Consider the following 72,089-nt stretch of genomic DNA (forward strand, 5'->3'; position numbering starts at 1 on the left):
GTGAAATGTGCTGCATTTCAAAAAAGTGATGATTTCTCCATGGTGTTCTGCAAGCGCATCTCTGTAGATGCAATCACCTCTGCTTGCATCTTGAAGGCATGTGGAAATTTGGAGGATGCTAAGATGGGCAAAAGCCCCCCTCACTGTCAACAAGACGGGCACCCACGTGCCAATAGAAAAGAACAGAGCGAACAGACTTTTTAGCATTTCAATAACAACTGAACTGAGAGAGAGAGAGAGAGAGAGAGAGAGAGAGAGAGAGAGAGAGAGAGAGAGAGAGAGAGAGAGAGAGTGGCGGAATTCCACCCTAGAGAGTATTGGCACCAAACCTTGGTGCCCCTTTCTGTATTTCTTTATATTGCATCATCAAAGTACAAGCCGGTACTCCAGACCTGCACCTTCTTCAGGAAGCATGCCAAAGAATGAGCCCTTAGCACATATTTAAAGGTCCTTGGCCTATGAAAAGCAGTTTACATGAAAAGCCTTTAAACTCAAAAGCTTCTGGTCCAAAAGCAATGCCAAAAAGCTGCCAGCATAAATCACGAAAATATGTACAACTGCCATGTCAGCACCGTCAGCGCGTTTTGCAGAAATCTGCCACGTCAGCACTGTCAACGCAAAATCCGTAGTGTCCGTATAGCTGCCACATCATCAGCTTTTCCGTGTGTGTGTGTGTGTGGATGGGTTCTTCTTTATTTTAATTCCTTTATGTTGTTGGGGCCCCATCAGACGGGGTCCCCATAAGTTGGTAGGACTTCTTGCTCTGTTACTTGTTCTTCTTAGGGTTTAGGCCCCTCGGTCGGCATCTGCAAGTTGGCTCCATTCTTCAGGGCTTTGACACGTCAGCAGTTTATGACACTCGCTATTTTCAATAGATGCAAAGTGACGACATGTCTCCGGATGCAATCACCTACTCTTTCATGAAAAGCGAGGATTTCCCAATGGACGAAGTCTACCGAAGTGCTTTTTTACGCGAAATGCTAATACGACCCAGGCATGTTCTTGATGACCGAGATATTACCTGTCAGGTGCATTGACTGATGGGAATGGCATTGCTTGGAATACACTGGTCATGGGATATACACCGCAAGAGTAGGGCGAGAAAGCCTTTGTGCTGTTTTGAGCTTCCTATTCGGAGTGTTGACTCTTGGAAGGCACTGGTTGCGAGATGTGCCGAACATGAGGGAAGTGAGCGAGCTCTAGAATATTTTCAATTGATGCGAAAGCTTTAGGCCATTTTCAGCTTCCTAACAGGAATGTTGACTCTTGGAATGCACTGGTTGTGGGATGCACTGACCATCAGTGAAGCAAGCAAGCTCTAGAGTATTTCAGCTGATGGGAAGCGAGCACTTCTTTGTATGTGAAACGAGCACGTCTCTCTAGCTGCAATCACCTAAGCTTGCATCTTGAAGGCATGTCACATTTTGGAAGATGCAGAGATGGGCAAAAGCCCTTGGCTTTTTTGAACAGATGCAAAGCGAGGCTATCCAAAGTGTGGATTCTTGGAATGCATTGATTGCAGGATTCGCCCCATAGGAGAAAGATATAGTCTATTTTCTCATGTTGAATCTTGCAGATGCACTCATTGTGGGATGTGCAACAAGAGCAAGGCTAATGAGAAATATAGGAAAGAAGTTGTGCTTGACTTTGCCTCAGAATATGTATACGCCAAATATGGTGCATTGATTGATGGGAATGACGTCGCTTGGAATACACTCGTCATGGGATATACACCGCACGAGTAGGGCGAGAAAGCCTTGTGCTGTTTTCAGCTTCCTATCCGGAGTGTTCTCTTGGAAGGCACTGGTTGCAAGATGTGCCGAACATGAGGGAAGCAAGCGAGCTCTAGAATATTTTCAATTGATGCCATAGCTTCATGCCGTTTTCAGCTTCCTAACAGGAATGTTGACTCTTGGAATGCACTGGTTGTGGGATGCGCTGACGATCAGCGAAGCAAGCGAGCTCTAGAGTATTTTCAGCTGATGCGAAGCGAGCACTTCTTTGTATATGAAAGGAGCGCGTCTCTCTAGCTGCAATCACCTAAGCTTGCATCTTGAAGGCATGTCGCATTTTGGAAGATGCAGAGATGGGCAAAAGCCCTTGGCTTTTTTGAACAGATGCAAAGAGAGGCTATCCAAAGTGTGGACTCTTGGAATGCATTGATTGCAGGATTCGCCCCACAGGAGAAAGATCTAGTCTATTTTCAACAGATGCGAAGCGAGGGCCTCTCTCCGGACGAAGTCCCTTGGAGTGATTTTATATCCAGATATGCGAAGCAAGGGTAGGTGAGGAAGCTTTGAATTATTTTTCTAAGATGCAATACGACATGGGCATGTTCTTCATGACCATTTTGCCAGAAATATTATTTGTCGAATGCATTCAACAATGGGAATGGCGTCTCTTTCAATGCATTGGTCGTGGGATACGCATCGCAGGAGCAGGGCCAGAAAGCTCTAGGCTGTTTCAGCTTTCTACGCGGAATGTTGAATCTTGGGAATGCACTTATTGTGGGATGTGTGCAACAAGAGCAAGGCCAATGAGCAATACAGGAAAGAAGTTGTGCTTGACTTTGCCTCAGGTGATGTATACGCCAAATATGGTGCTCTTTAGAACGCGTGGAAAGCGCTTGAGGAGCTTCTTGTACGGAATTCCACCTCTTCAAACTCAATAATTGTGGGATGTGCTTAACATCAGCGGGGAGAGGGAGCTACACTATTTTTAGCTGATGTGTAGCCGCGATCCATGCCTTTCTGCTTGCCAGCAAAAACGACTCTCATGTGCATCAAAAGCTTTTCAAAGGAAATGTCTTCTTCCAGATGGATTCACCCATGCTTGCACCTTGGAAGTTGGTCACCTTATGCAAGACCTTCACATGGGTTCGACAATTCATGATGATGAAATTGCTAGCTGCGGGTTGTTGGAGAAGATTATCATGCCCAACGGTGTTTTGCCTAATATGCATGCCCAATGTGGTGCCCTCACGGAACTCCAAAAAGTTCTGGATGCAATCACCTATGCTTCCATTTTGAAGGCATGTGGCACTGCATTGATGTCCAGAATGTCGTCTCTTCAAGTGCATTGATAACAGGGACAAGGCCAAGAAGCTCTGCTAGCTGTCGGAATGTCGTCTCTTCAAGTGCATTGATTGCGCGATATGCCCGACAACGACGAGGCCAAGAAGCTCTGGCTGGCTGCTTCCAACATGCGAAGTGAGGAAATTTCTCTTGATGTAATCACATATGCTTGCATCTTGAAGGCGTGTGGCAATTCAGATGACGCTAACACTCATGGGCAACAAAATGGACAATGATATTGTTACTCAAGGGCTGCTGAAAAGTTGTGCGTTGCATTGCGTGGGACGACATGTATGTGTTCTTCAAAAGCACAAAACTTGCTTGAAGAGCTTCTTGTACGGAATGTCACCTCCCGGAAGGGATTGATAGCGGGATATGAGAGATAGGGGCTCGGTTTGGAAGATGTGGTGCTTCTCTCTAGATGCAGTCACCTATGCTTGCATTTTGAAGGTATCTGGAAATTTGGAAGATGCTGAGATGGGCAAAAGCCTTGGTCTATTTTCAACAGATGCAAAGCCAAGGCATCTCTCCAGATGAAATCACCTATGATTTCGTCTTGTGGCACTGCATTCATGTCCGGAATGTCGTCTCCTCAAGTGCATTGATTGCGAGAAATGCCCGACAGCGATGAAGCTCTGGTTGGCTGTTTCCAACATGCGAAGCAAGGATATTTATCCTGATGTAATCACCTATGCTTGCATCTTGAGAGCATGTGGCACTACATAGGAGAAACAATCACATATACGAGATGTGGGGCTCTTGAGAAAGCACAAAACATGCTCGAGCAGCTTTCTGTCTAGAATGTGGTCTCTTGGAACACATTGATTGCGGGATATGCTCAACACAAAAAGCTCAAAACATATTTTCTTCAACCCTTTACATAAAAGGAGAACACCTGATTGCTGCTTATCGAGTAGTCATCGAAAACAAAGAGAAGACCTGCTCTCGTTCTGATGAGATCGGGGTGCATCTATCAAAATAGCCCACAAGCGCGATCCACCTAGTAGGATGAGCAAGGGAGGAACACCAAGCCTCAACTCGCAGAGCCAGCTATGGCTTAGAATACAAGAAGATGCATAATCAAGAGCTCTCTAGCTCGAAACATACATCCCACAATCCTTTACATGTATCCCTCTCTCAGATTGCATTGATAGCGAGATTTACTGAACAGGGGCGGGACCAAGAAGCTCTAGACTATTTTCAACTGATGCGAAGTGAGAACATCTCTCTATATGCAATCACATATGGTTGCATCTTGGAGGCATGTGGTACTATGCGTAATCAAGAGTTCTCTAGCTCAAAACATACATCTCGCAACCGTTCACTTGCGTCACTCTTTCAGATTGCACTGATTGCAGGATGTGATGTACATGAGCGAGGTAAGGAAGCTCTAGACACTTTTTAGCTAATGTGAAACGAGTCTCTATATATGCAATTACCTATGCTTGCATTTCAAAGCCATGTGCCAATTTAGAAGACGCTAAGATAGGCAAAAGAACTTACGATCGTACTATTAGTCAAGAACTGTCAAAAAAATCTTTATGCTTGACATTGCCTTAGTCGACATGTATGACAAATGTTAGGGCTAGCAAGCCCTCAAAATACAAAGCAAGGGTATCACTCCAGATGAAATCACCTATACGATGGACTTCATACATTCCATATGGCTACTCGGTATCCCACATCTTCTCCATGGCTATTGCAAATGAGTAGTGTTGGACTCAAAGCCAGACAAAATTCCAAGATATATCCAACTCCATTATTGCAAGCAAGCTTTGATAAAGAGTTAGAGTTTTTCTATTGACATTTCAATCGTTATGGAAAATTCCAAAGCTTTGTTGTGAAATAGCATTGTATTTGGATTGTGCAAATACTCACAAATTGTTTTCATTTTTATTTTAATTGTAAAATATTCAAAGTTAGAAAAATGTTTCATGCATCCTACTTATGAGACCTTCATGATGTTATTATGTTTCATTGCAGTGAACTTATAAAGAAGCCTCGACAACACTCTTGTACATTTACAAACATGAGATATTTGAGTGTACGATAAGTAAGAACTACCACATTTTAATCTTGATTGTTGAGAACGTTGTGAAATAAATGCACTGAAAATTGCATGCTTCTGTTGGAATGGCACGTTCCCTTGTATTATAAGAATTGGGAAGGACTGTGCACACTTCCCCATGCAAGGAAACTTGCATGTTTTCTTTTTAATCCAAACACAAAAAGGAAACAACATCTTAAAATAAATATATTTCAAATGATCCGTATCATCAATTTCTATCAATTCTAACTCTTCTTATGGTTCTTTTTCAAGGTACGCAGATAAAAAATGGACGTCGCAATCATAACGTACTAGAGGGGATACCAATTAAAAACCATCTTTCTCTTTTTCTCTTTCCTACTCTCTCTCTCTCTCTCTCTCTATAATTTCTAAAATCTTGTTCAACTCTCCTAGTCGGATAGATCTTAAGGTCTCTTGGGATACTTTCCTACAACTTAAAAATTCTCTTCTTCTTCTTCTCTTCTCTCTCTCTCTTTTCTGAGAAAGCAAAACTACTAACCATTGTCCGATATAATCTATTGTTTCTCTCAAACAACAACTAAATTGCCTCGTTAATCGCATTTATGTTGTATTGACAACAAGCTAAACAGATTAGAGAGCAACATGTTTAAATTTGTCTTTGGCTTTTAAATTTCATTAATTCTTTTACTTACTCTACATCAGTATTGTATTATAAACATCAAACAGTGTCACTAATATATATAGTTCCATTCTCAATTCATTTATGTTCTTTCATGTTCTTAAATCAAATGGTCATCAAATTGTCAAATTGTGTCAACGTAGCTAACGAAGCACTCTAGTTAAAAGCAGTAAGGCCACTTCTAGTAGGAGCAATATCGAGAAGCAGAGAGGAGGCTACGCCAGGAAAGGAGGGGGGCTCTCTGCGTTGAAGGGCAGCGCTTTGCAAATTGAGGGGGCCACGGAGAGTTGCGCCAGAACAGGGCAGCAGAAAAACGCCAGAGAGAAGAGCCCCGAGAGAGGGAGGCCGAAGAAGGGCCAACATTTTACCAAGTCGGGGTGCTCATGGGAGCAGAACGCCATGAAAGAGATGCTTGGATGGGGGTTGCAGGAGTTGTAACTTGCAAGAGTAGCCTCCCGCTGCCGAAGGAGGTAGAGCAGAGTTTGGACGCATGAAAGAGCACCGGTTGTGTGGGAGCAGAAGCAAGAAGTCGTCAGTGTTGACGCCTTGGGAGATTGATCGAGAGAAGCCATGGAGGTTCAGTATCTTCTTGCTCTGTGTATGCCTCCCCGTGTAGGCGGGTGGAGATGGTAGAGAGATCAAGAGACGGGCTCCGAGGTGAGGTTGAGTGGGTATCCTTGACATGGTGTGCGTAGGCAGGCTTCAAGGTCATAAAGAGCTGATGTGTGAGCTTGTGGGCTTCCCAAGGTGAATCTATCCGTTGCTCAAAGCTGGCGTGGTCGGATTGGTGGTCTAGTTGTGTGTGCCGATCGCAGAAGGCCATGAGAGATGTGCTCAGGGTTGTATCAGGTGTGGGTGGTGGAGTGCGTGCGTTTGGCCATCCTTCTCCCCATCATCTTTGGGCGATCCCGCTGGGGACGAGGGGTTTGCCAGTAGTGCACCCAGTAGTCAGGTTTTTGGATACAGGTTGTGAAGAGTTCATATGGCTATGCAATCTCCAAAGGCAACTTAGAGGAGGAGTTTATAAGAAATGAAGCTTTAAGGCTTGAAGAAGAGAAGTTGGCATGCGTTTGCATTGATAGGTACTTTAGTGGGCAACTAGAACAGAGTTTCAAAGCCTGGATATGGCTTGTGGAACAGGAGATAGAAGCCCAACAGATCTACGATGACCAAGCTAAAGCAGACTATGCATGGCTAGGTCTCGAGGAAGATGCGTGGAGATACTTTTGCACACATTCTTCAAGAGAGCAAAGAAGTTTGGACTTAATGAAGCAAGCTCTGCTTATCGCTTTTGGACAGGATCAAGAAAAAACTATGCAGTCAACCATCGAAAAAGAGCTGCTCTTAGATAGTGAAAGGTCATTGGACTCTACCAATGACGGGTATACAGGTGATTCTCTGAGGATAGTTGGAGTGATACAAGCTCCATTTGTGCAGAGGATCTTGGGATCTCTAGTAGCTTTTGGACATAATGCTTAACGGGGCACATCTTATGAGAGACCAAGGTGTTGAAGAAACCGGGATTCGTGATGAGGGGGTCTCCTTGGCGTGTGAGAGTGAGCAAGGCGATGAAGGCCCTACGTATGTTGATGATGTGCGTGAATTTATCATGTGGTCATCTGATGTTTGAATCTATCATCTACTTGTCTACCCATGAGCGGCTACACATGGGACTGGAGATGTATGGTGATGCAGGCATGGATGGGGCTTGTAAAGTGGCTGTGGATGCGAACACCTGCTCTTATGGTCGTTTGCCCTCCCATGATGAAAAAATTGCTGCTCATAATGGATTGCCTTCAGGTGATGATCACTTTGCAGCAATATCCATGCATCTGGATTCTCAAATGTCCACTAATGCTGAGAGTTTCACATGCACTGCTGGTGTGGTTGATGAGGAGACAACAATAGAAGAGTTTCTGGCTGCTTTGGAAGGCCAGGATGATTTGCTAGAAGGTACATTTATCCAAAGTGAGCCTTTACACGTACCAAATCCAAGTGTTGTTGTAGTCCGTACTGAGCCAAAAGTGGATGACTCCGATGTATGCAGGTTTTGATGTCGACGATGATGACTCTAGCCTTGATGCCGAATGGGGCTTCGATGAGCCCAATATTGAAATAGATGCATGTATGACCCTCAAGGTTCAAAGGACCGAAGCAAGGATAGAGTCCTTGAAGCTTCAACGACGACACGATTGCCAACAATGTGAGATGCTGAAAAGTTGTGCCTTCTTGGTGGTTCCTTATGTTCTCAGTTCGGTTTTAGTCGTGTGCATTGTTGAAGGTTGAGAGTGAACGTTTTTGTGAATTACAAGATATGAAACGTGCAGAGTTGCCAAATGAGCAGTATGAATGTAAGGAAGTGTTTCATGCTGAAGCCATTATCTACGACATCCAGAAGTTTTCCATGAAGCATTTGCTCTGCTGTGGTTTGTGGAAAGATGAATGCCATGAGAACAGGTTTTGGGGGTGGTTACACAATATGGCAAGCAGTCGTCGCAGCTTGTATTCGTTCGGAAAAGGCATACAGATAGAGGGAAGAGGGGTAGGCGAATATATGGCCTATAGAGGCTGCTGGTCCTACATGCCCTAACAGTCAAGGGGGAGTACCAGGAAAAAAGGATCCACTCTCCAAAATCAGCATCTCCACAGCTCATGTACAAATTTAGGATGAGGTCGTGTGATGTAAGCTTTTACTTTTCGATTTCAAATATGATGTCTCCAATAGATGAACCTTACACCAATCAAGCTAATGTGTCAGGAGGCAACATTGTAGTAGACATGTATAAAAAATGCAAATTACTAGCAGAAGTTCGAGAAGTTTTGAGCAAGGTTAAAACTTCAATTTGTAGTCTCATGGACAGCCTTCATGGCAGGGTGCCTTGTTTTGAGCATCCGAATGCGGAGTGTATACCTGCGGGATGAGGCCCTATCTGTGTGCATCTTGAGGGCTTGCGATGATCTAGGAGCATCAGATAAAGAATCTGAAATGCTTATGAATATTCTCAAGTCTGGCTTTGGCAACAATACATTTGTTTGAAAATTCCTTGGTTCAGACTCATCAGATGTTTTACCTTCCATTCCATCGTCAAATAATCGAGACAACTCCAAGGAAATTGTGCGAAAACTGTTGTAATCTTGGTTACCAACCTGAGAGCCAGGTAATCAAAATACGAGTCTGGTAAGAACTTCTTAGCAAGAGGGTCGGGCGAGCTTTTGAGAGCTATGGTGAGGAAGAGAAGCAGGAAACTTTGGTGGAAAGTGCAAATGCTTGCAGCAACCTATTTGACATTAGACAAGGTTGTGTTACATATGGAGGAGGTGACTAAGCATTGAACTGTTTTGAAAAATTGCAGCTTGAAGGCATCACACAGGCCTGTCATACTTGTTTTCATCTTGAAAGCTTGCAGCGTCATAGCAGCTCAACGGTACGGTAGGGAAATACATATTTTCATTGTCGTCCCAGGGATTATCGAACAAAATCTGTTAGTTGCAAATGCTTTAGTTTCTCTGCATGTCGAGCATAACCAGGTTGAAGAAGCAAATAAGCTACGTAAAGAGCATGAATGCTCTACGAGAGGGTTGGGCAATGATGATGCAGTCAAATTGGCTTGCATCTAAATGTGTCGGCGGGCGGGGCGGTTCGATGTCGAAAGCTCGCAATGCTGGTGAGATTCTATGAGAAGATGCCATTTTTGCCGTGTACGAAGTGAAATCTGGTATGTAGTATGTAGAGGGCTAGACCACTGTGTTGACGATGAGGAATTCCGAGCTGTTTTCACTCTATCGGAGATAGGGATGCGGACATGTGCTGCTGCAGCTTGTTTGTATGAGCTCGCAACTGGAGGGTTTCTTGATGAAGTTTTCTGCCCTGCCTTTAGGTCATAGGATTTGCCTACCTTTGTGTTTGATCGAAGATGCGATAGGGAGCACTCATGTATGCGTTGTATGGATGGTGAATCATTTCAAATTTAATGAGCTGTTCCTGAGCATGAGAGCTCTAGCCGGAAGGAGGGCAGCCTGGCAAAGTATGACATGAGGAGTTGTAAAACGAGTGCTGAGATTTGTGCGCGGTTTATACTTGGTCAACTCCCGCCGGAGGTATCATATGCATGGTCATCATGCTCTACGTAAAGCCCTCCTTCGAAGGTATGCTAAAAAGTTGCTCTATGCATGAGCTTGATGCAATTTGCGTGCTTGAGCCATGGGGATCCCATTGGGGAGTGGGCATTGCATGCTCCGATCCTCTTTGTCCTGGGTTAAGAAAATAAGATTGGGCTGATGTTGCCATAGACCAAGGTTGAGAGTCCAATAATGATGAAAAGAAACGCTTTTATGCTTGTTGAAAGGCAGTAAGGCCAATTTTAGCAAGAGCAGCATTATTGAGAAGCGGAGAGGAGGCTACGCCAGGAAAGGAGGGGGGCTCTCTGCATTGAAGGGCAGCGCTTTGCAGGTTGAGGGCGCCACGGAGAGTTGCGCCAGAACAGGGCAGCAGAAAAACGCCAGAGAGAAGAGCTCCGAGAGAGGGAGGCTGAAGAAGGGCCAACATTTTACCAAGTCGGAGTGCTCATGGGAGCAGAACATCATGAAAGAGATGCTTGGGGTTGCAGGAGTTGTAGCTTGCAAGAGTAGCGGGAAGAAGGAGGTGGAGCAGAGTTCGAAGTTCGGGCTCATGAAAGAGCACCGGTTGTGTGGGAGCAGAAGCAAGCAGCAGTGTTGACGCCTTGGGAGATTGATCGGGAGAAGCCACGGAGGGTCAGTATCTTCTTTCTCTGTGTATGCCTCCCCGTGTAGGTGAGAGAGATCAAGAGACAGGCTCCGAGGTGAGGTCGAGTGGGTATCCGGTGTGCGTAGGCAGGCTTCAAGGTCATAAAGAGTTGATGTGTGAGCTTGTGAGCTTCCCAAGGTGAATCTATCCGTCGCTCAAAGCTAGCGTTGCCGGATTGGTGGTCTAGTTATGTGCGTTGATTGCGGAAGTCCGCGAGAGAAGTTCTCAGGGTGGTATCAAACACATACTGCTTGTGTTATTCTAAAGCTAGAAGCTAATGATAGGAGTTTAGGAGAAGGCCAATACGACTAGTGGAGCTCTAAAACTATATTGAAACTGATCACTAATAAAAGAGATTTATCTATGATGAAATACTCAAAACATAATCTGAAACACCAAATGAACTAAGAACATATGAAACTTTGATTAATTGCAATGAAAGACCAATTCCTACATGGGTACTTCCAAACGTAGCTGACCATGGCTTGTTTTGTGCTCCCCATGTTGGCATATTGAAGGTAGTAATATCCAAAGCGTTGTATCATCCGATTTTACAGGTCCTCTTTGTTGCTTCCCACAAAACCACAAAGAATGTGAAATTCATGTCGTGAAGATCGATTGCAACTTCTTGGTAGAGACTGCTCGCTGCTGTTGTCCAGGCCTCGGCCCTCGCTCCATCTCCACACGCTGCCTCCCTCTCGCTCCATCTCCACGCGCTGCCCCCTCGCTCCCAGCCCCCCCCCGAAAGGTGTCTTTCGACATGAACTGACGGTTTTGGATTCTTGACATTGCTTGTCGGGGCTTTTTCAGAGGGACATCTCCTTTCGCTTCTAGCTCCTCCAGAGCAGGAGACACAGATGAAGGCTCCTGCTCCACCCCAGAGGGACTCTCAAGAAGTCCCCTCGCCCGACCTTGCAGATCCCACCATCCGACTTTCTCTTTCAGCGACAGAGCAAGCGAGCCTCGTAGCAAAGGTGGAGCGTCTCGAGGTGACCTCCTTTATCTGCAAGATCATCGGCACTTGACTTAGCAGAGGAGAGGTATGTGATCTCCTCTAGGCCTGTCTTTTAGTAGAGGTGGGCAAGATCATCGACGTTCAGCTCCTCGGACGTGGCTACTATCAGATAGAGTTTGAGACCTCTGAGATGGCGTCCAAGGTCATAGCGATGAGCCCCCTGGCCATCCGAGCAATACGACAGTGGCGCCACGGACTCGACCCAGCTAACTACTGATGTTCTAGTCAAGGAGGCAGACCTGCCCATTTCAGTTTGCTTCCCCGGCCTGAGAAGAGAGTACCTCCCGTGCATGTCCAGGATTGGCTCAGAGATTGGGACTGTCCTGGAGACACCTCGCAAGGCAGCCTCTGTAATTGCCAAGGCAGCTGGCATGCGTGGTCTGGTTTGAGACATCCACACCCTCCCGAAGATCATTCTACTACTTCGGGTGAGTGGTGGTTGGCTCCGCCAGAGTGTGGAGTATTCTGGCCCGAACTAGTGCTTCATTTGTCGGCAAATGGGTAATCTCGTGAAGGCGTGTCTATGGAGGAGGCCCCGACCTGCACCTCAAACCCAGACCCAGACTTCTAAGGCTGACCAACCTCAGCAGACAGACACAGGGTGCTCAAACAGGTTCTTCCTCCGAACTTGGAACCCAGGCAGAGGAGGGCTGGCAACAGGTCCGTGGTCTCCGTTGCCAGGGACCACCACGTTCGCCCTTCTTGCATGGGGGTCATCCTACTCCATGCAAGCAACAGTGGGTTCCCGCAAGGAGCCGTTTCGAGCCTCTTCAGCAGGTCGAGGCCCCATGTTCCACCCTCCACCTCAGTCTCACCATCGACAGCCCCTCCTCCCCCCCGAGCCTTCCACAGACCCCCCCCCCCCGTCCCCATCCTCTTCTCCACCAATCCCCATCTCCCCCGTGGATTACCCCTCCCCTCGCTCTCGACCCTTTAGCCTCCCTGCTTCCCCATCTCCTCCCGTTCCTGCCCCTCAGCCGGCCCATTGGGCAGGACCTTCCTCGGCTGCTAGGAGTCTCTTGGCAGTGCCTTTGCCACAAGTCACCTGGCGAGAGAGGGGCATACTTTTTTACGGACCCCCCTTTTGGTGCAGACGTCTTCCTTGGGCCTTTGCAACAGTCTCTCGTGGACCGACAAGATTCGACATCCATCGCTGGTGGGACATCTTTGCCTACGACTTCACACGCTCTCTTGGCAACTCTTCACCAGACTTTGAGGCGGCTTGCTTCCGAGTTCACGTTCTGTTCCTTGCAGCTAGAGGGATAAAGGCCCTGGACACAATGGTTGGATTCTCTTTTTCCTTATGTGGCAGGGAATAGACTGAGTGGACTCTGGACTCAATAATGGAACCATCACGAGTTCTCTCACCATACCGGAGACTTGGGGATTACAGATTTGGTACAGACTTTGTGACCGTTGGCCAAGTTCTCAGTGACACCTCCAGACACAGCAGGATGTAGACACATTGTGGTACACTTCTTTGCTGACACGCAGAGCCCACCATGCTATGTATACATACATGAGGACTCCTGGACAGAGGAGGTTTCCATGCGCACGACACGCTCTTCTTGGGCCTGGGATGGACAGTCTTTGCAGTCACGCCTATCTCGAGGTCACTCAGATGCGGATTACTCCCCATCCAAGCCGGCCTCGAAGATAGCGAGGTTAGCTACTGTTAGAGCATCGGTTCTTTCTCGTACTCCATGAAGATTGTCTCATGGAACATGCAGGGACTAGGTGGACTAGTTTCAACGCCAGCGGGGCTGAGTGCGTTAGGAGATTCAACGATGCCTTGTGGGCGGTGAGATTGATCTAATGGTGCAGGAGCATCATCTTTGTGAGAGCCGCATTAGACGATGTGGTCAGCTTTTGCGTGGTCGGTATGAGATATTTTGGTCAGCTGCATTTGGGCGTGGTGGTATCCAGGGAGGGGTATATGTATGACTATTGCGGACTCTTGGCAGCAGGCCATTGTGGGTAGAGGTATTATTGTGCCTGGTAGGGCTCAGTGGATTACTATGCAGGTTCAGGGTTGCCTCATGGGCTTCTTGAACATTTATGCGCCCAATGTGGCAAGTGCAAGCGTAGAGTTTTGGTCTCACATTGTAGAGTCTCTGCCGCACGCAGAGGAATATGCATCAGGGGTGACTTCAACATGTTGGAGGACCCCTCTGACAGGATTGGAGGTAGCTATGCTACCGTGCACGAGGCTGAGTTGGCAGCTTGGGAGAGTCTATGTATGAACTTGAGGGTTTTGGATGTTTGGCAGCATTTAGGCTTTGTGAGGCCCCCAGAGACAGCTTGGCCTTTTCTTGCTCGAACCGCAGAGTAGGAGGAGTGAATCTATCTCGGATAGATCGCTTCTACGCTAGTGACCGCATCTGTGACATGGGTGGATCTGCTTGCATTCTGTCTTGGACTTCTTTCTCGGACCATGCACCAGTGATCCTCACTGCGACGGACAGACAGAGTAGGGGGAGCACGATGCTACACATCCTTGAGAGGATCTTGTTGGACTTAGAGCTTAGAGAGCGAGTGGTGGCTCCTTGGACAGAGGGCTTGGACACGCAAGACTCCCCCACTGACAGAGTGGCCTCTAGACTCGCTGAGCTTAGTCGCTTCTTCCTTCAGGAGTCTGCAGCTCGCTTGGCTGCAGCGTGGGAGGAGGAGAAGCGGCTCTGACGGGGCTTTGTTTCCTTGTAGAGGATGCAGGAACAACACCCAGACAATCCCTGGTTGGAGGAGCAGTTGTAGCAGGCCCACCAGGAGCTGGCCAACATAGAGGAGCAACGCCATGAATTTGCTTTCCATAGACAGGCATCTCAGTGGACCCAGGTGGGCGACAGAGTGACTTGGGCTTTTTTTGAGACGGTGGGACCTCGCCAGTGTCAGCCATTTGAGGAGACCTTATGGGTCAGTTGCTTCAGAGCGTGAGGATATGCGTGCAGTTTCTACTTACTTCTATTGTGACCTGTTGACAGTTGAGCCTCAATCAGAGCGTCAGGATGCATGCAGAGAGCAGGTTTGGCTCTGTCTTGTGACCGAGGAGATGTGCCAGAGACTCGAGCTCCCCCTTCAGCTAGAGGAACTCCATGAGGCCCTCATAGCACTTCCCCAAGGTAGTTGTCCAGGCAGGATGGTTTGACTCTTGGTTTTTTCTTGGACTTGCTTGGCTTAGATCTATGTAGCACATTTCAGTATATCTTGCACACAAGAGAGATGCCTGACAGCATGAGTAAGGGCTTGATCTACCTCATCCCCAAGGAGGGAGGCTCCTTGGACGAGATTCGACATTGGTGACCCATCACCATCCTCAACTCAGTCTACAAAATTCTAGCCAAGGCTCTGAGCTTGAGGATTCAACCACTTCTAGAGAGAGCATTATACATGGGACTCGGACAGATTTTGTCAAGGAGCGTAGTATCCTTGACAACATCTTCACTTTCTAGAGTTGACTTGGACTTCTTGGAGGGCACTCTATGCAGGATGGGCTTCTTAGATGCTTGGATTAGAGGTGTGTCAGCTCTCTACAAAAGTGCACATAGTCCGGTGCTCTTGGCAGTAGGTAGAGGGGACCGTTTCATGCTCACCTGCTTGGTCAGGTAGGGTTTCTCTCTTGCCCCCTTCCTCTTTCTGTTCTATGCTGAGGCGATGAGCAGATTCTTGTTTTCACTGCAGGTTGGTTTGCGTGGCTTAGAGCTTCCTATTCGGGGAGACGAGCTACTGGATGCTGAGTTTGCCGACTACTCAACTCTTTACTTGGAGGGCCAGGAGGCCAACCTGCACAAGTGTGAGCAGGCTCTAGAGGTGTTTTTGCTGTGCATCAGGCGTACTGATCAGCGCACTGATCAATTGGAGGAAGACAGTGGCTTTCTGGGTTGGCAGTGCTCCTACGCTTGAGTGGCCGCTAGGTGAGGGTTTTAGATGGATTCCCCCAGGGACTGCAGTTCGATACTTTGGTTGTCAAGTTAGTCTGACTTGTCTCCTGAGCAGCAGACTGCTTCCCTCCTCCTGTCCACCATTAGGAGGAAGTTGTTGCATTGGAGTTCGGCATGGCTTTCTTTGGCAGACAGTTGTAGTGGCCAACCAGGTGCTGTTGGTCACTATGTGGTACATCATGTCTTGCTGGATTTTCTTGAGCTCCTGTATCAGCCAGCTGGAGAGGCTGATCAGGAATATTCTTTGGTCAAGGCGCGACACTCAGTTCGCCCGGGCCAAAGTTGCCTGGCAGGTCATCACCTTACCTTGTTCTCAGGGAAGGCTGGGGATCATTGACCAAGCACAGCAAAGTAGAGCCCTTCTTGGGAAGTTTCTGGTCAGAGGACTGCTGCCAGGGAGGGAGCCCTGGAAGGCTGTTGCTTCATCGACTTTGCGCTTGGGTGCCTCATGCAGGAGGCCCTTGGAGCCCTTCCATCAAGTGGATTTTCAAAGAGATGCGCCTGGTTTGAGCAGGAGGTTAGAGGACCGATTTTCTTCGAGCCTGCTTAGATCCTGGGAGCAGTTGAGGAGTGGCCTAGAGCAGCATCAACCCACTTGCATACAGGAGCGCTTGAGACAGCCCCTTGTTTGGAACCCCTTAGTCAGCACGCAGAGAGGCCACCTGGTTGGTAGTAGGCCTCATGTTTCTTGGGGTCCCATGGCAAAGGGTCCTGCCCTCACTCTTGGTGACTGGCTACAGTTTTCAGGTATGCCAAAGGAGACTCAGAGCGTCCAGCTACGAGGTATGCAAGGGGTGCAGAGCATGTGCCAGGATATTACAGAGGCCTTGCCAGAGGAGTGGTTCACCCCTCTGGAGTCAGTAGGTCCGAGATGGATGGGAGCCTTCACGCGGTCGGAGGTCTTCATAGCAGTTCGGGCCTGCTCAGAGTCAGTACCACACTTGTTCTTTTAGGTTCAGGGAGAGCGCAACCTTCAGCGAGTCCCTTCAGAGGCTCCACAAGTTGCAGAGTGTTGCTTTCAGGGGATACGAGTTTGGGGCATCAGGGGTAGGACTTGTGTCTTAGATCCCGACCCTGCAGTTCTTGAGACAGGCCATTGGCGGCTCTGGGCTTGGGAGAGTCGTCCTTTGGCATAGTGGGACCTTGGAGAGTCGTTCTAGAGAGACCCTTTCTCTTCACTTGAGCACCCTGGGACCCCATTCTTCGAGTGCATAGTTCGACTGGGGCGCCACATACTGGCAGCAAGGAGGGAGGCTCGTCCTGCTACAACACTTCATTGGCAGGAGGAGGGTCTCACAGCTGAGTTCCTGACAGGTTTCTGGGAGCGGTTGTGGGACTCAGACAACCAAGAAGAGTCACTCTTTTCCAGTGGCTTGTTGCATATAGAGCTACAACGGTTAGGAGCAAGCTGGTACACAGTGCCTTTTCGACAGCCTGTGCAGCTTGTGGTCATCCTTTGGAGAGTCAGTGACACTGTCTGTGGGACTGTCCCATGGCACAACAGGTTTGGCTTCGGATTCTTCGATTGATGCCAACTCTTTCCGCAGCTAGACAGTACACTTGGGGTGCTGCAGCGTGGTCCACTCTTATGGGCCCTACGCTCTGGTTTGAGCTGGCTTCCACCAGCAAGATGATCGTGAACCAGGGGGGTCGACCTTTACTTCAGCCTGCTAACTACAGAGCTTATCCCCCAGGAGTGGTGCAGTGAGAGAGAGATGTGTTGGGAGCTCATTTGTGGCTTGACACTCTAGTTCATCTGGCGGGCCCGTTGCTTCCGCATCTTTGAGGCTCGCCGTTCGAGTTTTTTGGTTGGAGCTGATCCACACTCTCAGGGGCCAGTTCGAGCGACTCCAGGGTAGCTCCGATCGCATGCGGGAGCCCAGAGAGGCCTTCTTGCAACTCTGGCGCCCAGGGCCTTTCTTCTCCATGATCCAGGGTGCACCCAGATGGCACTACCGCCCACTTGTGTGGCCCTTTCTTCGTCTCATTTCTTGATTTAGTCCCCATTGTACATATTTTGTTTTTCATTGGGAAAGTCCCCTTGCTGATGATTTAGACCTCTTGTGTAGAGGTGGTTGTAGCCTCATGGGCAGTTTTATTAACTAATGAAGGATATTTTTCTTGGAAAAGAAAAAAGAACAAAATAAGACCAAGTAATATCCATGAGCATTTGCTGTGGCATAAATGCCATCGACGATGTGCTTTAGGTGTAGGCTTTCAAATGGGCCTCTTGCTCTCATATTATCTCATATTGTGATAAGATTTGGGCTTTTTCTTTAGCTGTCTCACCATACTTTTGATTGCTTAAGTATCTTCACGATGTAATGTGCCCCCCATCTGTGCAAACCAAGGTGTGCATCAGAATTTTGGCTTTGCTGTGTTTATTGATGTCACACTAAACCTTCGAAAGTTCAGCTTTTGTAGGTTCCTGTGTAGGATTTGATTAGTTGGTAGATGCCGCCCAATAGGATTTGGGCGACATCTATGAAGGAGTGTGTTTGCCTCGTTTGGGACTTGGGAAGAAATGAGCTCAAATCTTACTGGGCGGCATCTACCAATTGATCAAATCCTACAGAGGTACCTACAAAAGCTAGGCTTTCGAAGGTTTAATGTGACATCAATAAACACAGCAAAGCTCAAAATCTTGGCGCACACCTTGGTTTGCACAGATGGGGGGCACATTAGATCGTGAAGATACTTCAACAATCGAAAGTATGGTGAGACAGCTAAAAAAAAGCCCAAATCTTATCACAATAAGAGATAACATGACAGCAAGAGGCCCATTTGAAAACCTATACCTAAAGCACATAGTCGATGACAATTATGTCACAGCAAATGCTCAGGGATATCACTTGGTCTTATTTTGTTCTTTTCGACATGAAATCACATTCTTTGTGGTTTTGCGGGAAGCAACAAAGAGGACCTGTACAATTGGGTGATACGGCGCTTTGAGTATTACTACCTTCAATATGCCAACATGGGAAGCACAAAACAAGCCATGGTCAGCTATGTTTGGAAGGTACCTATGTAGGAATTGGTCTTTCATTGCAGTTAATCAAAGTTTCATTCGTTCTTAATTCGTTTGGTGTTTCAGATTATGTTTTGAGTATTTCATCATAGATAAATCTCTTTTATTAGTGATCGGTTTCAATATGGTTTTAGAGCTCCACTAATCGTATTGGCCTTCTCATGAACTCCTATCATTAGCTTCTAGATTTAGAATAACACAAGCGGTATGTGAAAGAAATGAATGGCATTTATTGTGAGATTGCTATGGATACTCTATGCGTGATTGCTACACATTCATTAAGTTCTCCTTTTGGTATAAGTGCTCTTAATATATCAAAGGGTCTTACATACCCATTGAGCAAGAATGACCTACTTTAGGAACGATAGAGTTATTGAGCTCATGATCTCTTATAAAGACCTTAGCATTATCACAATCATATCAATAAAAATACACTATACTATTCTCTAGCTGCAACACAACATAGTCAAGGAAAGTGTGAAAGACATCCCAACTGATTTCTAATTTTTACTCAATGGGTCAATTTCTTGTCATGAAAGGGTTGAGTACATACATACTTTGGAGAATATACTCTATATGCAAAAGAGATCACCGAAAAGTTTTGCAGGCATTGTCATCGTTACGGTCATCGGGAGAAAGATTGCAGATCCAAGTAGCAAAGTCAGCAACTAAACCTACACCGTCATCAACCTCCACTACCCCCACCAGCATACCCATATCATCCTGGTAATCATTGAGTTGAAGCTCACTCAACGGAAATCGCTAACTACAAAGGTGATATCTATTACGCTCCTCTCCAGTTATATGCCGCTACTGTTGGCAATACTTTATCATCAGCTATCTGGCTCCTAAATGAAGGTGCCACTCATCACAAGACTCATCGTTATGAATGGCTAGCTAATGTCAAATTCTTAGCTCTCCCCTTAGAAGTATGTCTAGGGTATGATAGCATTTAACTTGCCAAAGCTTCAAAAGATGTGGAAATCAAGTTCTCTAATGGTCGCAAGACCATTATCCCTAATGTTTATTATGTTCCAGGAATATCTCTTAGTGAGCTTATAAAAGCAAGTGTCAGGTTCGAATTCGCCAAGGAGGGTTGTACAATTGGAAAGGTGGGCCAGCAAAGATCTAATTAAGAGGTACTCTCTTCTGCAAGTGGGCTAAGGGCGAAGGTGTAGCCGGGTGGACCATGGTGGCAATCTCACTTGAGCGCGTGCTAGCTGGAGGTTATCAACCACTCATCTCGTACATATATCTAGTTCTTGAGTCTTGGGATTAGGCTAGTCCAATTAGTGAGTCTGAGTCCATTGTATTGTGTGTCCATTGGCCTTTTGTCCATAGAGTTGGGTATCACTGCACCATCTATTGCACAGTAGCCTCACACCCTATTGTATCTCTTATGACTCTTGGTTGGAGCGTCACCGTCTTAAGTACTATTCGGTCATGATGTCTTTGTAGCAATGGAGTTCCAGTGATTTACATCAATTGTTCAGTGTCATATAATGTTTCTTGTGCCATCTCTTGCTTGTAGTTTTTTGTTGTTCTCCAATGGTTATTTTATACCAGGTTTGTGAGATTTCGGAATATTGCATGGAGGTAGCCCATCTACTTAGGGCACTAGCACTATTTCTTTGCTATAGGTGCTCGTATTTTGGCGATCACGGTGGGACCTCTAGGAAATCTCATTGTAGTTTGAAGACTAGTGGCAAGGTTGTGTGTGTAGTCTGGTGGTCCATTGGAGAGGTCTAGTGGACATGTCTACCTTTTTTAGTGGTCTGGTATGTTGGTACCAAAGGGGTAAGGTCCATTGGGATGTTGGTAGTCCATTGGAAGGGTCTAGTGGAAAGGTCCTCCGATTAAGGTGGTCCAGTCCATTGGTACTCATAGGGGTACAGTCCATTGGGAGTCATGTAACCAAGTCCATTAGTACTCCTATAGCAAGTCTATTGGAACTCGGGCAGGAGAAGCTATTAGAAGTAAAGGCCTGAAGAGCTTTGCACTCACTCATGTATGACCCATACTTGAGCACAGGAAAAGACCCTTAGGTAAGTCCACTTAGGAGTCCTCTCAAAACTTAAAAGTCCTTTCCAGCTTTATCAGAAAAGACGCCTTGCCTCTTCTCATCCCTCATATCCTTTGTCCTCCAGAGCTAGTTCAGTGCTCCAAAAAGCCCAAGAGGAGCAGCAAACCAGATCTCCCTCTCACCATCCTCTCCAAGGCCCAACACTCTCTTGGCAAATTCAACCGATGTCAACTGTCGTGGAAAATGATCTAGATTCCGTGCTTGCAAAGTGAATATCAAGTTTCCTACATTCCGAGCCTTGTCAACTGAAGATGCAGACAATCATCTGCGGCGGTTTACATCGGTGTACCGAGGACATGGTGTCAACCGCCAGATGTATACTTTCCGTCCACCTTGGATCGCTTTGCGAGTAAATGGTATAGCTAGTTTGAGGAGAACCACTTTACAACATGGAATAAGCTAAAAACAACCTTCTGCAGTGCTTTCCAGCATGGCAATTCTAGTGGGCAGGTGCTCGATTTGAAAAGTCTTGAGTTAGGTGTTGGAGAAACACTTGCAGAGCTGATGACTAGAAGCAGGGCGTTTGTGGCAAAGTTACCCCAGCCTCCAAAATGGGTGGAAAAGGCTCCGCCAAGAGCCACTCAGCAGAAAATTCAATAAGCTCCAAAGGACAACCCTTGCTGTCACTGAGCCCACAGTTCGAAGGTCTCCACAAGAAGAAGCTATATACAAACTTCAGAAGGAACTAGAAGAGCTCCGAACTTGTGTGCCATTCTGCAAGACATCCTCCCTAGGACTGTCCTCAAAGGAATTATTGCCACTTTTGTGAAAGATTGCTTCTATGTGAAGGGACAACAACAACTCCAATAGCAACCTGTACGGCGAGTGCACCCTTTTGCCCACGTGGTGGCACCATATGATCATCTTGGGCAATTACTTCCCTTGTTGGCTTGTTCTCCTCTTGTTAATGCTATGAGCTATTATACTTCGCCTAGTCCCTCAGCCACCCTTCGAACCTTGACTACTGCTTCTTCTGTAATGCCACCTCCTCCTCGGCCTCCCCGTCCTCCAAATTGCCTGGCCAACAGCCCAGTGTAATGTTATAGATGTGGAGAGTATGGACATTATCAAGGCTGTTGTCCATTTCCCGAAGGTGCTCCTTGTCAGCATTGCCTAGAGTCAAAAGATCATTACACCAAGGATGTCACAAAAGTGATGACGTGGCATAATCCTTGGCCTTTTAAATGAAGAGAGACTACAGGAGGTGAGTGATTAAAAATCAAATGATGACGTGGCAGAAAGTCAACACGGCATGAATTGCGGCGGAAAATCCAGATTGCTTAGGTGGCTTGTGTACGCACATGATGATGTGCCAGTTTCCTTGGAAGCTGACTTTCGTAGAGCTTTCTAGGGCTGAAAAGCTGAAGGCTTTTCAGGAGCTTTATATATGGGGCCTGCGAGCCTGATTTGGGCATCAGTCTACAGACAAGCCCCTGTACACCAGAGCCCGTGTGAACCTCAGTGAGCCTGAGCACTCAGGAGTTGTACCTTTGCAAATTAAGGATAAAGAAATACCCTTTGGAGGTGTCTTGAGAGTCAATACCTCTGGAGAAGGAACTACGCCTTCTTGTGTCGATTGTGCAAGTGTGTCAAGTTTGTTTCAGTTCTATTTGCTTGTTGTTTATCAATATGTGGGCTGATTTCTGTTGATTCCGCCTAGCCACCTGGCAAGCCGGTTTCAGTGGTATCAAAGATTCACACGTTTCTGAGGGCCTGATCCTGTTGTAGATTTAACCCATGGATGCAGCAAATCAGGAACAACAGCAAGCTTCTGATTTTGAGTAAGAGCTAATGGAAGTGGAAAAGGAGGTAGAAGTCTCCGCAGAGGGGAAGACGATGCAGGAGACGGTGCAGATGGTAAGGCTGCTGACAAAACATCCAATTGAGGCGGATGATCTTGCTCGGAAGGCAGAGGTCGACCTTCTCATGGCGAGTCTACTTGTCTATCCATAGGATCCACTCTATGCAAAACATTTTAAGCCCAAGCTGATGTCGAAGGCACTAAGTATTGGAAAGGGGTGATTGTGGTTTGGATGCAGGAAGGCCATGTAGTATCTTATGAGAGCAAGATAATTCTCAAGTCTGAGCGGGCACCGTAGATCTATGAGAAGGAACTTTGAGCAGTGATACATGTTGTGAGTAAGTGGAAGCATTACTTGCTCGGTGCAGACTATACGGTTCATACAGATTATGAGAGTCTGAGATACTTCTTGTCCCAGCCGAAGTTGTCGGAGAAACAGATGAGATGGGCAAACCTTCTATCTAAGTTTCATTTTCAGATTGTATATCTTGAGGGAAAGAAGAATGTGGTTGCAGATGCACTGTCTCGCAAGCCACAAGTGTTCGCAGTGACAATGTTATTTCATGATGACTTTGATGCGATGAAGGAGCAATATGTTTCAGATATGGATTTCACAAAGTTTTTGAGAAAGAATAGAATGGAGAGATTGTTTCTGGCTATACTCTCAAAGATGGATTTTTGATGTGAAATGCTAAGTTATATGTAACTCAGTCTTTGAGGCAGAAGGTATTGATGGAGTGCCTTAGTCCCCCTTATATGGGGCATCGAGAAATTGAAGCAACACTCAAAGCAATTGTGAGGTACTTCTTTTGGCCTCGACTCAAGATGGATGTGGACAATTGTGTGCGTACTTGCATTGTTTGTCTCAGAAAATCTAGTACGATAGGCACAAATCACTAAGGCGACTTCAACCTTTACCTATTTTAGATCGGCCATGGGAGAGTATTGCTATGGATTTCTTGTTTGATCTCCTGAGAACCGAGGGTGGAATCTGGACTATCGTGGATAGGTTCAGTAAGCAGGCTGAATCTGTACCTATCAAGAAAAAAATGAAAGCAGATCATCTAACTCGATTATTTGTAGCTCATATCTTTCGACGACATGGGATGCCTAGCTCTTTAGTGTTAGATAGATCCTAGGTTGATTAGTGTTATGTCCCGCTCATAGGAGAGGGGATCTAGCCCAAACGCCATGGGATGGGCGTCTAGTGTCCGAGCGGACGTAGTGTGAAACTAGCCAATGTGGCCGGCCATTATCATAAAAGGGAGGCCAAGGCTTCATTTGCAGTTATCGACCCCCATTGGCAGAGTGCTAGTGGTTAGCCCGCGAGGCTAGGAGTGCGCGAGGTCACCTTGTGGAGGTGAGGCCGTGTGGTATGGGACGCTCGGTCTTACTGGTGCATGCCTACGTCCTTGGACGCTGCCCAAGCACGGGGGAGCGGGAGCGATCGGATGGTGGCTATGGCTGGGTGGTTCGTCCTACGCGTGCCTATAGGCGGTCCATGTAGCCGGGAGATCCACTCCCTGTGTTCGCTTCATGGTATCAGAGCCGGCTTGGCTACAGGAAGGATCGTGTGCACACCTATGGATCAGTTCGAGTCGGGGAACCTCGAGGTCGCGTAATTCTTAGTAACTAACCGCTGAAATTGTTCATTTTTCTTCTCATAAGATTGTGTACAGTTGATATGTTGCTGATTTTTACTGATTTTCGGACGGAATTCAGAATTTTATTTACATTTGCTGATTTTTGATAAAAAAACAGCAATTTCATTGGTCCAATTGCTGAATTTTATTGTTTTTGCATAGGAATTAGAGAATCGATTACTTTGCATGCGATATTTTTACTTTACCAGAATTTGTGTTGCAGTGAATTTTAGCAGACCATGCTTGTTGGGGTATAAAGCCCAATGTGGTCGCCCAGGTAAGTGGGCGGGCCGCCAGGTATGTACACATATTCTTTTGTAAAAACCTAATAAGAACTCACTATGCTCTACACATTACAGTAGAGCGAGTTCACCATATCGTCGTGCTCTTCTTCTCGCACTCTCTCTCGCGTCGTACTTCCGCTCGTACTCCTTCAACTGGTATCAAAGCTCAGATCGAGGCTCGGGGCAGCACTTGCAGGTAGCTAGAGTCACCTGCTCAGATTGGAGTGAGATTCGACAGGCGAAGACACGGCCCCAAATCTCGTGGGTAAGCTCGAAGGGCTTGGTGTTGTCAGAATTTCATTCTGAGGTCATCTCGGCCACCGTTTGGCTTCGACAAAGGTCTGCGCAGGCCATTTTCGACTACGTGGTCTCGGCAGGTGCAGATCCGACTCTGCAAATTTGGGGTTTTCGGCTTACGACCGCAGGTGCTGAGGATATCGACACTCCCAGAGTGTTGATTTGTGGCTGTCTACACATCGAAGGACGGCTCACAGTTCTTGGAGGCGTGTCACATATGACACGGACGCATCTACACACAGACTGTAGGCGACATCCACTAGTTCATCAGGTAGCTTGTGTTTGTTGCTTGATACTCCAGATTTCATCCTGACATTGCAGGTACTTCCACATGGGATGTATTGTCAGAGATGATGTATGTCTGTTGAGGGTTTACTGGCTGTGAGTCACGCAGCAAACAACCGCCGCAGCGGTTACAGCATACAGTGGGAAATTTGTGGATGTATGACTTTGTGGGAAGTCTATGTACTGTCAAATTTACTGCAGCCTTTGTTGAGGGTCGAGTGAGGTTTTATTGAGCTGGGGGATTCTCGAATGTTGAGATCCTTTCGGTGATACAGGTCTTGGAGCGATCCCTCGAGCACCCTTAGATAGGCAGCTAGGATGTATTGACTGTGAGTTAGACAGATGGGATTGCATCTTTGCTTTACTGCCTTTGAGGCATTGTCACAGTCTATGCTTACAGGACAGTGACAGGACAATGAGAGACAGTACAAGTGCAGGACAGGTTTACCCGCAGCTTACAGTGTCAGAGAGACAGTGTTTTTGAGCTGTTTTTTGGTCTGTTTTTTGAGTACACCAGAGCCATTTTACAAAAGAGACTCTGCCGAAATTTATGCAGAATCTGAAGCTTTTTTGGTTCATTTGACAGGTTGATATTGGTTCAGAGGTCAGTTTACAAGGGAAACTCTGCCGAATTTTTCCTAGGAAAGTAAACCACTGTGAAGCGTAGCTATGGCTGGATCACAGGACACTGCTCTTTACAATATCAAGAAGCTGGATGGAACCAATTTCCCATTGTGGTAGAAGCAGATTTGGCACGTGTTGGTACAAAAGAAGCATATAAAACCTATAAAGCTCAAGGGGATAAAACCAGAAGATATGGACGAAGATGAATGGAGCGAAATGGATGAATTGGCACTTTCTACCATTATGCTGACTTTGGCAGAAAGCGTTTACTTCAATGTAGCAGACGAGATGTCGGCTTATCAAGCATGGTTAAAGCTGAGTGATCTTTATGAGAAGCAGAGTGCAGCTTCACAGGTATACTGGCTTAAGAAGCTTGTTGACTTGAAGATGAAAGAAGGGACACCTATGTCCAATCATCTGAATGAATTCAACACAATCTACAGTCAGTTGTCAGCTCAAGGTGTCAAGTTTGATGAACCTGTTAGAGCTATGTTCCTGTTGATCACATTGCCGGAAAGTTGGGACACTTTTCGCATAGCTTTGAGTAATTCTGCACCTCCAGATGGTTTGAACATAGCAGGTGTAGAAGGAAGTCTGCTTACTGAAGAAACCAATAGAAAGACAATGGACAAAGGCAAAGGAACAGCCTTAGTTGTCAGGGGAAGGACCAAAGAAAAGTACAAAGGTGGAAAGAGGAATCAGTCTTGTAGCAAGTCCCACAGTGCTAAAGGCAAGAGTGACATAGAATGCTACCATTGTGGCAAGAAGGGTCACATGAAAAGAGACTGCAGAGAATGGAAAGCAGAAAAAGGCAAAGAGAAAGCTGAAGACCATGGTGAGAAGAACAAGTCCTTAGTAAAGATTCAAGAAATAAATGTGACAAACACTGTTGTAGAGGATGACAGTCTAGTGTCAGGAGACATCTACTTCTTGAAGAATACAATGGACTCAGCTCTTCTTACAGCATCTGATGGAAATGCACTGAGTGACTGGATTATAGACTCAGGGGCATCACTTCATGTGTCTCCAAACAAGGAGTGGTTTACCTCTTATGTGACCACTAAAGATCATGTTCGGCTAGGCAATGGGCAGACATGTGAGATCTTAGGTGTTGGAGATGTTCAATTGAAGTTTCAGAATGGCTCTTCTTTTACGCTGAAGAATGTGAGAAATGTTCCCGCAATTACAAAGAGCTTGATCAGCACAGGTCTACTTGATGATGCTGGCTACGTCACCACTTTTGGACAGAACATGTGGAAGATATCCAAGGGTTCTATGACAGTAGCACATGGAGTAAAGTCTGGAGGACTTTACATGATTTATGTATCAAATGTCTCTAAAAATGTAATCAATGTAACCGAGCAGCTGAACGTTTCTTTGTGGCATAGCCGGTTAGGACATATGTCCAAGAAGGGAATGGAAATCTTGTCTCGTTTTGGTTATTTGCCTGGCTTTTCATTTAATGATTTTGAATTCTGTGAACATTGTCTGTATGGTAAGCAAACACAGCAACCACATAAACATAGAAGCAGTAGAAGAGATACACAGTTGGCACTTGTTCATAGTGATTTGTGTGGACCTATGCCTAACCTATCTCTAGGGGGAGCTTCTTACTTTATGACATTTATGGATGATTACTCAAGGAAAGTATGGGTTTACTTTCTCAAGCACAAGGATAAAGCGTTTAGTGTTTTCAAAACGTTTGTGACACTTGTGGAGAATCAGAGTGGCAAGAAGCTTAAATGCTTACGCACTGACAATGGTGGAGAGTATGTTTCAAAGGCCTTTCAGGACTTTTGTGAGTCAAAAGGTATAAAACGTGAACTTACTGCTCCTTACAATCCTCCTCAAAATGGTGTTGCTGAGAGGATGAATAGGACCATACAAGAGAAGGTCAGAAGTATGTTGTCTAATGCACAGCTGCCAAATGGGTTTTGGGCTGAAGTTGTATCAACAGCTGTTCATCTTGTAAATAGATCTCCTAGCAAGGTTTTGCAGAAGGATTCAGTGCCAGAGATGGTATGGTCAGGCAAAATGCCCTCATACAAGCATCTCAGAGTCTTTGGCTGTGAGGCATATACTCACGTTCCAAAGGAATTTAGGAACAAACTTGAGCCAAAGAGTAGAAAGTGCATCTTTCTAGGCTATGGTAATTCTGGTGAGATGGGGTACAGACTTTGGGATCCCGAATCAAGAAAGGTTGTCCGCAGCAATGATGTTCACTTTAATGAATCCAAATATCATACTAAACCAGAGAGGGTTGAGGAGATTAGAAGAGTTGTCTTCCAAGAAGATGGACCTGCACGTGCAAGACAAAATGTCAGGGCTCAAGAGGAGCAAGGACAGGATAGAGTGGAACCATAGGTTGTGGCTGAGCCTGAGCCACCTATTGTGCGTAGATCTGGACGTGTCACGCGACCTCCTGATAGGTTTGTTCCATCTATGAACTATGTCATGTTGACTGATTGCAATGAGCCTTCATGTTACAAGGAAGCAGTGCAAATGAAGGACTCCTGGAATTGGCAATTGGCCATGCAGTCAGAGATGACAGCTCTGCATAAAAACCAGACATGGAAGCTAGTTAAATTACCACGGGGCAAAAAGGCTCTACCTTGTAAATGGGTTTACAGGTATAAGATAACCGCTTATGATAGTCAGCCAAAGTACAAAGCAAGGCTTGTTGCCAAGGGCTTTAAGCAAGAACAAGGCATTGACTTTGATGAAGTCTTCTCTCCGGTGGTCAAGATGACTACATTGAGATGCTTTCTTGCATTGGTTGCCATATTAGATTTGGTGTTGCATCAAATGGATGTCAAGACAGCGTTCTTGCATGGTGATTTAGATGTGGAAATTTACATGCAGCAGCCAGAAGGGTTTGTTGAGAAAGGCAAGGAAGATTGGGTATGCCAGTTGTTAAAGAGTCTTTATGGCTTAAAACAATCACCGAGGGCATGGTACCATAAATTCCACAAGTTTATGCTTTCTCAAGGCTACAAACGTAGTGAGTTCGATCACTGTCTATATACAAAGAAGGCTAAGGATGGCAGTTGGCTGATCCTTATTTTGTATGTGGATGACATGTTGATTGCTGGCAAGCACTTGGAAGAAATTTCAGCTTTGAAGTCAAAGATGGCAAAATCGTTTGACATGAAAGACATGGGTGAGGCAAGTCATATACTTGGTATGCGCATTGAGAGAGACAGATCAAAGAAGTTGATTTGGTTATCTCAAACAGAGTATATTGACAAGGTTTTGCAACGTTTCAATATGGAGAAGGGAAAGGCACTGAGTGTTCCATTGCCACCATATGTGAAACTTAGCAAACAAGATTGTCCTGTGTCTGTGGAAGAACAGGCTGAAATGGATAAGATTCCATATGCGTCTGCAGTGGGTAGTTTGATGTATGCAATGATTGCTACTCGCCCAGACATTGCATTTGCAGTGGGAGTAGTAAGTCAATACATGTCAAACCCAGGCAAGAAACATTGGGAGGCAGTGAAAGGAATATTGAGATACCTGAAAGCTACAAAGAGTATGCGTATATGCTATGGAAGTCAGGAGCTAAGTGTAAAGGGTTTTACAGACTCAGATTATGCAGGTGACTTAGACAACCGAAGGTCTACGTCAGGGTATGTCTTTACATTGGCTGGTGGAGCAGTATCATGGCGTTCTAGATTACAAGATTGTGTTACTCAGTCTACTACAGAGGCTGAATATGTTGCAGCATCAGAGGCATGCAAAGAATCAATTTGGCTTAATCGACTAGTAACAGATTTGGGAATCAAAGAAGAGATGCCTGTGTTATATTGTGATAGTCAAAGTGCTATACAATTGGCTCGCAATCCAATTTATCACTCAAAGACAAAGCATGTGGATGTGAAGTATCATTTCATCAGGGAAATGCTCGAGGATAAGCAACTTCAGCTTGTCAAAGTTCACACCACAGAAAATCCTGCTGATCTACTTACAAAAGGACTTCCCTCAGAGAGCTTTGCGCATTTTCGCAAGCAGTTAGGTGTAGGGTAGTACATCACTTCTCTACATCTCTTGTATATTAGCTTGTATAGTAGCTTCTCTCACACTTAAAGTACCACATTGGACTTTAAGTGGGAGGTTGTTGGGGTATAAAGCCCAATGTGGTCGCCCAGGTAAGTGGGCGGGCCGCCAGGTATGTACACATATTCTTTTGTAAAAACCTAATAAGAACTCACTATGCTCTACACATTACAGTAGAGCGAGTTCACCATATCGTCGTGCTCTTCTTCTCGCACTCTCTCTCGCGTCGCACTTCCGCTCGTACTCCTTCAATGCTCTCTCTGTGGGAGCAAAGAGAGTGAGAGAGACTTTCTCAGTAGCGCCAAGAGAGAAATGAAATGAAATGTTATATTAACGTCTTCAAAAGGCCAAAATGACCTATGAGACCAATCAGTTACAAAATAGTGAATCTAATACCATGTCTGGGTACAAAAGAACTAGAAAAGAACTAGAAGTGGAACAAAATACTACTACTACTACTACAATCTAAAACTACGTGGGTGTAGCAGCTGATACAATAGGTACCCGGTAAACTGGATGTAACAGTGTGTGAAACAAAGATGGAAGAAATGGTGAGGATCCATCCTCATCTGCACTCTGGATGTCGAGAGAGTATGGCTCGAATCTTCTGTTGTAGTCTCCGTCGATGCTGTGTAGCTCCTCTCCTCAGTCGCGGTCGTCTGTATCTCTGTAGCTCCAATGCTCGGTCGATGAGAGTTCCAGTAGTGGTCGAATGAGTGTGGGACGAGCTCTGCAGTGGTGGCTGCTCCTCTGGCTGTCCCATATCTAGTGAAAAGAAATCTGTAATGTGTCTCTGGGACTGCCTCTCTCTAGCTCTCCCCAGTAAAGTGTCTCTATACCTGTGTAACTCAAGTAGATATAGTCCAAGACATCTCTGATCCTCATAACTCATGACCCTAGATAGAGGACCAAAACCCTCTCTGAATAAGCAGTGGAAACGCCCCCGTATCTCATAGAACACTGTGCAATGACATATGTAGTGCAACTCTGTCTCTGGCTCTCTCTGGCATAATCGGCATATCCTGCTGTCTGCTGGTATCCCTCTGAATCTACCGGTCTCAATCTCGAGCTGATGTGAGGATGTGCGTATCTGACCAATGGCACAACGCAAACCATGAGACATATGTGTGTCCATGTAGCTGGGTCGAATCACAAACCCATCTCCTGTGAGGTGGAGAAGATGCTCTCTATAGAAAGCCATCTTCGTGCTCAACTCCTGAGGCGGCTCTATCCATGTCCTCCTGGTGTCGAGCTGGATCAGGTCCTGACGAATGAGTCTAGTGATCTCCACCCGTGTAAGAGACAGCGAGGGTGCCTGAAGAGAATACTGGAAAGGGGGCAACCTGTCCATGGTGAAGCCATGCGTCTGAAACCATGAAGTCATCTGTGCATACCAGCATGAAGTGTCCCCCTGTAGAGCTAACTGTCTGGAAGACTCAAGGGCCAATCTAGCATATCTGTCTCTAGTAGTATCCCATAGGCTGTGCACAAAGGACACTGATCTGGTAAGCGCCTCAATCTCCATGGGGGGGGCAGCTAGCTCTGCTCGAATGATCGCGTGAGGTACGGAGGCCTTGGCTCTAATCAATCGGGAGATCATAGATACCAAGGGCCTCTCCATACGTCTCCAACCATCCTGGCCTACAGAAGGTCCCCATACCTGTACCCCATACATCATAGCTGAGGCTACTAAAGTATCAAAGAGCCATAACTTTGTCCGAGGTTCCTGGAACTGAACCTGCGAACACATCCTCTCCAAGCCTCCCAAGGCCGCATAAGCTCTGGTCAGTCTAGTCTTTGCTGCTCTCCCCAAAGAAAACCTCGGCCCAGTGAAGACTATCCCAAGGTAAGTGTATGCATCTGTATACTCCACAATCTCTTGACCATACGTGAAGGTCGGTGCCGATCTCCTGATCCACTGCGGTGTGGTGTTAAACACCATGACCTTGGTTTTACCAAGGTTTACAGACAATCCACTATCCTCTGCAAAACTGTGTAATGCATCCAACTGTCGCTGCATACCCTCTGGTGAGTCAGAGATCAAGACAATATCATCAGCATATAACAACAATGGGATCCACGTCCCTGCCAGCTGGGCACCTCTATCACCCTCTCTGTCAATGTAATCAGACACCTCATCAACATACATACCAAATAGAGTAGGAGACAATGGGCAACCCTGTTTCACCCCGATAGTGGAGTGAACTAAGTCAGATATCCCCTCTGGGGTGCGTACATGTCCCATCACTGATCTGTATAAAGCCATAATCCCCCAAATCAACACTGTGGGCACCCCCATCTCCTGCAGTCTGCGCATCAGTCGAGCTCTCGGTACCATGTCAAATGCTTTGCGGAAATCCACAAAGCTACAATAAATCCGTCTCCCATGTGACCTGCCCTCCTCAATGATAGCTCTGAGTGTCAGAATATGGTCAAGAGTGGAGAAACCCCTCCTGAAACCTGCCTGTCCCTTTGCCCGTACACCCTCACCCTCTGCCCAGTTACTCAACTGCTGCTCAATAATGGATGCATACAATCGTGCCAGTGTGTGTCCAACCATAATAGTGCGGTAATTTCCAGGCTCTGTAGGATCACCTGCCTTGAATATAGGCACAATAGTAGACAACCTCCAAGTCTCAGGTAATCCCTCACACATGGCACGATTGAACAACACTGCAAGAACCTCCATCAGCATATCCCTAGCATGTATAAAGTGCTCCGCTACTAGACCGTCATGATCGTAAGCCCTCCTGGTCCTCATCCTGTCAATGGCTCTCTTTACCATCTCAGTGGTAAAGAAGGTGCTCGTAGGTGGACATGGCTCTGTAGGATCTGGAAGGGGATCCTGCCCAGGAACCGTATATAACGATGTCGCATACTGGCCCCACACATCAGGAGAAGTAATCACTGGGGGAGGGGAGTGCTCATGGAAGAGTCGCCATGCCTCGCCTGAGTCTCTACTCAAGAACAACTGATACAAGTCTCGCTCCATCTGGGCCAGGTAAGCTCGTTTCTTCTTTCGCACAAGGCGCCGGAAAGCAATCCGCGACTGTCTGTAGGTGATGACTCCTAAATGAAGATCCCTCTGAAGCTGGGCTCTCATCTCTCTGCACTCCTCATCATACCAACTATTCTGGGGCATGCTCCCAGAATGTCGCCTCCGATCCGGTTGAGTGTGTGGGTATGCCTCTGATGCTGCATCATGTAGTGTCTCAGTCAATAAAGTAGTGCACTCCTCTACTGAGAGGCCTGGAGCAACTGTGCATAGACGATCCCAGATCGCCTCTGTATAAACCGAGTCAGTCTCTGGTGTAAATGTATAACGGGTGTGTGACCTGCCTCCTGATTTCTGGGCTGTACTAAACTGAAAAGATACGGACAGTGTCAAGAGAGCATGATCCACTGCTACGCCCACTGGTCTGGCTCCCACCGTGAAATCCTGAATACAAGGAATAAAGCTCGGCTGTGTCATAACATAGTCCACTGTACTGGCCCCATGTCTGTGTGGAAAGCATGTGAAGCCTGCTGCTCCAGGAAACCGTTGTAAGCCATTAAGTATGGCTAGCCCATGTGTAGTCGTCATCTCCGTGAGGTATCTCCCATACTCAGTCTGCTCTCTGTCATGTGAGCATCTGTCAAACCCCAGCTCACCCACATCCAACTCTCTAAGCATCTCATCTGAGGTGTCGTAGAAGACTGTCTGACAGTTGCCCGTTCGAGCATTGAAGTCTCCTAGGAGGATGATATCACCATCCCTAGAAAACTCCCATATATCATCATCTAGAATTGAGAAAGGCGACTGCCCTCTGGATACAGCATATACTGACGTACTGGGGGGGAAGTAACATATAGCAATATATAGAAATCGACCTGTGTCAGCTCTCAGCCTCACCCACATGTATCTAGCCTGATCATCTCTCCGTACAATATGTAGTAGTGGCTGTAGCTCCTCCCTAAACAACACCGCTACTCCTCCTGAACCTCTACTCCCATGCTCAGATCTCGTGACTGTTCTGTGGGCTGTCTCCCATTTGTATCCCACCACATGTGGCAACAGTTGGCCAGGGGCCTGGTGAGTCTCTGAAAAGAAAACAATGTCCTTGTCTCTGAAACTGTCCTCAAAGGCACCAACATCCAACCTCATAGACCCATTACAATTCCAAGTCGCCATCCTCAATGTGGTCCCATAGGTCTCGCACCGTCATGTAGAGCGCCGCTCTACAATCACCACCCGACCATCTCTGTAAAAGGCCATCTTCCCCTTCTCCCTTGCCGCTTGAATCTCGGGCATTACTTCTCTCATATGCGCAAGTTGTGAGAGAGTGAGGTCATCGCCTAAGAAAATACCTGTCTTCTTGAGAGTAGGTCTCTTCCTCAAGAATTCCTTCTTCTCTTCCAATGAAGGGAAGCGTAGTATGAGAGCTCTTTCCTTTGAAGATTCTCCGGGGCCCTCACTCTTCTTGCCCACTCTCCATGCCTTTGTGTGTGAAGGCTTCTCCATCCCCATCATTGATGTGAGGCTTGTGACCTCTTTTTCCACATTGTTTATGTCCTTGAGGCCGGTTACCCTCACATGTAGAGCCCGCACCCTCCTTCTTTGTTCCTCTTCGAGGGTCATGTTGATAAGAGTGGGTGTACAAGGAGCTTCCTTACCTTTCCCTTTCTTGGCAACCTCAATCCATTTTTCGGCCTCCTCTACTTTCTTTTGCGTTTCGGATATGACCGCGGCCCATGACTTCTTCTCCTCATTGATGTTGTCAATTTCTTCCCTCAAAGAGGGCTGAAATTCCCCCTCTTCAAGCCCGTTTTTTGACCGTGTTTCCAACACTTCTTTGTGGAGGTCCAAAATGCTATTCTCCAACGTGGCGATCTTGTTGAGAAGATGATCCTTCTCGTCCTTCCACCTCTTCTCCTTTTCTTCATTTTCTCGGAGGAAAACGGTCTTCGCGTTCCTCCAATCTTCCATCTCTTTTCTCCATGCTTTCATTTCCAATTCAATGATGGAAATTCGTCTGGAGTGAAGCATATATTTGAGTTTGCTTGTTGCCATAGGTGAGGTTGGGGATGACATGAGAGAGAGAGAGAGAGAGAGAGAGAGAGAGAGAGAGAGAAGAGAGGATTGATGTTTCTAAAGTGCAGAAAATGCAGCAAACCCTAAAACGCAGATCTGTCCAAAAAAAAAAAAACAGTCGCGAACCCTAAAATACAGGTCGCGAGCCCTAAAAACAGGTCGCGAACCCTAAAATACAGCAGCAAACCCTAAACGAAAGCATGGTAAAGAGAGAGAGAGATGGCGTGATGAGAGAGAGAGAGAGAGAGAGAGAGAGAGAGAGAGAGAGAGAGAGAGAGTTGACTGCAAAAGACCACAGTGACCTCTGACAATTTACAGCCAAAAAGGTTATGAGAATGGGTCTAGTATTGCACAACGATTGTTGCTTCCGCTCTCTCTATTTCCTTATAACAGGTGATTGTTCTATCTGATCTCTCTCTCTCTCTCTCTCTCTCTCCGTGTCTCCATCCACTGTAGAGATTGTAGGTGCTAGGATCAATTCCTCCCTCCCCTTCTCTCTATCCGCTCTGCTTTGTGTCCCTCTCCTACTTCATGCTACTTGTTGCGTGTATGCGACAGAGGGTTAAAAGAGAGCAAAAATTGCGCAGCAGTAGGAGTGATGGGCATTGGGGAGAAGGGCAAGAGACGAAGAGGAATTGCGAAGGTGAAATTGGTGGCCTAGGGAGGCCCCGAGACAGAGACAGCAATGGCATAAAGGCAGGGGCCCCGCCATACCCCTCCCGCTTTTCAAAGCTTGGTGATTACACTTGTTATGCTCAACATAAGCATCTCTCTAAAATACGTTCAAAAAAATTCAGCTTTAAAGTACAGCTTTGTATAGGTGAGAACTCACCTGGTAAAATCATGTTAGGCTTCAGCAAAATCCCCTCTAAAATGACACTGTTAGAGCACTGAAGGTGTTAATATCCTCAACGTTGTTGGGTGTTAAACTAAGAAGTGAGAGGCGCATACTTGTATTCATTTGAGAGTCTGAACACATGTGAATTGACTTTCTCAGAGATATATGCCGTCCTCTCAATGCTGCTTAGAAACAAAAAACATCAATAAAAATATATGCTGCTTTAAAATCAAACCATCACTAGCTCTGCCCTTCATCATGTCCTGCTAAACAAGAAACCGCATTCTCTCAGAAAGAGAGGACTGGCTAGTGTATGTTGTCACCCATCAGGACCCCTCCCCAAAGAGGCTTTAGTCTTTTATATTGATCTTACTAAGACATTCTTCCAGCTTATTGCTATAGACTTTAGCTGACATAGAGTTTTGATAACCCTTGCTACCTGTAATCTCCTGGACCGAGTGTCACTTCTGGTTCCACAATGGGGACTAACAAAACATTTCACACAAACACAAATGCCAAAAAACTAGAACACAAATCATCAGGGCATGATTACAAAATTATTTGAGGCAAACGGACTGAGAGAAACTATCAAAGATGACCAAGAGCTAAGAACTAGAGTGTGAGCTTTCTAGTTATATGTATGCTTTAGTCGGATTTTCCCTCATCACTATTTACCACGGGGTCTTGAATGAACCCCAATTGATGGGATTGACGGTGTTGAAGAGGGGCACGATTACTGCTGCGCACGTGATCCGTCTGATTTGTCCGTGTTCAATTTTACCTTGGGCGGTTTACTTCATTATCAAGCAAAGCGGTTGTAGGACCAATGAAATACACGTGCCAACGTGGTTAGATGTTCAGCTGCCAACTGGAAGGTTGAGGGTTTGAGACCCAGGTGGGGAGGGGTTGATAAATGCCATCGACTTTTCGTTACCTGCCGGGACTCAGTTTTCCTCAAGATTCACGCTGACTGTTGACCCCAGTTCTTGGAGTTCATTAAAGACCCCATGGTATATAGGGTCCAAGGTCTTCCGTTGGTCGTAATTCACAGACCAAGACATTAAATATCACATCTCAGATGTGAAACTAACCTGAGCTATCTGAGCATACCGAGCCAAACCATGGGCATTCTCAAGAATAGCAGTAGATGATGGGCATTTGTCAGAATTCACTTTCAGAACCGCTCTCCACTTTGCAAAGTGAGGTCCCTATTGGTAGTACCTACAATACCTCAAATGTCAAGAAGAGGGTTATTCAAAAACCTGACCTACAGATATAACACAATCACTATGCAAAGAACCTGAGTTTTTGATGTAAATAATACCTTTTGCATCTGTCTGCCAGACCATCCAAACCTTGAGTTGCAGACTCCCCATCCACATGATGATGTAGGTATAGCCTCCAGGACGGAACGGTAAGTGGCTGATTCGGAGAGACACACTTGCTGTTGCTGCACATATCTCGCAATCAATGCATTTGAAGAGATGACATTTTGGACGGGAAGCTCTTCAAGTACTGTTTGTGCTTTCCGAAGTATGTCATATTTGGTGTACATAGGCAGTGCTTGCCAAGTAGAGAGATGCCTTGCTTTGCATCTGTTCAGAACAAGCTCATAACTTTTTTTTGTAAATCTCTGCATCTTCCAAATAGCAACATGCCTTTAAGCTGCAAGACTAGGTGACTGCATCTAGAGAGATGCATTTATTTCATGTAGAGAGTAGTGCTCGCTTTGCATCGCCTGGAAATAGTTTAGAGCTTGTTAGATACTCAGCCCGTTGAAACTATCTCCTTGAAAATTCTATCACGCATGTAAACGTCTTGTGCGAGACCACAAGTCATCAAGGCGAGACCAGTCACCTCTGAAAGCAGCATAGAGCGAAAGTCCTTCTCTAGTTAGGTAATTGCATCAGGTGAAAGACCTTCCCTTATTAGGTAATTCCACCTCATGAAGGGCCTTCAAATTTGCGATTTGTCACTGCTCCATGGTGCAAGGTGCAGTGGAATGAATGTTTGTGATTTGCTCAAGACGAGTGCTCCGAACTGTGCTCAAGGTTCTTTTTGTTCTTATGGAAGGGAGAGCCTTCCGTTCTTAATGGAGAGTCCTATGATCATGAACAAAGTGAGTGGACACTGTGCGTGCAAGTGTACGAGACTGAGAGATAGAGAGAAGAGAAACACGACACCAGAGATGACGTAAAACCCTCCTTCGAAGGCCCCACTCTCGTCGGCGAGAGTGGCCTACTTATGATTGCACAATCTGTTACAAATGGAATGTATTGGACTGATGCAAGTCTAGGCTACGTCGATGATGGCGACGGTGATGATGAGGCTGACACTAGGGCTGAAATCTGCGATCTTTCTACTGCTGTCTAAAAAAAACGCTCTGGCTGAAATCTACTACTATTTTAAAAACGCTGATGTTGGGGGCTGTTTTTGTGGGTCTTTGTCGCTGTAATTTTGTAGGTTTAGGGCTGGAAACAGAGGTTGTGAAGGGCTGAAATTGATGGTCTTTCTGGGCTGAATCTGCAACTACTTCATTGCTGAAAATTGCTGCATTGCTGTGGGTGGTATCTGCTGAAAATGCTAGTCATGGGATCCCAAAAAACGCTATGCATGCTGATGACAAAAACGCTAGGTTGAGGTTCTGCAAAAACGCTAGGTGAGATCTTCTGTTGGCAATGATGCTGATGCAGAAATGCTGTGCAGTGGGACTTGCTAGCAACGGTGTGATGATGCAAAATGCCAGGCTGTGATGCTTTCCAAAAACGCTAGTAAAAGGGGGATCTACTGCTTGGAGGGAAGGTCCACCAAGGCTTGGTCTTGCTGAGAAGGTACCTGCTGAGCTTGGCTCCTGTTGCCTCTTCTGTTAAATAGTGCTAGCTCTAGTTTTTTTATATACATTTTGCTTGAGAGCGCGTCAATCGTCCTCCAATCGCACGAGGAACTGAGCTGGCATAAACCGCGCCTTGAGCTTGTCTTGGAAATCAGTCCAACTGAAGGAAAGGGGCATGAGTTGGTCAGATTCCTCTAGGTGCGTGGCTAATTGTGCCTCTTGCCATGCGTGGTACCAACTAATGGCATCACCGGCAAGGTACACAGCTGCCGCCAAAACTTTTCTATTTCCTGTCTCCTTAGTTGTCGCAAAATAAAGCATTAAATTGATACAACCAAGAATGAATAACCGTAGCATCCATCTTACCATCATACTTACTGAAAGTCAACTTTTTTGTGACTGGGTTGTTGGCATCCGCATCGTGGCTTGCACCACTTGAGGAACTTCTACGAACTTTGGCTGGTTCAGACTTCGAGGCAAGTACTTGTTGAACCAACTCTTGAGTGCGCAGGTCTCTTTGAGCCTCTGGCTCGATCTCCAAGGCCGCGCTTCATGATGCCGCTTCCTTCTTTCTTAGTCCTTTTCGTTCTTTTTGTACGTTGTGCTCGCGTTCTAAAGCAACACGATTTGCTTCTTGTTGTGCGGCAACTCTTTGCTAATTCTGTTCTGTTTACATGAGGCCCAATCATTCATATCTGTCTGGTACTCCAGTAACTCATTTTCAGCAGCAAGGGCTACAGCTTCGAGGGCAGCCCTTGCAACCTGTATTCATGTTGCAAAAAATGCAAGCCGAGGAGGGCAAGAAAACTTTGCGCTATTTTGGCCCAGCGTGAAGGTTCCTTTGGTGGGCTGTTGTCGTCGGGTGCAAGTCAACAATCGCTTCCACCTATATGGAATTGCTTAGGACTGACTTTGAAAAGGTTGGCTGACTCCACAGTACAATGAGGATTTGTTGCGGGTAGGTGAGATCTGCGAGGCTAAGGCTGAATCTGTGGCGTTCAAGTGCTGAAAATTGAAAACGCTGGTGTGCTGGTCTGGTTTGCCGTTTGGAATCTAGGCTGAAAACTGGAAAAGCTAAATTCTCTGCTATGGAACTGCTAATGTGGTGGTATTGTGGCTGAAAATGCAGAACGTTGGCTGGCCTGGCTGTAAATTGAAAATTGCTGGCTGTTTTGGGTTTGGCTTGGCCAATGCAGCAAGGACCTGCTACTGGATGTCGACGACGGTGACGATGATGGTGACAATGATGATGATGTAGCAAGGGGCTGAAGGCTGAGAACATTGACCTGCTGTGGCTGAAGCACGGGAAAAACACGCTGCTGGCAGTGTTGTAGCATGGTCCTGCAGCAAGTTGAGCGTTGTGGTACACTGTTGTTAGGGCTAAAAAAGCTGATGTCTGAGCCTCAAGCAGCTGATAAGCTGATGCAGAACCAACCCTTAGGATGTGTAAGGGGAATGCTAGTTGGAAGCTGATATAGCGGGTCCTGTGGACACTAACCTTTGTCATTGGCTGCTTCCATTTCTTCCTCGAATACCAGAAATGTCTGCATAGGCCAGCATTGGTAGGCTGAGCAACCGTTAAATCAGGGCATGACCAGCAAGAGGAACTCAAAATTACTTCTTGGTTCGCTAACATATAAGAGTTTGTTGATGCACTCATTCACATGAGTGCGAAAATGGTTGCGCTATGCAAGAGAAGGTGGGGTGTTCATCAGACAGAGGCTCACAAAATGCCACGCTAGACTCTGAGCTGACTGAGACTAGTGCTAGGCTGTGGTGGAAGCTTGTCGGTGGAATGTAGACGTAGTGTGCGTATAGCTGCATTCATGTTGCGAAAAATCCAAGCCAAGGAGGCCAAGAAAGCTTTGGGCTATTTTGGTCCGGTGTGAAGGTTCCTTTGGTGGGCTGCTGTTGTCGGGTGCAAGTCAATAACCACTTTTACCTATATAGGACCGTTTAGGGCTGACTTTGAAAAGGTTGACCGAGTCCACGGTACAGTGAGAATTTGTTGCGGGTAGGTGAGGCCTGCGAGGCTAGGGCTGAATCTATGGCATTTAAGTGCTGGAAATTCAAAATGCTGGCGTGCTTGTTTGATTTGCCACCAGAATTTGCAAACGCTAGGTTGGACCTCCAAAGTGAAAACGCCAGGCTGACTTGCATTAAAAAAAAGGCTAGGCTTGATTTGCAGCCAAAAAACGCTATCTGCTTCTGTAGGCTGGAAATGCTAGGCTCCTTGCTGGTCTTGCTGAGAAGGTGCACTGCAAGTTGCTGGAACTTCTTCTGCCTTTTCTTGCAGAAAGTGCTAGTGCTAGGTTTCTTTTATGGTGACTTAGTAAATTTGCCCTACTCACTTTTCAAACAAAGGTCGCTATTGATAAATAAGTGAAAAATGTGTAAACTAGAAAAAATTGGCTTAATTTGAAGCATCGTTGATTCCAGCATCTTATTTTTCTCATTACAATCTCGAAAACCATAGGGATTTCCTGTCTGTCCTTTGAAGAGGAACCCTCTTCCATAATGCCCTTCCCTTTGTCGGCCATAGTGTAATCCCGCATTCTTGCACTCTGTATCTTTACCCAAAACAATCGAGGCTCACTCTTTGAGGAAAAAGTGATTGATATCCCGGCAATGGAACCTTGAAACCAGCCCGTGGGGCGGTAGGCTTTGGCTTTCATCTGAACTTCTTTACTTTAGACACACACGCAAAGCACTTTGCAAAGAGAACCTGCGACGGGAATTAACGCTTGAATACAAACACGGCTCGGAAGCTAGAATGCCTTGAGCAGACGCCAACAACGTGTAGGCCCCAAAATTGGCGCCCCTTTCGGTATTTCTTTATTCTTTGAGAGGGTAAATTACAGAGTAGAGTCTGGGGAATCCTTTACCTGTATCCCGCTAGACACTACCTGTTTTGGCCAAATTTCGGCAGCATAACAGCCCATAACTTGCGCAAAATCAATTCCCCTGCTGGATCTTACTTGCACTAGCGTAAACCCTCTGATTCCTGCCCAAAACCAGTAAATTTAGATCGCTGTATTTACTGTTTTTTGCCATGTTTCCAGCCCCAAACAGCCCCCGAACCGTTCTCTGTTATTTGGGCACAATTCCCAAATGTTATGGTGTCTAGAGCAACTGCTTCATGTTCTCAGCAATACTAGGCACTACTAGGCCTAGACTTTAACAACATGTCGAAGTTTGAGAAGCAGTGCTATATTGTGGAAATCACAATTGTTTACGAAGCTGAAACCCCTTCATACTGTTAGTTGAAACCAGGAAAACTTGCAAAATGAAATGTTCAAGAAAGATACGGTGAATTATGTACTAAGCTGCAGAATTGTCTTTTGCGTTCCTTATTCTATTGCTCTTTTGCTGTTGACTTACATGTACACCATGGTTTTCTTATTATTGGAAACTTGGTATCACAGGTTGCTAACTTTTTTTCTTTGTTTGTAGAGCAAGGTAAAGAGAAAGAGGCACCTTACATATTGGTGGAGCTATTTTGATTATGATGGCCACATCGAGCTGTGTAGAGGTAAGAAAAAGAGAAAATAAAGTTGTAAAATTCAACGTTTTGAGTCATGCCACATTGAGGTTTTTTGAGGGGTGAGGTTTCCAAAAGCAAGTTAGCTAAAAAACTCTTTTTGCTTGCAAGCATGCTAGTAAACTAGTGACACACTTTTGAGCATGGTGTCTACATTTATTCCTTCCTCCAGAAGCTTTGGGAAAGTACTTGTCTAAATAATTTGTTGAGAATTGAATAAGCTACGTTCCATTGTTCCTTTCTCTTTGTTGTTGTAAACAGTTGAACTGAGGTACTCGTGGGGTTGCAGGCTCCATATGAGTACGTCAGAGTAGTACTTGGTTGCAAAAAAAAAGGGTCAAGGTGCACGTCTGACACTGACAAAGTGTCAAACATACAGCACGTTGATCTTTCCTCAAGTTTTCGAGAAACAAGATGTAACTTATTGGTTTGTTTTATGTGCCGATAACGAGATGTGAGCTTATTGACCTTTTTATTCAAAATTAAAGTGCATTTGAAATAGAACTTTCAGTTGACAATGCTTTATGTGTGAATTGGACACACACACACACACACACACACACACACACAGAGAGAGAGAGAGAGAGAGAGAGAGAGAGAGAGACCGCACAGAGTTTGAAATACTAGTTTAATGCGCAGCTATTAATGATGCTTGGCTTTTCTACTTGTTTTAGATATATACAAGCATGTCATATACTCTTGCTCACAAAAATAGTTTGCATCATATGAATATTCCTCACTTTTTTTGTACAAACAATAGCCCAATAATATTATGTTACTCTTTAACTCAATCAAACAAAAAAAGAAGCAGGCAAACATACAATAGCAACTTGTTCGCAAATGTGACTCATATTCCTCAATGAAAAAAATGAAATAAATGTACATTGGATGGTGCTAGGGTACATGGCAAAGTAGTTGTCCTTTACTGTACATGGCAAGCTTATATGCAAGTAATATTCTACGTTAGCTTTGATACAAAGTATTCACAGAGAATATCCCTTTTGTGATGTTCAACATGAATTTTCCCCATGGCTAATTTTCTTCATATCCACCTTCCCTCTTTACATTCTCTACAGTCTTGCATGTCTACTACATTGTTGCAATGGCATTCATCATATTGACCATGCCTCTTGCAGTCTACATCACTACCTTTTTTGTATGATCTTCACATTAGTGAAAGCAGGTGTCTGCAACACCTTGCTCCATTATGAAATTTCACTATTGAGCAATGGAAAAAAAACTTTAGAACTCAGAAACATATATTTGGTCCTTGATGTATTTTGGGCTAATAACAACTAGAAATTTAGGCCTATATTTATATATTGGTATAAATGGATAACATTAGGTGGCAAAACTAAGTTGGTGTTAGAGGAGAGTCCTAGGTACTAAAATTATATGAACCACATTATCTGCAAAAGACATATGTCCTTGATGAGCCTCCTAGTGCTAGATTTACCTTCTTTGCCTGTGTAGGAATCCTGATGCAGTAAGGATTCCTACACAGGCAAAGATAAAATACTCAAGCTTGATTGAAAATGCCTGTGTAGGAATCCTGATGCAGTCAAAAGATAAAATACTCAAGCTTGATTGAAAATGAACAAGCATATTTTACCAAACTTGTCCAATTAACTCAAATTGTTGGCCACCGACAATATCCTCCAACAAACCATACAGCCAGTAAAGCCAGTCTTTAGGTTGATTGGTGACTTCCTTGCTGTCGACATTGTCGCCATATTTTTTTGGCCTGCCTCGATTCTTCAGCACAATATACTTGGGCATGGGAGCCACCTAGGTTTGTATGCAGGCCCCTTTCTGTTTTGTCCCTATTTCCCATTGTTTGAAAAAAGAGCTAATTATTGTTTGAGGTTCAGGCTACGAACAACACATTTACCTCCCGAACTTGCTTGCCCACATCAGCACCTCGGTTACTAGAGCTTGCTTCGCGGTGTACCTTGAGGTCAAATCGTTTTTGTATGTTCAACCTTCTGGTTGCTAGAATTCTTCTAAGTACAAATATACCACAGAGAAGCGTAAGGAGGCCATGCGGTATGTAGAGTCATGCAAATAATATCATTGCTTTTCCAAAATGAGAATTATGGCATGAATGTCTTCCTTATAGGTTGAAAATTTCACCAAGTACATAAACACAAGCACCGATTTAAGCGATAGACACCTTGCTAAAGCTAACAATACACCGCACTATGTAGCTACGAGATGCCTCTTCAGTCTTTTAAACTCCCTTTCCGAAATCCATATAAGAAAAGCAGGACCTCTAATGGAGTCCCTCGAACCTTTACGCGAGGAACCTAGTAACTGCTAAGAAGGACTTTACTCGATGCCCATTTCTAAAAAAAAAAACATTTAATTCAATTCTTAGTTAATGACAACTACCTAATAAAAGGTCTATACCTGAGTGACAGTTACATAAAAAATGCCACTAGCTTTTGTGAAAACACTTTTATATATACAAAGCACTACTAGAGCAAGTGGCTACATCTCTTCTTTATTTTAAGACTTAGATTCTAAGTAGATGCCTGTAAGTGCATAAACCTTTTAGACGAACATGTAGAAGGATATAAAACACATGAACGACATTTAGTTACTGCAGCATTGGTTATATTTTGTGGCTAAATTTGTTACAAAGTTTCGATGTTGCATCAACCTTTTCAACCAGTGGACTAGACTCAGTGATATGTAAAATTCATTTCAGAATAGGAACACGGATAGAGGAGCCCATCTTGAGAAACATGAGCGCCGCTTGCTTATTGCAACAATGCTCCGTTTCCTGCTGCAACTAACAAAAGAAGAGTTGCGCCAACTATTCGATCCAGGCCAAAAAGACCTCAAACTAGTTACTGATCGTGTTGTACCCTTGGTCTGGGGTATTCTCCAAAATACATGTCCGCGTTTGCAGTTTGAGGCTCACTTAGTCAACAACAAAACCATACGAAATGAGTGTGTGAAGGCGCTAGGTGAAATGAGATGCTCAATCAATCTACTTGAAAAGCCTTTTACAGAAAGAGAAGACATTTCCGAGAAAATATTGTTGATTGAGGAGCTATACGACGCTCAACAACACAAGCGGAACAAAAGACATAGACAGAGTAAAAGTACATATGCAACGACAAGCAGCCAAGTCCGACAACTACTTCTGAGTAATGAATTTAGAGCTGGTGCGCCTCCTCTCTTTCAGTTAGAGCGTTCACAAATAGTGTTCTTGCCAAATGCCCGTCTTGGAGCTGGTTCTTTTGGAACTGTAGCAAAGTGTCAGGTGTTGGATAGAAACTTTCAGCAGAAAGAGTACGCAGCTAAGATTGTCCATTCAAGTAGAGCCAACCATACATTGGATGTTCATGCAGCATTAGAAGCAACTCAGCTCCCAGTTGCTCATCGGGGAATTATAAGTGCAGTGGGGCTATGTTGACATGCAGCACAACCAATTATAATTTTTCCTTTTTGGAATGGGGGTAGTTTATAAGGGTGGCTATGGGTAGCCAACGCTAATAAAAAACAACCTCCTCCGCAAGACTTACCACATGTTGTGGAGGACATGTGCAGTCTAGATCGTATTCGAAGGAATGTATTTCACATCATTTCATCCTTGCTCCGAACTGTAGACTTCATTCACTCAAGAAATATTCTGCATAACAATCTTGAGCCTGGAAATATACTACTCCACTTTCCGAAGGACACAGACACTGTGTACGCAGGCATTGGGGGCTGGAGCAGTTCGACAAGAGCTAGTGCTTCTTTGTACATACCACGCCCTGCAGATTACAAGTATGCGTCTGCAGCAACATGCCCAAAAAAACATCCTTGGTTGGCTCCTGAGTGTTTCAGCAAACAAACAATTACACCCTCCACTAGCCACGACATATATTCTATTAGCTATATTATCAGCAAGTTGTTGAAACTTGTGAAGATAGAGGAAAACCACACAGATAAGCCATTAGAGACACACATTGGCCGTTGGATTTGGAAAGGCATGTCTCCTGATCCAGACGAAAGGCCTCCTGCGTATGATCTAATGAATGCAACAGCAGGAAGTCAACATTTTGGGGTAGAATTGAATAGAGACGCAGGATTGAGGCCTTGGAATGAGTAATGTATGTACTTTCTATTTTTCGAGCCATGGACTCTAGATATTAGTAGTTTGTAAAAAAAAAAAAAGCTTTTTTGCGTCAATGTTGTACATAATTACCTTCAGCTACTTGACATAAGATCTTTTATGTAATGTAAATCAAGTCAATAAGGTTGTAAAAAATTGTGGCTTAAGTCAAAAAACGGAACGTGCTCTCTCTCTCTCTCTCTCTCTCTCTCTCTCTCTCTCTCTCTCTCTCTCGTTTTTTGACCTAGTAGACAGCAGTTCACTCTTTTGACCATAACTTGCTCATCCGAACTCCGATTTAGGTGATCTATAGCCTCAATCGAAGAGCACGAAGCCCTCTACGCATTGATGTAAAGACAGAATTTTTCTGTGTAATGGAAGGCTTTGCTGTAACAGCATCTCAGAACTGAAAAAATTGTCAAAACTTTGCGTTTTTGTTGCCGACTTGAAGGCAATGTCAGACAAAACTCGCAAGGGTGGAAAAGCCACACTCGCCATGGAGAATGATGCAAAATCTCCAAGGAATTTGGATGCTAATCCAACCACATCGTCTACAACAACGGAAGCAATGATCATGGCTTACTTGATCTCGTTACAAGAAACCGTCAACAAGCAAGGTGAAGAGTTGCGCGCACTTGCAATGGAGAATGGTACTTTAAGAGTTCTCGTTGTGGAGAATGAGCACCTCAAGAAGGTTCTTGAAATGCAAACAACACGCTTGATGCATCTTGAGAATGAAGTTCAAGAATGTAAACGCTCTCTTGTGGACATGAATGTAGTGAAAGAGCGCTTGAGCAAAGTTGAGAGTGATCATGTATTGAAAGAGGAAACGATAGATACAATACGACATGATGTATGTGAGATGAGAAATGCATCCAAATCATGGGCTGATATATGTAAGGATAATGTGGTTTCTACATCTCCTATCACGCAAGCCGTTGTCCAAGCAAAGAATGTAGAGAATGTGGACACTCAAGAATTGCAAGAACGACAAAAACGCTCAAAGAACATCGTCATTCGTGGAATCAAGGAGGAAAGCATGGAAACACCCCAATCTCTTGCGGTTGCTATTGAAGAGTTTTTTGCTACACACTTTGGCATGTCAGGAATCATGGCTTATGGTGCACATCGAGTTGGAAAACAAGGAGTCCCTCGCTCGGGAGAAAGACCTATTGTATGTACCATGGTTGATGAGGTAAAGAGAAAGATCATCCTTGACAATGGTTGGATCTACCTCAAAGGAACGGGTTGTAATGTATATGAGGATCGCACTCTTATGCAACAAAATGTACGTCGCAAAGCATACGAGGAAAGAAGCAAGAAGGTTAAGGTATCATCTCAAGAAGAAAAGGCACTTGAAGAGGATGCAAGTCCACCCAACAAATAGGGACACATGATCTATGAGACCAACTCACGCTTGCGAATAAGCTTTTGGAATTGTAATGGGTATCCATGGAATGCGGGAATTGGCATTGATGAGCTTACCAATGACTCCGATGTGATACTTCTTGTCGAAACATGGGAGCATGATGCGCAACGAATTCTTGGATTTGACAAATACGATGTACATTCTTTGATGTGGGCCAAAAATGCAAAGCAACGAAGAGGCCAAGGAGGCGTAGCATGTATGACCAAAAAGGGTTTGAAAGATGTTTCCATTGTCAAAGAAGATAAGTATAAACGCTACTTATGGCTGAAAATCAGCCCACCAAATGGTCAAGTCATGTTTGTGGCCGGCTGCTACATTCCTCACTATGACTCCAACTTTTATGCTCGCTTGAATATGGATAGAGATCAGCCCTTTGTTGAACTAGAGGAAGACATTGCTCATTACAAGGATCAAGGTGAAGTCATTGTTTTTGGAGACATGAATGCTCGCACAAATATGTTACAACACGACACACAACAAGTCGACATGCCGCATGTATCAAGAAGAGTGGATGACTCATACATGTATAATCGAAGTTCTAATGATGCAAAAGAAGTGGATCACTATGGAAAGTCACTTCTACATATGTGCAATAGTACCGGAATGCTCATTGCAAATGGTGTATCTCTATGGCAAGGCACCAATGACTTTACATGTAGAAAGCACAATGGTGCTAGCGTGATTGACTATATGTTGTTCTCAGAAGCCACTCTAGAATGCATACAAAGCTTTACACTTGGTGAATGGAATCCGGAATCGGATCATAGGATGTTATGTATTGACCTCAAGTGTGGTAAACGGCCCGAGCATGTAGCCTCCAATCATGATGTGAATCATTTGTACCTACGTTTAGACTTCAAACGAGCACTTATATATGCTGATATGGTGGACCAAATGTTAAGCATGATAGAGCATCAAGGGAGCCCAACATTAGAATGCAAGTGGAAAGTTTTCAAAGAAGTAATTTTCTCTTGTGCGAAGGAATGCTTTTCGGCGAAACACATGTCTTGCAAAAGGTCTAAGAAGGGTAGCACCAAGAAGAAATGGTTTGACATGGAATGTAGTCAAGCCCGAAAACACTTGCTAAGATTGGATGCAATCAAAGACAAGGAAGTTTACTTGGAATGTTCACACACATACAAAGCACTTGTTCAAAAGAAGAGGAGAAGGTGGGAAGTCGAAAAACAACTTCTTTTAGCACAAGAGAAAGCACATGCATGTGGCAAGTTTTGGCAAAATCTAAAAGGCAAGCGCGTTGAGAGCTTTGGTGACTTGACTCTTGAGGATATGTATATGCATTGTAAGAACCTCTATGAGCAACCCAATGTTGATAAGATGGAGGGTTGTAGCTCCCTTCCATTTATGTCTCCCTTCTTTACCATTGAAGATGTATGCCGTGCGCTTGAGAAACTTGCTACTCGCAAGGCAGGTGATCTTCAAGATGTCAAGGCTGAAATGATTAAATGGACAAGCAAGAAAACACGATATTGGATATGCGATATGTTTAACCTTGCACTTCAGTATGGCATGCCTCATGATTGGAGTGCAAATTGGATCAAACCTTTGCACAAAGGAGGAGATGTAAACAATGTGAACAACTATCGCACTATAATGGTTGGTTCTTTGATGGCAAAGTTATTTGGATGTATCATGGAGATGAAGATAAGTGAATGGGCTGAAAAGAATGGCAAACGTGCGCTTGGCCAAGCAGGTTTTCGAAAGCATCATAGCACTATTGATCACCTTGTCACTCTTCGAGTTCTTATGGAAGCGTCTCGATTGAAAGAAAAAAAGTTGTATTGTTGTTTTGTGGATTTCAAGAAAGCTTTTGACATGGTACCACGAGGAAATCTTTGGAGACGTATGCAAAGCCTTCAAGTGCCGAGAGAATTTATGCATGCAGTCTTTCGCATCTACCAAAAAGTGATATGTCGATTACGTATGGGAGATGGAATTTCAGAATTTTTTGCAAGCACTATTGGTGTCAAACAAGGATGCCCACTTTCCCAACCCTCTTTGGGCTACTCATTGATGAATTGGAATACATAGTTCTTGATTTTATGCAGCAAGAAGGCATAGAAGAGGTTAAGATTGGAAATGCGGTGATCATGCTTTTGCTTTATGCCGATGATGTAGTTCTCTTGGCACATACCTTAGAAGATGCACAAAAGCTTATGAGTGTCTTGGAACGCTTTTGCCTACATAGCGGGCTGATCGTGAATGGATCCAAAACCAAGGTTATGCTTGTAAAGACCCTCTATGACGAAAATCCATGCATTGTATACAACAATGAGAAACTTGAAGTGGTAGATCACTTCAAGTACCTTGGCCTTGAGGTTCCATCCAATCATAAATGGAAGGATTGTGCAATGCGTCGCTTGGAAGCCGGAAAGAGGCTTATTATGCATTTGAGAACATGTGCAATGCAGGAGAGATCAAGTGTTGGGCTCTCAAAAAGTACCTCTTTGACACATTGGTGACACCGGTGCTTCTTTATGGAGTGGAGGTGTGGGGTGGAAGCATCGGGAAGTCTACTTGGAAAGAGTTTGAGAATGTCCAAAAGCGTTTTCTCACCAACTTTCTCCAAGTCAAGACACAAACACCCTACATGCTCTTACTTCTTGAGTCGGATCGCTTCCCATTGAGGTCTTGGGCATGGAAAGGGTTGTGGAGTACATGCGTAAGACACAACGTAGCCCTTTGCATCGACTTCCTAGAATCGCATATGAAGCAAGTCAAAAGGTTCAAAAGACATGCAAGAGCAAAATACTAAGTTCGGGGTGGATGCTTGATATCAAGAAATGGTTTGGAAGATGGGATGCATGTCACTTGGTCAAGGATGCGTCGATCGACTCCCAAGTTAACGAGGCCTTCTTACAACGCCAATGTATCATGGCTTGGGAGAAATCCGGAGGTTCTCGCTTCAGCCATTACACCACACACGTGCCCCAAACTACAAATCTCTCTTCTTCTCGGAACGAGGTAACCGAACCCATTCCTACATCCTTGAGCCCATCCCGTTGAGTGCGATCCGCACCATTGCCTCCATTCGTCTTAGCTCCCATTCTCTACGCTGCGAGACAGGACGTTGGGGCACTGGCGAGGAGTGTCATCGACTTTGCACCTTATGCCCTCGTCAAGTGCGAGAGAGTGAGTACCACACACTCTTGAGTGCTCAGCTTTTGACCACATTAGGTCCTCTTTTCCCCATATATTCAGCCATGAGCTCTCCCTACATACCTTCCTCTCCCAACCACGATGTGGACTCTCTATTGCGACGCTCATTTCAGCCATTTTTGAGCATCGAGAGTCACTTATGAACTCCACTCACACCACGTGACATGTTCATTTGGTCCCATAGGTCATATTTGACCTCCCAGGACGATAATAGAACTATCTATCTATCTATCTATCTCTCTCTCTCTCTCTCTCTCTTTGTGCTGCACATAGACATATATGCACATATTTAGTCTAAATTTCTATTTGGAAACACGTGCTGACATCGTGCTATTTGGTTCAATTTGCAATGTTCATCGAGATCTCCTTGCGATACAGTCAAACATACTCCTACATAATAAGTTTAAGCTCCCATTTGGCAACATGTACTGAACTCATACTAACCGAGTCAAATTCCAATGTTTAGAGGAATTTTTTTTGTCGTCCTCAGAATTTCCTTCTTGTTTTATTTCTTCGACATTCAAAAGATCTACAAAGGCTTTTCAAAATTTTCTTGCCATTACTCCTCTCTCTCTCTCTCTCTCTCTCTCTCTCTCTCTCTCACTCTGTCTCTCTCGCTCTCTCTCTCTCTCTCTCTCACACACACACACACACACACACACACACAACACACACACACACACACACACACACACACACACACACACACACACAGTTACCTTACCTTACAAAGCATAGAGGAAACCCTTACCTTACAAATCTTTTGCAATAAACATCTTTACATGATTTGGAAAGGGCACACTGCTGTAATATGGTCAATTGCTAGTGTTTTGTTAATCAAGAGATTGTAACCTTTTCTCTATCTGATTTATATTGTGATGAGCCTTAGTCCCTTGTAAACTACACATACGCACACACACATACACACATAGACACACTCATTGCATACATATGCACACACACATACGGCTCTCTCTCTCTCTCTCTCTCTCTCTCTCTCTCTCTCTCTCTCTCCTCGCTCTCGCATAGACACACTCATTGCATATATCTACACACACACATACAACTCTCTCTCTCTCTCTCTCTCTCTCTCTCTCTCTCTCTCTCTCTCTCTCTCTCGCATAGACACACTCATTGTGTACATATGTACACACGCATACACACACATGCACGCGTATGCAAACACACACACACACACACACACACACACACATGCATGCGTATGCAAACACATGTAGACACACACACACACACGCACATGCACAACACACACACACACACACACACACACACACACATATAGGCGCACGCACACACACACACACACACACACACACACACACACACACAAACTCTCTCTCTCTCTCTCTCTCTCTCTCTCTCTCTCTCTCTCTCTCTCTCTCTCTCTCGCATACATACATGATATTAAAAACATGCGATTTCTCCAGACTGTACATATGACGTTTAAAAACTTCCCCCCCTCCCCCCCCCCCCCCCCCCCCCCCCCCCCCCCACACACACACACACACACGCACACACACACACATACACACACCCTCTTATATAACCCTTGAAAATAGCCTCTTATATTCACAACACCCATCGACCATGACAAAATATCAATTCACTGTGGGCAGGAAACTTGTACAACAACATGACTTCTTTCTTTCTCCCCCTCTACGGGGGACGGCCGGTCTGTCTCTGCCCTCATTTAATCTCCTGTAATGCACTCCTCCTAATCTCTCTCCCCCTCTCTTTCAGATGCCATTACAACCCCCATTCAACCATTCCGCAGTTTTGCTGAGCGCATTGTACTACACTCCTTTCCTAACAACTTCCCAACCTACTTTTCTCATACCCACCACACTAACAAAATCCCAAAGAAAGATACCTACATCCATATCTTTCCCTCCTATTGCAATGTCACCCCCACTATACAAGGTAGCAGACCCCCTACTCATTTAAGGCTGTAGCTCTGCTGAAAACAAACTAAGCGAAGCCATGTGGCCTTAATCACCTTGAAGTGTCTTAGAAGGAGTAGCTCTAAAATGAAAATCGCTCTTGTTGAGATAAAAAGGGAAAAAAAAAGAGCTCCAAATGTGTGTGACAAAGCGTTGCTAACGTAGGGCGTTTGGAAGCTTGGAGACTCAGGATTCACAAATCAGAAAGCCTTGAGCGCTTGCAGGCCGACACTAGATATGCACATAGAAACACACACACACACACACACACACACACACACACACACACACACACACACACACACACACACACACACACACACACACACACACACACACACACACACACACACACACACACACAACACACCTTATTTTAGTGAAAAAAGGTTGATGGAGCCAAGGAAGTTCTCAACCTCAGAGTACAAAAAAAGGGAAGAGAGTCCAATAAGCCCTGCCTCCACACATAGTCGATGGAATGATTTAAGACTGTTTGCCAATCCAATGGAAACAAGTTTGAAATTGAGTCTTCATAACATTGGGAATTTTTGAATGCTTTATTTATAGCAGCTTTACAGCCACACTTTGAAAAATAATTGGCTCCCCTCTTACAGTTAGAAGTATTAACTCATAACGCAGCCAAAAAAACTATAGAATCTAGAACACGATTTGTATGACCTACTGCTATTAATGACTAACACAAAAAAGAGAGGCCCAACCAGTAATTGAGATGATGAATTGAATAATTAGAGGACGTTAATTACTCGCCATAGATCCAATATCAGCTTAAAAAAAACAAGCAAAATTAGCATGCGTAGTGGTTCATGCTGGTATACTTAATTAATACACGGATTACTCAATACAAGTAAAAAAGGAGAGCGTAGACTCTAATGATGCTTTCCTTAATGCTGGAATTAACTCCATGTTTAAATGGCACAAACAAAACATGTTTTATATAGCAGTAGCAAGTTCCTAAAACTACTTCTCAAGAATCACATGCATCTCTCTGAAACATCAAGGATTTTGTCAAGCAGCCGTGCATGTCTTCTAGAACTGTAAGAGCCTGTCTTAGACTCTTGCGCAATTGTAGAAAATATAGTTCACATATTGGTTGCCAACATAGATCAAGAGCCACAGTTCCAACAAGATTTTTCTTCATCATATAGGCTACTAACCAAGAGGTCAACATCCCTTCATACTCTAGAATAAGTACATTACTCTAATGTTGCTTTCCTTAATGTTGGAATTAACGCCATGTTCTAATGGCACAAACAAAACATCTTTTATATAGTGGTAGCAAGTTCCTAAAACTACCTCTCAAGGATCAGATGCATCTCTCTGAAACATCAAGGAATTTATCAAGCAGCCGTACATGTCTCCTAGAACTCTAAGAGCCTGTCATGGGCTCTTGCGCAACTGCAAAAAACATAGTTCACACAGTGGTTTCCAACATAGATCGAGAGCCATAGTTCCAACAAGGATTTTCTTCATCATATAGGCTACTAACCAAGAGGTCAACAGTCCTTCACACTCTAGAATAAGTCCATTATTTTACCTATAGCAAGGTTTACTAACATCATATCACTTCCACCTAAGCAAACTATTAATGAATAGCATAGCCGTAAACAGGAGGTGTTTGTTCTTTTCAAAGAAAGAAAATGTTTTTCCCAACTACTCACACGTGGCTTATTTTTTCAAAAAAACATGAAGGAACAACAAAAAAAGGCTGAAAAGGTCATGCAAGTAACCGACCTCTCAGAAAGAATGCGACATGGAGACCTGTTTGAAGGACTATTTTTGAGCCGTTACGGAACCTATGACCAAAATATCAGTCCTTCATTTCTAGTCCTGCGTGCAGACTTAACAGACAAAGAGGGCTTTGTGACAGTCACACTACAAATAAACAAGGATGAAATTCAACAATTTGAAAAGTTGATAAAAAAAAGGACCTGGGTGCGCATACAAAACTTCAGGCTTCCTAAAAACCCTAAATTTGATAAAGGCGATGCACCAACTGTCATCATAGTTACTGGGAGCTCGTTGATATCAACTATGACTCCGCAGCCATGTGAAATACTTTTTTTCCCAAGTGCAACTCTTTCTAGTCTGGTTCAAGCACAAGGAGACAGAGAGCAAGAGGAAACAGTTTCAGTTGTCGCAATGCAAGACAGAGGCCCTCAGACAACAACAAGGCAAAAGATTATATACAAGTTTGATTTCGCGGACGGCACTGCAGAAGCTGACTACCAAACTGTACATCTCGATATGTAAAACCATGTGGTACAATCTAATCTAGCTAGTGAAAAAAAAAACCTTTCTTGAGCCTATTGACATGTTGTTATGTATGCAAAAAAAAGGTGGCTTTCAACACTGCTTGCGAAGACGATAGAAACTACATTGTGCAACAATTTCGCACAGAGGAGCATGCAATGTTCACTTTGAAAAACTTATTCTCAGGAGCTTTCTTCGGTGCACGCTCACTACAGTTTCGTACATCGACAATCATCGCGCCTGTTAATGACGCCGATCGGAGATTAGAATTGATGCAAGTCGCCGATTTCTGGAAAAAGAAAAATCAAATGGTCAAACAGGTATCAATACTCAATACCTTAAAAACCAAAGGAATGAAAACCCTACTCACAGTTTTCGACACGGATTGCGCAGGTAGATGGCTGTCTGCTCTTTTCTGCAACAAGCAACCCTTTCTTTACAGGTTGTGAGAAATGTAGAACCATAATTCACGATGCATTGCCTTCTACTTCGCACTCTCAGCCAAACGAACAGTACTGCACACGCTGCTCACAAGTTACTAGCCCTACTCTCATTCTCGGGGTAAATGGCGCAATTGAAGGCGACAATAGCTACATAAGGATATCCATTGTTGACAAATCGGTTCCCTTGTTGCTGAAAATTGAAGAGCCGCTTGAAACGTACTTTAAAAAAAAAAAAAGGGACTTCTACAAAAAACTGAGCTCCACCCGAACGTATGGACACTTTACAGTAGACAGCAATAATGTCTTAGTGGGGTACGATGAGGTTCCTGCAAAGCACCAACAAGCTTGATATGTAGCGCAGGTTCCCTTCTAGAGCAAACTCAGTTTTGAATGTACTGGCTTTGTATTTTTAATGTTGATAAACTATTTTTATATATGCAGGAATCTGTTGGATGATGCTTCTCTGCAGTACCATGGTTTGAAGAAGGAGAAAAACACCTGCTATCTAGTGGCTCACCTAGAAGGACAAAAAGACATCTCTTTTTTTTTATCAGCTATTTGAAATCCCTGTAGACACCTCCGTTGCACAAAACCCCTCTGTAGATATTGATATAGTATCGTAAATAACCTCTGTCTGATTTGTTTTTCCCCTAAAAAAGACATTAAAAAAAGCATTTTGTCAAAATATGCTTGTATAAATACCTCACTAGTGAACTTTGTTACGTGGTCAATAAACCCTAGCTTTTTTGAAGAAACTTGTACCTTGTTTGCAATGCTAGAAACTTGTAATTGTCTTACAACTAGACTTACATTTGACAATGTTATACTGCAAATTCCACAAGACTACGTATACGTCGCCGGAGATTGTCTATTTGACACATTCAGCTATTTGCTAAAACACTCTTTATTGTCAACTGCTTTGAGGCATGCTATTGTTTCAAATTTCATTCTTGCTATGAATAGAGAAGATCACAATGCACTTCATTGCATACATACTTTTCTATGTAATGATTTCCTAGTAAGTGTGCATGGAGTACATTCATTAGAAGAATACACACACCGAATGCAACTACAAGTTGCTAATGGTGGATTATGGGGTGATCACTTCTATATCTTTTGGTTTTCACGCTTATTTGAAAGACGTATTACATTATGGTCAAAAACAACTTCGAAGCCATACATTACATATTCCTCAGAATTCACAACCAAGTTGCATATATTATATGACGACCGATCGATGCACGTTGGACATTTTGAACCTCTTGTACCTTCAAACAACGACTTAACCCCAAATGCTTCTAACATGGTGCAAAAAAACTTAAATGCTATAAGCTTTAAACATCTTCAACCTCTAAAAGCATTTAACTATAATGCTGGTGATTGCTTATTTGATAGCGTAGTATATCTATTAGATAATCAGACTTCGAGCCATAACTTAAGACAACTAGCTGTCTTTGAGCTCCTTGAAAATTTAAGCCTCGATGATAAAACAACAAAAGAAACAGTAGAGATCCACTTGAGCGCATCTTGGTTGCGCGAAACTCATAATATTAATAGCTTCGAGGAGTATATTTAGTTGATGCAATTACCAGCAAGAGGAGGAGGATTGTGGGGAGATGCAGTTATTTTATTTTGGCTGACACGAGCCTTGCAGTTAAATGTCAATGTTTGGAGCTTAACTTCTAAATTGATTATCCTCAAAGTGAATTTTGCAAGAAACACAAAACAATTGAATTTACTTTTTCATGATGAATATGGGAAAGATGGGCACTATGAACCCCTTATTTTTAGACCAGAAACAAATGAGTCAAGTCAAGAAGAGTTTGAAGAAACTACAAAAATTTTAAAAGCAAAGAAAAAGAGGGAAGAGAAGTCGGCAAAAAAACGAACATACACTCAATGGACCACAGATTTAGAAAACAAGCTTGCAACTCTTTTTTTCACGCATAAACAGTTCTCAAAAAAACAAACTTCAGAATTATTCTTGCAGCAAAATCCTAATATCCAGGCTTCAGTCGCGACCACTGTGAATAGACTCTCACACATTCTCAAACAGTACAATATCAGCAAAGAGATGGAGCATGAATTTCCAATTTGCAAAAGAAGATCACAGAACTACTCTTTTTCGTGCAGTACACATATGAATAACTCCTTGTTACATTTGCTCACAGAAAGCAAATACAACACGCATGAACAAGTTTGCTTTCATTTCATGAAACTCTTCCACCTCCCGCAAAATTATTCTGAATAAATAAAACGTCATTTGCTTTATCTAAAAAAGAAAAACAAGCAAACACAATGTCTTGGTCCAGCAGCTAACATTAGCAATACAGAAGCAGCAAAGTTGGAACAACATTTTTACAGGCGCATCCAACAAACACCTTCAAAAATTTGTAGTTGTTGTAAGCGCCTATTCTTTAAAGAACAACTTGTTGCTAGATGTTCATATGAAACAGTTGACTTAGCAAAAGACAATCAAACTCACAACACTAGAAACAGTTGACTTAGCAAAAGACAATCAAACTCACATAAGCAATGAAATAAACGTCGACCTGCATGAAGAGGCAACCGAACCGCACACAGACACACTCTTACACAACTTCACAGACTCAAATGACTTTTTTGATGCTTTTTCAAAAGTTTTAACTCTTGCACCATGCGAGGGGAAGCAGCCGCTTGGCCTTTTTATCGATCAACATTGCGAAGAATTGAACTTCCCTACCTTATTCTATGGAAGCCAACGGCAAAATACACCTCCCTTATACCACTACTCATTCCAAGAAATTTGCCAATGGGAACTTATGAATAGTGACCAAAGATTTGCAAATCATATTACCAACATCTTTTTCAAAGTAATAAAAATAATGATCCACCAAATTTACACTTCATCATGGGTGCGTTTGTGAAAAACTTCATTAAATAACAGACTAATTTGCACACGAGATGTAAAGACAAGAGAAAACATTGAGGATATTTTACAAACAGACATTGGCTACAGAGATTTAGAACGATTAAGAACTTCTCCAGACTATTTTGAGCGCCTTCGGAGAAATCTCTTTGCAATGATTCGCCAGCTCGGGCCACCTACCTTCTTTATCACATTCACAAGCGGCGAGCGCAACTGGAAACCACTACAAGAGGTTCTCAAAAGCCTAGCTTCAACTAGCCTTGCAAAGCAAGATAAACCACTTAACTTAAATGACCTTATAAGAGGAGATCCTATTACATGTGCCAGGTACTATCACCATAGAACATCATGTCTAAGACAATTGTTAAAGCGTACATCACACATATATGGCCACATACAGGATTTTTTTTTCGTCACAGAGTTCCAATCGCGTGGTAGTGAACATGACCATGGGCTACTTCGGGTAAAAGACGCACCTATCTACAATGGAGAAAATCAACAAGAAATTACTAATTTTATCGACACTTATATATCTTGTGACAAAGAAAACATTCTTGAGCACCTGAAATCTAGTCAGACACATATTCATACACACACATGTAAAAAACATAATAGAAAAAAATGCAGATTTAAGTTCCCAAAGCCACCATTTCAAACAACTACAATTCTCGAGCCTTTAGAAAACCCGACTTCAACAGATATCGAGAATGCAAAAAACATTTTTGACTTTTTAGACACATATGAAGAAACAGACAAACCCCTTCAATATGAAGACTTTATTAGAAACCTTCACATCACTGAAGAAGCGTACTCTAGAGCAATTGCAACAACCATCAAGCATCCAACAGTATTCCTTAAAAGGAACTTGCAAAACATTCGAACAAACGCTTTTGCAAAACACATCATCAATATTTGGGAAGCAAATTTTGACTCCCAGTTCATTTTAGAGCCTTATGCAGCAGCATTATACTGTACATCATATTTAACAAAAGTTGACAATAACTTAACAAAAACTCTCCAACAAATTCTCAAACATGCAAAGCTAAGCAATTCAAGCATAGCTTCACGTATCAAGCAATTAGGATTAGCACTATTGAATACACAGCAAATGTTTGCTCAACAAGCAGTATATTTAATACTTTCTTTACCTCTTTTTCATGCTTCACGCCAGTTCCAGTTCATCAATACAGAACCTCTACAAGACCGCGTGTTCATCTTAAAACGTAGACATGAGTTGGAGGCCCTGCCGGACGACTCTGTCGACATTATGAGGGAACCAATTATAGAAAAGTATAAAAGAAGGCCTCCACGTTTAGAAAATTGTACGCTGGCTGACATTACTGCTGAATATAATTACGTCAAGAACTTCGCGAAGCGAAAAACACCAAAGGTCATTAGATCAATTAAATATAACAGAAAACGCGACCCCGAGAACTTCTACAGAGAAATGCTTCTCTTACATGTACCTTTCCGAGGAAGCGAAGAAGACCTTCTGCAAAAATGCTCAAACTGGAGAGACGCATTTGAACTAGAAAGAGACCAGGTCAAAGATAACTACGAAAAGTATAACTACCAAAAAAATGACACAATTGACGAACAATGGTACAACATTGATTACCTAGCTTCTGACATAATTGAAGACAACTCAGACGACAATGACGAAATTAACAGGAACTACATCAGTGTCACAGATGCAACAGACATTGAGCCGTACAACATGAACCTTGATTTTGTACATGAAAGATCAAACAACGCCCAAAAATTCCAATACATTTCAAAATCCAATATAATGTTAGAAACAAACAAGCACTACGAACAAATAAGGAACCTAAATATACAGCAACGAGCTTTTTTTGATGACGTCCTGCACAAAATACAACACGACCCGCAGATACAGCTCTTCGCTTTCATAACTGGAGGAGCTGGCACCGGTAAAACAATTCTCTTAAAAGCTATTGCAGAACAACTTGCTAGATACTATAACTCTGATAAACTATGTGACCCACTAAAACCAAAGATCTTAAAGTTGGCTTATACTGGAAAAGCAGCATACAATGTCGATGGAACAACAATACATTCAGCTCTACATATACCAATAAACCAAAAAACATTATTGCAGGTTCCGGATTCACAACTAGACATCCTATCAAAAACGTACAATGAGCTAAAAGTGGTCATTGTGGATAAGATATCATTGGTAGGAGCACGCATGTTTTCATACATTGACAAATGGTTGGAAGCCATTAAGCATATACATCATCTACCATTTGGAGGTTTACATATACTATGCTTTGGAGACCTTTACCAACTACCTCCAGTAAGAGACAAGTGGATTTTTGCAAATATCGATTCTCTTGATAAAAACATTTGGCAAACATACTTCAAGCAATATGAATTAACACAAGTAATGCGCCAGAACGATACTAGTTTCATTGACATGCTAAACCGAATTCGAAAAAATGAACAAACAGACATTGATATTCAAGCTGTAAACAGTAGCTGCTTGAAGCAAAATTTCTTCGACACATACACACCTCACCTATTCTACACCCAAAAAAGCACAGCTAGACACAACATTAATGTTTTTGAAGCTACGAAAGGGCCAACATACATATTGAAAGCAAATGACAATCCCCTAATTACATCAGACTTAATTTTGAATGACATGAACAAAACAGCTGGTTTGCAAACAGTCCTAAAGATCAAACCTCTCATGCTGGTTGAGCTATGTGCAGGAAACTACGACATAAACGATGGGCTTGTCAATGGAGTAGATGGCTACTTTCAAACCATAACTACTTGCAATAACAAGAAAATAATGTGGATTGAATTTTCCAATAAAAGAACAGGACAAGAAACACGCCTAAAACACAAAGTATTATATGGATCAGACATAAAACCCACATGGACATGCATATTCCCAATAACAAAATAATTCCAGGTAACTAAAAATGCAAGTAAAAAAACATACAGAACTCAATTCCCAATTCAACAAGCTTTTGCACGAACCATACACCGTTCTCAAGGACTTTCATTCCATTCGATGGCATTCTCGCTTGCTAAGTGTACTAAACACGGTTTAACATATACTGCGCTTTCTCGAGTTCGAACGAAAGAAAACTTATTTTTACTAGATCCTTTAGAACAGTCAAACTTTACAGTTGACGACTTTGTAAGAGAGGAGCATGCTAGATTTATTTCAATATCCTAGTGGAAATTTTCAGTCCCATATTTCAACTGTAGAGATACAAACACCATCAACATCTTCACATTGAATCTCAGATCACTACCAAAACATATTGAGGACTTAAAGTCTCATCCACTTATTGATATGACTGATGTCGCTTGCCTTCTAGAAGTAAACACATATTCCACACCATCAATAGGCTTTGAAATTTTTTTTAAAGCAATCTCAACACAAAGCAAACATAACACAACCATTTTATACGACTCTTTGTTAAATGTTACGTCATCAAAAACTCACACATCAATATACTATGACATAATTAAATTTATATGGTACATCAACAACTCCAGGCCTCTACATTTAATTACATTATATCGGTTTCCAACAACTGACAATATTCAACCATTCTTAGATGACCTAGAAAAAGTTATAGAGATACAAAACAACGAAAACATGCTTGTTATTATTGGTGACTTCAACATCGACAAGCTCACACAATCTCGACCACAGCTGCACTTGCAACGAATGATGAAAAAACATAGGCTTCACATTGCAAACACACTTTTCACAACAACAAATAAAACTTTACTTGATCACGTTTGGACCAATGAACCCTTGGTCAATATTGTTGTGCACAATATTCCAATCTATTGGTCATATCACGATGCTATGCTACTTTCTATAAAAAAATGACGCTCATATAGAAAAGACAAAAATATAACTTATAAAGAAACCCATAAATCCTAATAATTCCTTACTTGGACAAATCTCCTACTTTCAAAGCAAAAAAAAATAAAATCAGTAATGCTCATGTGCTTAAGTAACACGACTGCTCAAGAACTAAGACGACCATTCAAAAGCCTAAAGAAATTTGTAAAACCCTTGCTATACTATTATAGGGCTTGAAGAGCAATAGTATTGGGTCTCCGGCATACCCACTTTGTTATTAGATAACTAAAATTGCAATTCTTTAGCTAAACACAAAATGCCCTTATCAAGAAACAAGCAACACACACTCCTTTTTTTTTTCCAGAAGCAACAAGCATAAAGTAGCATCCCACTCTGATAATGCTCAGGCATGCTATGTAGACGTTCTAGATACAAAAGCAAGCATCCAAGTTTTTGCTATTTCTTAAATAATGGCATTTTAGCTTTATGTACTTTCAAGTGATTTTGTTCTCATGGTGCTCTTCCCTTCCTTCAAAAAGTCTTCATCAAACTCATGAAGTACCATTGTCCCTGAAGAACCATTCAAAGGTCTTCCACATATATCTTTACAAACTTCAGAACTGCTTAGGCGACTTGACAAGCTGCTCTATTTCTTAAGTCGACTCAATTTGAGGTAAATTAAGTTTTATGACTTTGTCAATTTGTTGACGTCATACATGCAGGTCTATTCTATCGATAAGAATTTCTAATACAATTCTTTTTAATTTACCTCTACAATACACTTTGAAATAGTTCTATAAGAATGGAAAAATTCTTCCCCATGCTTGTGTTCTCAAATAACAAAAAAGAAAACCTTTTCTTATCTCCCTTATCTAATACTCTTGTAGAATTTTTTTGCAATTTCATTCTCCACGTTGAACATAGGATTCCAAAAATTAGCTATATATAGTCAATGTACGCATAGAAGCTACACTCTAACTTACACATAGGCGTTGAAACTATAGTTCCAACATTATGACAGACAATGTCAAAGGAAGGCCATAAGCCACAGAGAGAGAGAGAGAGAGAGAGAGAGAGAGAGAGAGAGAGAGATGTTAAGTATGGAGCCTGATTTACCCTTGTAATTTTCTGTGGTAAAAGCGCACATTTGTAAGGCCCCCATTATGAGGAGAAGCCATCGTGCGTGAAGGAAAATCACTCACCGGAAACCAAAATTTTCACGGACAAGAATCAGGGGCAACTTTAAAGGCCTCGGGGGCGGAGGCCCCCGAGACTTTTTTTTCGCCGGAATATTCCTTTTCGCCGGAATATTATGGCCGGACGGCGGTCGGAAAGTGGTCGGAAAACAACCGGTCGGTTGGCCGGTGGCCGGTAGTCAATGGCCAATGGCCGGTGGTCGGAAGTCAATGGCCGGTGGCCGGTGGCCGAATTCAATGGCCGGTGGCCGAATTCAAAAGCGGACTTGTCTTCTCAAGGGCGGCCACACATGGGCGGATTGGAGGGTCCGATTTGGACTTATTCGCACAAGGGCGGCTACACATGGCTGTCTCTCATAAGAGAGGGCAGCCCTTTTGGCCTATAAAAGGAGGCCATTTCTACACACATTTCATAGTGTGAAGTTGATGCAACAAGGTGAGTGTGAAGCAAGGCGGGAGCTCCATTAAGGGTATAATCCCTTTGTAAACTACTTCTTGTTTTGAAGTACCAAAGCCATTGAGTGGCTGCTTTCCCGTGGACGTAGCCCACATTGGGTGAACCACGTATATCATGTGTACTCTCTCTCTCTCTCTCTACACTATAATCTCGTGTATATAAATTTGTCTCTCTCCATTAAGTAATCTACTCAATTATCTATTTAGCTACGTCTTATTTCCTAACAAGAGAGAGAGAGAGAGAGAGAATCCCACATGTAAGTAGATGGTAATATAGAAAACACCTTCCAAAGCAGAAAGCAGCTTTGTAGATCTACAACTATGAAAATATACATGCCAAAACACTTGACAACCAAGTACAATCATTAAAGTACAAAATGTCAATTCCAATCATCTGTCTAAAATCAGCATTAAGGCCTCTTGACGCATGTCTCTTGCGAATCCAATTTAAGACGTGGTTGTTGTTGCAGGAAGAAGTACCACAAACAAAAGTACATAGCTTCATCGAACTGTAGCCAAAGCATGCAACTTCCAGCCAGCTGTTATGACTAATATGTCAAACTTTCTTTTGCTGCCGATACAGAACACAATGCATTTTGCATGCAAAAAATCCGATGAAGCATTTTGCAAGGCCATGTAGAGAAAGAGTGTCAATCAGATCTGTAAACACTTCCATTCATAAGTTCCAAAAGTATGGTGACATCAATGTCCTCCTATTTGGTTGAGCAAATCAAAAAGCAGAAATTCGATTATTATAATATTCAACCAAAGAACAATATTCTACTCAATAGAATGCAAGTTTGCAAGGAGGTAGAAGGCAAATTGGGAGATATGCCTAGATATGATTTAGAACGTGATGGCTGATACATGTTAGCTCTTAGAAGAAAATGTTGAGTACTTGTTGCTTCAAGGAAGGTTTGAGGACTTCGAATTTGAAGTGCCAGCATTGAGAGCAAAAAGTATTCTTAGATGCTTGCTCAACAACAAGAGACAATGCCAAATAAAGTGCAGGCATCTACAACAGACCATGATTTCATTGCTCTAGTAAAAGATGCAAAAACACACGGCTCCATTGAGAAAGGACATGAAGTACAAAAATAGAGACAATGAATATCACTGCAGAAGTGGTTCAAGAGCACCTGAAGAAAATCCAAGAAAAGACCAAGTTGAAGACTTACCAGGCAAGGCAAAAGATGCTTCGAATAAGATTACGCCATCACTTACTTCGAAGGAATTAAGAGACACCTCAAGGCTCAGTACAAGCTTGTGATTACTTTACATTGCTCCTAATAGAAGGACACCTCAAGACTCAAAATGAGCTAAATGCTACTTTGTATAACTCTTCAATCTACTCTGTATAGATGTTCACTATTGCTTTGTATTGCTCCTAATAGATGGACACCTCAAGCCTAAAAATGAGCTGAAGGCTACTTTGTATAACTCTTGAGTCTACTTTGTATAGATGTTCACTGCTTTAGGATTATTTCTGTACAATATTTGGAATCATTTATGGAAGATGCCTCAAGGGTTGGCATGAACTCTGTCTCCCTCTCTCCCTCTCTCTCTCTCTCTCTCTCTCTCTCTCTCTCTCTCAAAATATCTCAAAATACATGATGAAGCCTAATCTCTCTCTCTCTCTCTCTCTCTCTCTCTCTCTCTCTCTCTCTCTCTCTCTCTCTCTCTAAACACATCCTGATTAGTACCTGAAGTGATGTACATATTTTAATTTCCAAGACAATTTTCTTAACACACATATGTCCTCTCTCTCTCTCTCTCTCTCTCTCTCTCTCTCTCTCTCTCCTCTCCCCCCCCCCCCCCCCCCCCTAAGACATCACATCTGAAATGATGATAGTTCACTTCTGTAAATAACTATATGTTAACTCATATTCAGAGTGTAAGCTTTAATCACAATCAATAAGCATTCTCACCGTCATTTCATTAGCTTCTTTGCAAAGTCACATATTCCACTGGCAGTGCCACTCGTCCTATAGACGCCTTGTTTTGTTTTAAACGCTTAAGAAGGCCTTATTTTAAGTGGCGCCTTTATTTTTTTGTAAGTGGCCAAGCCTCAAGGACATTTGGGGTTTTTTAAAAGCATGGTCTAAAACCGACAGATTATAAAAAACCACTTACTACCAAGCGAAAGAGAGAATGTTTTTTGCCGCTTTTACTCAAAAGGAGCTGTTAAAAGGTTGGCAGAAATCTAATGGCGCTCGCTGCTGTTGCCCTCTCGCTCCCTCCCACTTATTCGCCATTGCTGCCTACCCCCCTGCCCCTGCGTAGCACCCCCGCCCTCACCTCCTCGCGCAAGCCTACCTACCCACCCCCTACGCAGCGTGCGCAGCCCGCCCCTGCCTGCCCCTTGCACTGTCCACCCTGCCCGCCTGCTGCCACGCCCCCTTCCCAGCTCGCAGCCCACCCATTCCGCTGCCTCTCTCGCAGCCCAACCCCGCCCCGCCCTGCCTGTAGCCCGCTTCCCAGCCAGCCCGCTTCCCTGCCACCCACATTGCTACCCCCCTCCCCCCCCTCCTGGCCGCTTTCTTTGCTCTTTTTCTTTCTTCCCGAAGGTTTCCTTCAGCTGGCGTTGGCAATGCTATTTTTTGGACAGTGCTTGTCAAGGTCTGTTGTAGGGAAATCTCTCTATCGGCTTCTCCGACACAACAGTAGACATAGATGGAGGCTTCAGCTCTACCATAGAGGGACTCTTCCGAATCCCCCTCGCCCGACCCCGCTGAGCCCACCATTCGACTTGCTCTCTCACCGACAGAGCAAGCGAGCCTAGCCGCAGAGGTAGAGCGCTTGGCAGGCGACTTCTGTCATCTGCAAGATTCTTGGCACCCGACCTAGCAGAGGAGAGTTGCGTGACCTTCTCCAGGCCTGCCTTCTCACAAAGGTGGGCAAGATCTTGGACGTACAGAGACTTGGACGAGGCTACTATCAGATCGAGTTTGAGACCTCCAAGATGGCGTCCAAGGTCATCGCCTGAGTCCATTGGCCATCCGAGCAGCTCGAGCCCACTTTCGATAGTGGAGACATGGTTTTGACTGTGCTTCAGATGTTCTGGTAGAGGAGACAGACATCTCCATCTCCGTCTGCTTTTCTGGTTTGCGGAGGGAGTACTTTTGTCCAGGATAGGATCAGCGATTGGGACTGTCTTGGAGATACCTTGCACGGCAGCCTCAGTAGCTGGCAAGGCGGCTGACATTTTCTCAGTTTGCGTTCTGGTTAGGGACACTCACAGGCTCCTGAAGGTCATTCTTTTGCCTCGGGTGAGTGGGGGTTGGTTTAGACAGAGCGTGGAGTATTCGGACCTCCCGAACCAGTGCTTCATTTATGGACAGATGGGCCATCTCTCGAAGGCCTGTCCACGGAGGAGGCCTCGTCCTATACCACAGCCTCAGCCCCAGCCTGCAAGGACTGGCCAGCAGCCATCCACAGGCAAAGACACAGCGCACATGAAGAGCCACGCTCCGAGCCTGGGGCTCCAACGGAGGAGGGATGGCAGCAGGTCCGTGGTTGACGACGACAGGGGCCACAGCGACAGCCTGGCACTTAGACTAGTCCTCAAGCGCCTTCCCAACAACAGCAGTGGGTTGCCACGGGGGACTTTTTTGGTCCTCTTGAGCAGGATGAGGTCCCTGTTCCAACCCCCATCTCAGCTTCACCCTCGACAGCCCCCCCCCCCCGAGTTCCCCCCCCCCTCATCATCCTCTCCCCCACCTCCTGCTCCCGCCGCCTCTCCCCCCCCCCCCCCCCCCCCCCCCCGCCCCTCTACCTCTGCCGCTCCCCCCCGCCCCTCCTCTCCACCTCTTCCCCCTGCTCCTACTCCCCCCCTCCCGCTCTAGTTCCACAGTCGATCCAGGGGGCAGGGCACATCTCCGGTTGCTAGGAGATCTGTTGGCAGTGCCTGTGCCAGGAGTTGCTTGGCGAGAGAGGGACAGCCTTTCTAGCTACTCCCTCTATAGGTACAGACGTCTCCCCTTGCAGCTATCCCTCATGGTCTGACGAGCATCGACATTTGGCGCCGATGGGACTTCTTCAACTACGACTTTACACGTTTTCTCAGCGACCCCTCAGCAGACCATGAGGCAACCTGCTTCAGGGTCCATGTTTTGTTCCTTGCAGCTAGGGGGATAGAAGCCTTGGACTCAGCGGTTGGCTTCTCTTTTCCCCTTTGCGGCAGGGACCAGACTGAGTGGACTCTCGACTCAGTGTTGGGGTGGTTGCACACACAGGTCCTAGAGTTCTCTCACCACATGGGAGAACTAGGAGTTACAGACATGCTTCAGACTTTGTGGCCATTCGCCAAGTTTGCGGTGACCCCTCCAGATACAGCAGGATATAGACACATTGTGGTTTACTTCTTTGCCGATACGCAGTGCTTGCCATGCTATGTACACATTCATGAGGACTCCTGGACAGAGGAGGTTGCTTTACGTACGGCTCGCTCTACTTGGGCTTGGGCCAAGCACTCGTTGCAGTTACACCTATCTAGAGGACGCTCGGATGCGGATTACTCCCCATCCAAGCCAACCTCGAAGATAGCATGTTTAGCTGCTGCGGCAGTATCTATTCTCTCTCGCTCCCCATGAGGATTTTCTCATGGAACGTACAAGGACTTGGTGGGCCCTAGTTGCTGCGTCAGCGGGGCTGACTGTGTCAGGAGCTTCAGTGCTGCCTTGTGGGAGGAGAGATTGGTCTCCTTATGCTATAGGAGCACCATTTGTGTGAGAGCCGCATTAGACATTGTGGTCAGCTCTTGCATGGTCGATATGATACTTTTTGGTCAACTGCTTTTGGACCTGGAGGCATCCAGGGTGGGGTATGTATGACTATTGCGGATTCTTTGCAGCAGGCCATTGTGGGCAGAGGGATTATTGTGCCAGGCAGGGCTCAATGGATCACTATGCAGGTTTAGGGTTGCCTTGTGGGCTTCCTGAACATCTATGCGCCCAATGTGGCGAGTGCACAAGCAGAGTTTTGGACACAGATAGTAGAGTCTCTACCATAGACAGAACATTGGTGCATTGGGGGGGGCTTCAACATGTTGGTGGACCCTTCTGACAGGATTGGTGGTAGCCATGCTACTGTACATGGAGTTGAGCTGGCAGCTTGAGAGAGGTTTTGTATGACTCTGAGGGTCTCGGATGCGTGGCAACACTCTAGTTTTGTGAGGCCCCCAAACAACCTAGCCTTCTCTCGTTCGGACGGCAGAGTGGGAGGAGTGAATCTATCGCGGATAGATCGCTTCTACACTAGTGACCATTTCAGTCACTTGGGTGGGACAGTTGGCATTCTGGCAGGGACATCCTTCTCGGACTATGCGCTAGTGATCCTCACAGTGGCAGACAGGCAGAGGAGGGGGAGCACGATGCTTCGCATCCCTGAGAGGGTCTTGCTGGACACTGCACTCAGAGAGCGAGTAGAGGCTCTCTGTACAGAGAGCTTGGACATGCAGGATTCCCCTGCTGACAGAGTGGCCTCCCGACTAGCTCAGATTAGTCGTTTCTTTCTCCAATAGTCTTTGGCTCGCCTGGTTGCAGCGAGAGAGGAGGAGCAGTGTCTCAGACGGGGCGTTTCTTCCTTGTAGAGGATGCAGGAGCAGCATCCAAACAGTCCTTGGTTAGAGGAGCAGCTACAGCAGGCTCGCTAGGAGCTTGTTAGCACAGAGGAGCGGCGCCATGAGTTTGTTGTCCATCGAAAGGCATCTCGGTGTACACAGGTGGGTGACAGAGTGACTGGTGCTTTCTTCGAGGCAGTGGGGCCTCGGCATGCACATGCGAAGGTCAGTCAGTTGAGGAGGCCCGATTGGTCAGTTGCTTCTGAGCCAGAGGACATGCGTGCAACTGCTACAAACTTTTACCGTGAGTTACTGTTAGCAGAGCCTCAGTCAGAGCGTCAGGATGCATGCAGGGAGCAGGTGTGGGCATAGATGCCTTGCCTTGCGACTCAGGAGATGCGTCAGAGGCTTGAGCTACCACTTCAGCTTGAGGAGTTGCACACGGCTCTTAGTGCACTTCCCCGTGGTACCTGTCCAGGTGAGGATGGCATGACTCCGAGTTTTTTCTTGGAGTACTGGGACTTGCTTGGCCCCGATATTTGTAGTGCTTTCTAGTCCATCTTGCACACAGGAGAGATGCCTTACAACTTGAGTGAGGGTCTGATCTACCTCATTCCCAAGGAGGGTGGCTCCTTGGATGAGATTCGACAGTGGCGCCCCATCACCATCCTCAACTCAGCCTACAAAATTCTTGCCAAGGCTCTGAGTTTGAGGATCCAGCCACTTCTAGAGAGCCTTATACATGGGACTCAGACAGGTTTTGCCAAGGAGTGCAATATCCTTGACAACATCTTTACTTTTTGGGAGGCTTCTGCCTGAGCGTGGCTCCGTGGTGAGGATCTGGTGATTCTTCTTCTTGATTTTGAGAAGGCCTACGACAGAGTTGACTGGGACTTTCTAGAGGGAACTCTACGTAGGATGGGCTTCTCAGATGCTTGAATCAGAGGGGTGTCAGCTTTGTACAGACGGGCACACAGTCAGGTACTCTTGTTAGGAGGTAGAGGTGATCGTTTCTATCCTCTTGTACAAGGTAGAGGTAGAGGTAGAGGTGATCGTTGGGTCAGATAGGGCTGCCCTCTTGCCCCCTTCCTCTTTCAACTTTATGCTAAGGCGATGAGCAGGTTTTTGGTGTCGCAGCAGGTTGGTTTACGAGGCTTAGCACTCCCTATTCGGGGGGATGAGCTTCTGGACACTGAGTTTGCTGACGACTCAGCCTTGTACTTGGATGGCCAGGAGGCCAACCTCCATAGCTGTGAGTAGGCTCTTGAGACCTTCTGTTGTGCATTAGGCGCACTGATCAACTGGAGAAAGAAAGTGGCTTTCTCGGTTGGTAGTGCCCCTGTGCCCGATTGGATGCCAGGTGTGGGTTTCAGGTAGATTTTCCCAGGGAATGCAGTTCGGTACTTGGGCTATCAGGTTCGTTTGGACTTATCTCCCGAGCGGCAGACTGCTCCCCTCCTCCTGTCTATCAGGAGGAAGTTTCTACATTGGAGCTCCGCATGACTTTCTCTGGCTGGCAGAGTTAGTGGCCAACCAGGTGTTGTTGGCTACTATGTGGTACATCACTTCTTGCTGGGTCTTCTCGAGTTCTTGTATCAGCCAGGTAGAGCGGCTGATCAGGAACTTCCTTTGGTCAGGGCGAGACACATTGACAGCCCGGGCCAAAGTGGCTTGGCAGGTCATCACTCTTCCTTGTTCACAGGGAGGTCTAGGGATCATAGACCCAGCAGAGCAAAGCAGAGCCCTTCTGGGGAAATTCATCATCCGAGGTCTTCTTCCAGGTGAGGAGTCCTGGAAGGAGTTCTTGTTAGAGTGGCTTCATGCTAGGGTGCCTCAGGAAGGAGGCCTCTGGCAACCTTCGACTAGATGGATCTTCACAGAGATGTGCAGAGTTGGTTTGAGCAGGAGACTAGAGGATCGCTTCGCTGTGGGGTTGCTTTGATCTTGGGAGAACCTGCGGCGAGGCCTGGAACAGCGTCAGTCTACTTGCATGGAGGAGCGTCTGCGAAAGCCCCTTGTTTGGAACCCCATGGTTAGCACTCAGAGAGGCCACTTGGTTGGTAGTCGGCCTCATGTTTCCTCGGGTCCCATGGCACGGGTCCATTGCGATCTCTAGGTGACTGGTTAGAGTTTTTAGGCTTGTCAGAGGAGTTGCAGGGTTTCTAGCTACAGGGCATGAGAGGGTTGCAGAGCATGTGCCAGGACATCTCAGAGGCAGTTCCAGCTGAGTGGCTCACACCTCTCGAGCCAGTAGCACCCAGGTGGATGGGAGCCTTTACACGACTGGAGGTTCTCATCTCAGTTCGGGCCTGCTCAGAGAGTGTTCCATCCCTTTTTTTCGAGTTACAGGGTGAGGGACGCTTACAGTGAGTTGCAGTAGAGGCCCCGCAGGTGGCAAAGTGCTGTTTTCAGAGGATCCGAGTGGTGGGCATCTGTGGGAGGACTTGTGCATCGATCTTGACCCAACACCTCTTGAGACTGGACACTGGAGACTGTGGGCTTGGGAGTGCTGTCCATTGGCACAACTACAGTGGGATCCTAAAGAATGTCTTTGGAGGGACCCTTTCTCTTCTGCAGACCACCCAGGTGTCCCGTTCTTCAGTACACTGTCCGACTTGGATGTCACATACTAGCAGCACAAAGAGAGGCCCGCCCCGCTGCAACACCTCATTGGTAGGAGGGTCTCACAATTGAGTTCTTGGCTGCCTTTTGGGAGAGGTTGTGGGACTCCAGAAAGCCGAGGCAGTCACCTTGTTTTAGTGGCTGGTCGCACACAGAGCTACAGTTGTTGGGAGCTGGCTAGTGCATAGTGGTCTCTCGATCGCATGTGCAGCTTGTGA

At 44.7% G+C, this 72,089-nt stretch overlaps 1 protein-coding gene across 3 annotated transcripts; it reads left to right on the forward strand.

Annotated features, from left to right (window-relative positions):
* The first annotated feature begins 5,879 nt into the window (after window positions 1-5,879).
* LOC147454341 (uncharacterized) lies at window positions 5,880-42,396 on the forward strand. 3 transcript variants are annotated; one of them, XM_086516335.1, is made up of 5 exons: window positions 5,881-7,735; window positions 7,830-7,985; window positions 34,991-35,065; window positions 41,797-41,875; window positions 42,174-42,396. In XM_086516335.1, the coding sequence occupies exons 1-4, from the start codon at window positions 7,312-7,314 to the stop codon at window positions 41,844-41,846; spliced, it is 705 nt and encodes a 234-aa protein (XP_086372461.1). In that variant the 5' UTR covers window positions 5,881-7,311; the 3' UTR covers window positions 41,847-41,875; window positions 42,174-42,396. The 3 variants fall into 3 exon arrangements, with proteins under 3 accessions (XP_086372462.1, XP_086372461.1, XP_086372463.1); XM_086516336.1 differs by lacking the exon at window positions 42,174-42,396 and having other exon boundaries at window positions 5,880-7,735; window positions 41,797-42,120; XM_086516337.1 differs by lacking the exons at window positions 34,991-35,065; window positions 42,174-42,396 and having other exon boundaries at window positions 5,890-7,735; window positions 41,797-42,120.
* Window positions 42,397-72,089: the final 29,693 nt, after the last annotated feature.

The sequence above is a fragment of the Adiantum capillus-veneris genome, chromosome 7, assembly GCF_014529385.1.
Source record: "Adiantum capillus-veneris isolate H3 chromosome 7, ASM1452938v2, whole genome shotgun sequence".
In the NCBI taxonomy this organism is placed as follows: Eukaryota; Viridiplantae; Streptophyta; class Polypodiopsida; order Polypodiales; family Pteridaceae; genus Adiantum; species Adiantum capillus-veneris.

What these genes read in the sequence shown, in the direction of transcription:
- LOC147454341 (XM_086516336.1), top strand. Translation starts at nt 7,312, where the DNA reads ATGAGGGGGTCTCCTTGGCGTGTGAGAGTGAGCAAGGCGATGAAGGCC. An exon ending in CCAGGATGATTTGCTAGAAG is followed by an intron (nt 7,736 to 7,829) that starts GTACATTTATCC and finishes CGATGTATGCAG; the next exon opens with GTTTTGATGTCGACGATGAT. An exon ending in ACGACACGATTGCCAACAAT is followed by an intron (nt 7,986 to 34,990) that starts GTGAGATGCTGA and finishes GACAATTTACAG; the next exon opens with CCAAAAAGGTTATGAGAATG.